The sequence below is a fragment of the Phragmites australis genome, chromosome 1, assembly GCF_958298935.1.
Source record: "Phragmites australis chromosome 1, lpPhrAust1.1, whole genome shotgun sequence".
Lineage (NCBI taxonomy): Eukaryota > Viridiplantae > Streptophyta > Magnoliopsida > Poales > Poaceae > Phragmites > Phragmites australis.
This window is the reverse complement of record NC_084921.1, coordinates 40,473,408-40,542,948: the sequence shown is the minus strand read 5'-3', so window position 1 is coordinate 40,542,948 and position 69,541 is coordinate 40,473,408. Positions and strand designations below refer to the sequence as shown.

The 69,541-nt window shown below is 43.3% G+C and overlaps 7 protein-coding genes across 28 annotated transcripts in view; 3 read left to right on the top strand and 4 right to left on the bottom strand.

Moving 5' to 3' along the window:
• LOC133918998 (receptor-like serine/threonine-protein kinase ALE2) overlaps window positions 1–4,043 on the top strand; it is an 8,619-nt gene extending 4,576 nt beyond the window's left edge. For 21 of the 22 annotated variants that reach the window (XM_062363181.1, XM_062363274.1, XM_062363231.1 and 18 more), the window contains 5 exons: window positions 217–585; window positions 787–1,044; window positions 1,664–2,065; window positions 2,462–2,705; window positions 2,790–3,879. In XM_062363181.1, coding sequence (XP_062219165.1) covers window positions 217–585; window positions 787–1,044; window positions 1,664–2,065; window positions 2,462–2,705; window positions 2,790–3,414 — 1,898 coding nt within the window. In that variant the 3' untranslated portion in view covers window positions 3,415–3,879. Of the gene's footprint in view, window positions 1–216; window positions 586–786; window positions 1,045–1,663; window positions 2,066–2,461; window positions 2,706–2,789; window positions 3,880–3,921 lie in introns of those variants that run through there. The other variant, XR_009909879.1, reaches the window with a different exon arrangement.
• Window positions 4,044–4,468: 425 nt separating this feature from the next.
• On the bottom strand, window positions 4,469–7,794 carry LOC133919100 (uncharacterized). Its single transcript, XM_062363360.1, has 10 exons — window positions 7,468–7,794; window positions 7,199–7,293; window positions 7,029–7,096; window positions 6,896–6,939; window positions 6,741–6,818; window positions 6,474–6,627; window positions 5,333–5,485; window positions 5,138–5,248; window positions 4,887–4,952; window positions 4,469–4,791 (listed from the first exon to the last, which is right to left on the bottom strand). The coding sequence occupies exons 1-10, from the start codon at window positions 7,710–7,712 to the stop codon at window positions 4,612–4,614; spliced, it is 1,194 nt and encodes a 397-aa protein (XP_062219344.1). The 5' UTR covers window positions 7,713–7,794; the 3' UTR covers window positions 4,469–4,611.
• A 19,120-nt stretch (window positions 7,795–26,914) lies between these two features.
• LOC133889399 (transcription factor MYB4-like) lies at window positions 26,915–28,727 on the bottom strand. Its single transcript, XM_062329935.1, has 4 exons — window positions 28,429–28,727; window positions 28,177–28,306; window positions 27,831–27,967; window positions 26,915–27,673 (listed from the first exon to the last, which is right to left on the bottom strand). The coding sequence occupies exons 1-4, from the start codon at window positions 28,559–28,561 to the stop codon at window positions 27,144–27,146; spliced, it is 930 nt and encodes a 309-aa protein (XP_062185919.1). The 5' UTR covers window positions 28,562–28,727; the 3' UTR covers window positions 26,915–27,143.
• A 4,861-nt stretch (window positions 28,728–33,588) lies between these two features.
• On the bottom strand, window positions 33,589–37,845 carry LOC133918978 (mitochondrial carrier protein CoAc1-like). The gene is made up of 7 exons (XM_062363158.1): window positions 37,424–37,845; window positions 36,427–36,512; window positions 36,132–36,339; window positions 35,378–35,507; window positions 34,993–35,177; window positions 34,757–34,885; window positions 33,589–34,064 (listed from the first exon to the last, which is right to left on the bottom strand). Exons 1-7 carry the CDS (start codon window positions 37,589–37,591, stop codon window positions 33,960–33,962), a joined length of 1,011 nt encoding a protein of 336 aa, XP_062219142.1. The 5' UTR covers window positions 37,592–37,845; the 3' UTR covers window positions 33,589–33,959.
• An 8,285-nt stretch (window positions 37,846–46,130) lies between these two features.
• On the top strand, window positions 46,131–49,326 carry LOC133889392 (protein IQ-DOMAIN 6-like). Its single transcript, XM_062329927.1, has 4 exons — window positions 46,131–46,716; window positions 46,814–47,041; window positions 48,208–48,321; window positions 48,398–49,326. The coding sequence occupies exons 1-4, from the start codon at window positions 46,411–46,413 to the stop codon at window positions 49,067–49,069; spliced, it is 1,320 nt and encodes a 439-aa protein (XP_062185911.1). The 5' UTR covers window positions 46,131–46,410; the 3' UTR covers window positions 49,070–49,326.
• A 10,384-nt stretch (window positions 49,327–59,710) lies between these two features.
• Window positions 59,711–62,272, top strand: LOC133918969 (probable cytokinin riboside 5'-monophosphate phosphoribohydrolase LOGL1). The gene is made up of 7 exons (XM_062363146.1): window positions 59,711–59,966; window positions 60,157–60,254; window positions 60,349–60,379; window positions 61,234–61,333; window positions 61,432–61,502; window positions 61,598–61,741; window positions 61,861–62,272. The coding sequence occupies exons 1-7, from the start codon at window positions 59,727–59,729 to the stop codon at window positions 61,948–61,950; spliced, it is 774 nt and encodes a 257-aa protein (XP_062219130.1). The 5' UTR covers window positions 59,711–59,726; the 3' UTR covers window positions 61,951–62,272.
• A 729-nt stretch (window positions 62,273–63,001) lies between these two features.
• On the bottom strand, window positions 63,002–69,051 carry LOC133918959 (casein kinase 1-like protein 2). The gene is made up of 14 exons (XM_062363133.1): window positions 68,679–69,051; window positions 68,548–68,588; window positions 67,771–67,840; window positions 67,535–67,683; window positions 66,873–66,968; window positions 66,698–66,768; window positions 66,247–66,308; window positions 66,032–66,095; window positions 65,871–65,955; window positions 65,669–65,795; window positions 65,469–65,551; window positions 65,311–65,368; window positions 65,081–65,217; window positions 63,002–63,743 (listed from the first exon to the last, which is right to left on the bottom strand). Exons 1-14 carry the CDS (start codon window positions 68,752–68,754, stop codon window positions 63,447–63,449), a joined length of 1,416 nt encoding a protein of 471 aa, XP_062219117.1. The 5' UTR covers window positions 68,755–69,051; the 3' UTR covers window positions 63,002–63,446.
• Between the last annotated feature and the right edge of the window lie 490 nt (window positions 69,052–69,541).

The window sequence follows — 69,541 nt, the reverse complement described above, 5'->3', positions numbered from 1 at the left end:
GCTCTACCACCTGTGCATCCACCTGACAGTCCCGTGTCTAAAAAGCCAAAGGCTTTGGCACCAGTGCCTAGTCAATTGTTGCTACCTCCACCCCCAATTTTATGTATGCTGAGTATACTTTCGTGCATTTGAATTTATCAATCCAAATATTCTCTACATTAATCAGCTGCTCATCGCTCAACTGTGATTTATTCATCATCCTTTTGGTTTTGCTAGACTGCACAGCATTATCCTGTCAAGATCCTCTGACCAATAGTCCTCCGGGAACATGTTTATGTGTGCTGCCAATAAAAGTCGAGCTTTGTTTTGGTATAGCATTGTACACGTTCTTTACACTGGTCGCAGAACTTGCACAAGATATTGCGTCTGGAGTGTTCATGAATCAAAGTCAAGTTCGTGTTATGGGAGCAAATGCTGCACCTGATGACCCTGAGAAGACAGTTGTCCTTATTGATCTTGTGCCACTGGGAGCAAAATTTGACAATACAACAGCACTTTTGGTATTTGAAAGGTTTTGGCACAAGCAGGTCATCATAAACCCTACGCATTTTGGAAAATATGATGTGTTATATGTTATTTACCCAGGTGAGAGTTCACCGTGATTTCTTGTTGTTCTACTTAATATCAGTTTCTTATGCTAACATCTTCATCTATCTCGTTCATTATTTCGGTATTTGACTTGATCCCTAAATCATTTTATGTTAGGTCAGCTGTTCACTTGCTGCCTTTTCTTTTTTCCTTTCAAAACATTGGTCATGATGCCCATGGTTTCATTTACTCATGCAGGTCTTCCTTCGTCATCACCGGCAGCTCCGGGAAGCACGAACAATGGTCTTAGCGATGTCAATGATACAAGGTTACATCCGCTTGCTGTTGATGTGGGAAATCAGAGAGAAAGAAAAAGAAGGGGCATAATTGTAATAATTGTTCTATCAAGTGTTTTTGCTTTTATTTTATGTGGTGGAGCTGCATTGGCGATTTATTTCAAGCTTAGAAACTGCAATCATTTAACTGAAGCATCACTTATGCCAGCAAAACCTGCAGGTAACAAGACATTCTGTTCATGGATTATTATTACCTTTTTATATTTCTGTGTGACACCTTTGAAAAGGCAGCAAAATGCAGCTTGGTGAATCTCTTTTCTGACAAAAATATAAGGTTCATGGATTATTATTACCTTTTTATATTTCTGTGTGACACCTTTGAAAAGGCAGCAAAATGCAGCTTGGTGAATCTCTTTTCTGACAAAAATATAAGGTTCCCTTTTTTCTATGAAAACATGACCATGTGGCAGCAAATTGTAATACATCATTATAAGTATATGTTAAAGAACAACAGGAGTTCATTGATCATCCTTTCCATACCTATTGTCATTCTGAGGCCGTAGTATGTGGGGCAAACTCGTGCACTAATATGCTTATTCTGTTTTTAGCTTTCAAGAGCCGAGCACTAAGAAAGTCAGAAGTGTTGTTTCTATAGCGAAAAATAAATGTTTCCATTGAAGATTAAGTGTTCTGTTTCATGTTCAATGGGTGAAACTGCAAAAGTACCCGGATAATCTTTGAGAATTCTTAAGACTTACAATTACAATTTTACAAAAACATTAACTTACGACGCTGACTCTATTATTATTTTTCCCTTCAATGGTGATTTGGAAATGCAGGTCCTGGTCCTGTAGTGGTCGGGAGCAGGCTAGGAAGCAGACCTATTTCGGCATCACCGTCCTTCAGCTCAAGCATGGTGACATATAAAGGATCTGCCAAAACGTTTAGCTTGGTTGAGATGGAGAGAGCTACACAGGGATTTCATGATTCCAGAATTATTGGCGAGGGTGGTTTTGGATGGGTCTATGAAGGTATTCTTGAGGATGGAGAACGGGCTGCTGTCAAGATTCTGAAGCGGGATGACCAGCAAGGTACCCGGGAATTTTTGGCTGAGGTTGAGATGCTTAGCCGATTGCATCACAGGAACTTGGTTAAGCTGATAGGTATATGCACAGAGGAGCATAGCCGTTGTTTGGTATATGAACTTATTCCAAATGGCAGTGTGGAATCTCACTTGCATGGTAAAGCTTTGCTTTTTTTTTGGCTGTGACTTCACTTTCTAAGACTTCCTTCATTTCGTCACACAAACTTCTGTTTCATCGCTTTATTTAGTCATTTTCTTGGCGAGAGATGCAGTAGATGAGCCAAGCACTTAATTGACTAGAAAATCCAGAATCTATTCTGTAGTGGAATAGGGCTGTTATAATGGTGCTACTCATATGAAAATATATCAGTACTAGTTTTGAATTGCATTATGTTGAATTGTTGATACTTAATACCAACAAAAATGCAAACATGTGTTTTCAAATTCTTAATAAAGCTTGGACCTTTCAAAAAAAAGCAAGCTTGGAGACTATGGATCCATGGACTTCTGAAATGAAATATTTTATTTCCTTATTTATTATGATTCTAAGCAGGGTCAGATAAGGGAACTGCTCGACTTGATTGGGATGCTAGGCTTAAAATTGCACTTGGTGCAGCACGTGCACTTGCTTATTTGCATGAAGATTCAAGTCCACGTGTCATACATCGTGACTTCAAGTCAAGTAACATCTTATTGGAACATGACTTCACCCCAAAGGTGTCAGACTTTGGCTTAGCAAGAACAGCTTTGGATGAGGGAAACGAGCATATTTCAACTCGTGTTATGGGAACTTTTGGGTATGTTGAATCTTAACTCTTTCGTAGCTGATTTAATATCCTCAACTTATATATATTTAATATTTATGATCAAATTCTTCTTAGGTATGTTGCTCCTGAATATGCAATGACTGGGCATCTTCTAGTAAAGAGTGATGTCTACAGCTACGGTGTTGTTCTTCTTGAGCTTTTGACAGGCAGGAAACCAGTAGATATGTCAAGACCTCCAGGGCAAGAGAACTTAGTCGCATGGGCTAGTTCTCTTCTGACAAGCAGAGATGGTTTGGAAACAATCATAGATCCTTCACTTGGGAGTAACATCCCATTTGACAGCATTGCAAAAGTAGCAGCCATTGCATCTATGTGCGTTCAGCCTGAGGTGGATCAGCGCCCATTTATGGGGGAGGTTGTCCAAGCTCTGAAGTTGGTATGCAACAAAGGCAGTGAGTTCAACGAATCCACAGGCTTTGGCCAAGATTTGCACATCCAGGATGCTGAGATTATGAGTAGAGCAAGTCTGGATATGGACGTCGACCCAGCGCTATCTGCCAAGCTGTTCGCTTCGTCAGCACGCTATGATGCTATGGCCGCCTCTGGTTCTTTTCGACGATATTCAAGTTCAGGTCCTCTAAGAGTATGTAGAACTGGACACAATAAGGAGAGGGGCTTGTCAACACGCAGCACAAGTGAACACGTTGGTCTGCAAAGATTCAGGATCGATTCAGAATAGTCAGCCTGCTGGCTTCTTTTGATGATGTGAGCATTGAAGAAATACACATTGGCTTATTTTTGTCAAGCCAGAGTTCATATTTATTGTGAGTATCTGTGAAAATGGCAAAAGGTGTAAAATGCAGTGGACAAGCTTCAGCTGTGACCGGGAGTGACCCACTGGGTGGCTTGGCAAATGGCACTGGAAGGCTGCAGTGCAGAACTGAACAGTTACAGCTGCCTCCCATTGGCAGCATCTGAGAAGCTGAAACATGAAGGCATCGCACGCTTTTTTGTACAGTGCTAGAGATGTATAATGCCTTCAGCGAAAGAGAGGTGTACAAAAGCCAATTCGTCAGCTGTAAATCTCCATGAACCCTCCCAGGTTCTCCCTTTCTCGCATTAAAGGTATATCAAGTAAAATCACGGGTTCTCATACACGTGTTGTCACCATTTTTGGGTTCAATGAAATAGTGTTTGTTGTCCTGATTGGATGCAACTCTTTTGCATACTTATCTGGTGCCAATAGATTATCATTGTCATTCAGACCAAACCAGATGGTTGGGCCTACAGGCAACACCGGAGGCAATGTCACAAAAGACCCAAGGAGCTTACAGCATTGTCCTCTCTTTCTCCTTCCTTTTCTTTTGCCTTTGATTTGTCTTTTGCCTTTTGCCTAAAAAAAAATCTTATAGCATTGACCCGGAGCTTTGTGCCTTGCATAATTTGTGATTCCTCACGTGTCCAAATCACTAGCATAAAAACCGACTAGATACCCATTGCCTAGATATAAATACAGAATTCAAGATGACATTACCACATTAAATGGCTGCAATTGCATTACATGTTACATGCGGTCAAAATACTTTTGATGGACATCGCTCAGACGGGAACAATCCAAAATCGATCACATATCCCATGCTGAATAAAAGACCTTCTGGAACAAACCACACTGAAAAAATAGTGGGGGCTGGCAGTATTAATCTGTGGTAGATGCTATCGCCTACATGGTTGCATCCAAACTGTAGGGGCTCCAGCATCAAATCATTTTGCATGGCCGCAATCGGCAGAGAAGATGAACAAAAAAATAGGCATTGCACTGAACAAATATCGAGTACAAAAGACTAAACAAATCAAACTGATAAAGAACGGAGAGAAAAGATCGCCATCACTGCAAGAACTAAGACACCTACGTAGTGTGTACATGTCTGCGTGTTTGTTAGGTTTCTGAAGGAGCTTCCTTTTCCTCAGCTGCAACCGGAGCATCTTGTTGGTCTTCTATAGCTGGAGAAGCTTCCTTTCCTTTGTCTAGAGACACAGCTGCTGACAGCCAATCTGAAGCTGGGGCTCCAATTTCAGCCTCCACTTGTCCATGCACATTCAGAGGAGTGACAGATATCTGTAGGTTGTAAAGTGGGGCAAACACTTAGCCATTTGAAAGGACACAAACGAGAGAGAGAGAGAGAGAGAGAGAGAGAGAGAGAGAGCACTCACAAATCCATTCACCAAAGCTTTCAAATCGATATCCTCATCTAAACCTTCATGTTGCTTATCGACAAACTGCATTTTGATGTAACAAGAGAAGAAAAATAATTCTCAGAATGCTTTGAGCATATTTGCCTAGAAACATGCTCTCGATTCTCAGTAACAATCAACAGTAGAATAGCCCAAGTCAAAGAAGTGGCTTGAACAAAAACCGGTAATATGATATTTACTACATAAAATCCACTGGAAAGTGTAATTACCTCAGCACGGAATAACTTCTTCACTACTTCTCGAACCTCTTGTTTACCGGCAGCAGCAACAGACTCAACCTCGACTATCTTTCGCTGAGCATTAACTCTACGTGCAGCTCCCTGAAGATGAAGGAAAAAATCAATTCAAGAATGTGCTAACGAGGATGTAACAAATTGCTGTGGCTTAAAGGAGTGTCTTCTTACTGCTGCAGATGCATCTTTCCCAAGCTGTGCCAGCTGAATACCAAGGCTTTGATGCATGCCCATGAAGTGCGTAGCACATGAAGGTCTGCTTGTTGACACAGCTTGCCAACTTTGAGCAGGACTGCATACACTCTGTTTGGTCAACTTGAAACCCTGGCATCAGAATAGATACAACTAAGAAATAATTATAATTACATGTAAAAAGAGAAACAAAATTACATCAGTGCTATAAGTTTTTCACTATCACAGTTGCTGAAAAGAATGCATATGAACTCAAGATAAACTAAAGAAAAGTGGTTCACCATTATCAATATGCCCACAAATCATAATTGTCCTTCTAAGGTTGACATGCCTTACAGATAATTGAATGACCTTATGAGTCACGATCCGTATATTCTTATGAAGAAAGCTTGACGCATATTTTGTTGTGCTTGTAGATAAGCTGCTAAGGTAATGCCTACACGGCTAAGCATTCTGTACAGCTCAGCAGTTGAAGTCAAGCTATGAACTTATAATGCAAAAAAACACCAATTAACCCATTAGGCCACAAATTGAGACGGTGCATTACCACACTGGGCTACAGCACATAACATGGTACTTAAGGAAGTATCAAGATATCAGATAGACAGATCCAAATGATTATTCTGATACAGTAAGTTGATACAAGAAGAGAGGCAACTATTGGTGACAAAACACAGCTAAAAATATATTTATGTTTTTTTTAAAAACAAAAGTTCCCATTGCCAAAACAAGGCAGCTTCAGTGTATTTTATTTATTTCTTAACCCTTAAATCACCTGCCAGGTGCAGGTGCCTCGAGATGGCTGACACTTTTGGAAACTTATTGGCTGACAACATGGCAAACAGCTAACGTTCTACATTAGTGATACAAAATCTTATTTGTTTGTCTTTAAGCTAACCTCTCGAGGAAACTGAAGTAGTATATGATGCTCTTAAATTGAGCTTATAACTGTGACATGCATTGCTCTAGCCACTAGCCAGTAGCAAGAGTATGGTCCAGATATGCTTACAACTAAGTGTTGAAGTGAACAAGTAGAAGGAGTTCATGTATCCTGGAGCTATGGTGTTACTATTCACCATAAACTGGAGTTTAAGATTCATAGTATCATTCACAAAATAACCTTATTTGCAGATGGTGAGCTTGGAACCCCAATATTCAGCAGGCACCCTCTGAGGAAAGTTCCTTTCACAATATCTGCCAAGGCAGCATTTATCAATGGCAAACAGACCTGAGCTGCATCCTTGAAGTCACTGTCTCTGCTTTCATCCTTCTTCCTAGTCACATACACCCATCATGTATTGTTAGCTTGTATAGTTGCATGGACCAATCATATTGATGATGCAGAAAATTTGAAATATAAATTCAACACAAGTGGAGGCATCCTTACCAATTCAATGAGATTGCAATTGAAGGCACCCCATACATTAAGGCCTCCCTTGCAGCAGCAATGGCAGAAGAGTGGAACCTACAGAATTCTGCAATGAATTAATAACACAATAGAAAACAGACAATAAATAGGTTACTTCTGAAACAAGAGCATACATCTCATATCCACAATTTGGCCCTGCGTTGATACCGCTGATCACCTGTGTTAACAAAAATAAATCATCCTCAATGATGAAATGTTTGGGAAATACAATTTATAAACAATAAACACAGCTAATAAGTACAATACCAAAGCAGGTGCCGACCAGGAAGACAGCCTCCCAGATAATGCCAGCGAGACGCAATCCACCGGTGTCCCTAAGTTAGCAATCATCAAAGTCAGCAAAGAAATAAAATATTTCGCGATAGCTCAGGAATAGTGTGACTCAAATTACGCACAGGTGAAAGAATAGCCCTCACCTGATATCTCAAAAGCTTTCGCCCCTGCGAAATCGACGGATGTCGCGGTGATGGTCTCACGGATGGTAACTGAGTGACCGCAGGCTGGCTTGTCCCTTCAAATCAATAAAGGGTCACAGAGTAGTTTAGTTTCAGAATCATAGGGCGACAAAATTAGTTAGTTTCTACAAGCTCGCAACAAATCCAACCGAAATGAAGACTACCCCGCGATCAAGAGAACCAATGCAAGGCAAAATCAATAAGCCGGGCGGTCGGATTGGGGCACATACGATTCGGGGGCGCACACGTGGACGTCGCAGCGGCCGCCGGCGACGAGGGCGTCGACGAGAGCTGCGAGACCCGGCGACCGGATCCCCCCGGCGCAGGTCAGAAGGACGAGGGGCCTCTCCGGCGTCTCATCTCTGGCCGGGGCATCGGAAGCCTCCGCCGCGGCGAGCACGGACTGGAGGTTGGACACGAGCGCGGGCGGGAGAGGGTTGCGTTTCGGAGCGTCTTCGCCTGAGCTCGCCTCCATCGGCTTCGCCGCCGGAGAGATTGTCGCCTTGTCGGGGATGGTGTGGGGCCGCGAGAGGGTGTAGGAAGGAAGGAAGAAATGGACTGGAATAGCGAAATGGGCTGGGTGCGCATAGTTTATGGATTTCATGGCGGGCCCGCTTCATGTTCGTAGGGACGGGGAAAATAACCATAAGGATCTGATCTAATTCATAGCTTGAGATTTGCCAATATATTTTCTTTCTTAATTTGTCATATATATATATTTTTGATTTTATTACAAGTTTTATGATAATTTGTGTCATATATCAAACTATAAATTAGGTCTATATCTCAAATGCATGAGACTAAATCTAGTAGGATTATTTTCCGTAGGGACATGCTCCTTTTCTGACCTACACAAGATTTGGGGAAAAGTTAGGTACAGATTCGGCGAAATGCGACCTTAACCTGGCGTCATTTGGTAACCATCGTCCATTTTGAAACTTGAAACCTAAACCACTATGGTTAGTAGGATGGTGTCCTATGAGTTGGGAACGTTGGCATTAGCTAGAGCTTTTGTTTGACCTAAAGCTGTTTAACCGACCGGGCCAAATGGGCCAGCATGAGACATAGTCATTTTGGTCTAGCCCAGACATAGCACGGTACGATGGCTAAAAAGTTGGGTCAGCACGGCACTCACCGTTTAAGTTTTTCTATTTTTTATATATAATTTGTTTAGACCTAATACATATAGAGATGTGTAGCGCGATAATAGTGTGTTTGTCTCTCAAGTAGCAAATCGTGTGCTCGATTCCCACAGTCTCTAGTTTTTTGGATTTTTCCCAGTTTTCCATGTGTTAACAGGCTAACAGGCCAAAAAGCACTGTTATGCACTGTTGGGCCTACGATAGAGCATGACATGACCTGTTTGCCTAACAGGCCTAACAATATAAATTGAGGCCATCGTAGCTAGGCCAAAAAGCACTGTTAGGCACTCTTGGGCCTACGACACGACACGACATGACATGCTTGGCTAATGGGCCTAACAATACAAATTGATGCCATTGTAGCCATGTTTTCTCAGATCCATGCATAAATCAAGAGATTAAAAGAGGGATTTACCTCTGCCGGCTTTGAGGTGAGGGCTACAACCTGGGGCTTCCTCATTGAGTCATCGGGGTAGGGCATCGTCAAGCTGGCGACCACAGAACGGACAACAACGTCCAAGGCGTCGGGGTGGGGCTGATGAGACGGGAGGAACGACGTCGACATAGTCCTGGCAGGCAGTGTTGGTGCGAAACAGAGGCGGGAGCACGTTGGTGGGCGACATCAGCAAGACAGAGGCAGATTGGGGGGGGGGGTGGTGAGGTGGCTACGTTGTTGGACGAGGAAGGGCGGCAACGTTGGGGCAGCGGAGTGAAGGGGCTGCGCAGGAGCGAACGGGAGGGCACGGGAAACAGCTTGGTGGAGGATGAGAGAGGATTTAGGGTGGGTCCACTTGTCAGCGAGGAGGGTGGGGGAGGGAGTGGTAGGCATGGGCCAGGAGCGAGGCAGAACGTGAGAGAGGACATGACATGAAGGCATGATACATGAGGGCGCGGAAACCACTATTTAGTTTTTAAGTAGTAGAGACTAGCATTGTTGATTTTGTTGACTAAATGGATCTGCTGTACATTGGAATAATGTAACAGCCCAAATCTTAAAATCAAGAAATTAATAACTTTTTCAAAAAAGATAAAAGAGTTTTGCAAAACTAAATAAAAATCTTAAGTGTGTATGTGTACTTCTACACACACACACACACACACACACACACACACACACACACACACACACACACACACACACACACACACACACACACACACACACACACACACACACACATATATATATATATGAGTATGTGTGCTATATATATAAATACATATATGGTGTGGTATGGCATGTTGGGTTATGGTTGAGATGGTTCTATTTACAGATATGCTTATTATGGTTCCAGTTACATAAGTTCTTATGGTGATTATGGGATAGAATGATACATGTAGTTATGTATAGATGCTCGTATGTGTATATCAAGTTGCATTTCGCTTATGAAAGTTACTTAACCATGTTGTTGATTCCTTGCTAATATCTCAATGCATTCTCCTTTGAGTCAGGTTATTTATATGTACTCATTATGGATTAAGTCTTGCGAATACCTTCGTACTCACGCTACTCTTTTAGGAATACTAGTGGGAAGGAGCTTATGTTCGGCTACTTCACGCCCACTGATGTAGGCGGCGGGAATGAGTAGTGCAAACTACTCGTGGGATAAGGTTTTTCAATGGAGCCTAAGAGCATATAACTTTACCTAACTTTTGTTGGTTCATAAATGTTAATCTTTCACTACATAGTTTCTAGTTTTGGTTAGGAAGTGAGCTGTTCTTTATCCTCCTAGCTTCCTTTTTACTGTAAACTGTGTAAATGGTTAAATAATTTAGAACTTATAATATAATTTAATTACTTATTCTCTTAAGCTTTGTTATGATGCCATATGTTAGAAAGTCATGTGTTCTGATCTTAGGCACAAAACACGTGACATGATTACCGGGATGATATTTTGGTTAATTATCGTGGTTGTGATTAAGCAAATGATCATCATGATGATTAATTAGAATACTATTTAGTCGGTTTCTCACAAATGTGGTCCATGCACTCGATGGCAGAATAATGCGAATAATGCGGTGGGAGTGGGGGCGCGCATAGCCAGTCCAAGGCTATCATATTTGATATTTGTACCCATCAATGCACGTGCAAATCGCATTATTAGGATTCAGAGCCAGCCGATCGAAGCGCATGGCGGTGGTTGTGGTGGGGTAGGGTAGGGTAGCACCATGCGAGCCCCTTTCAAAGGTCATGTGAGGGGCTAGCTAGCAGCGTCGCAGAGAGTAGCAACAACTGGTTAGTGGGCCTCTCCTCTCCTCGCGCAGGCTGTGGGAGCCAGGTCGGATGGATTGGGGGTGGCTGCCTCATGTTGGACTCGCAGGACGCACGTGAGGAAAAAAGAGAGAGGCTATTTTAGGCTTTGGCTCGAGGTCAAAATGTTGGAATTGATCTTGGGAATCCCTAATGCACCCTAACAGAAAGAGACCAAGAAAGAAGCGGAGTCCGATCTCCCCACACACTCTAATTGGGAGCACAACCAACTCTTGGTTGTGTTCCCATCTCAGGCAGTGCAACATATATACGTGAGTCGGGGGAGCCAGCGCCTACTTGACAATTCATGTTAGGTTAAAACTCCCCCCACATCTCTAGTCGATCAAATCTTCATGAGCATTGAACCGAGGTGAAGGTTGCCGCTCCTGCAGCACCTACGTCGACTACATCGACCGACAGCTCCTCATGTCGTCCACACCTTCACCGAGCCACATCATGGTCAAGCCGACGACCGTCTACATCACTGTGTACACCTACGCCGACGTGGTCACGCTCTTTAACCTCATTTGATAGTGTCACTGAATGCAGGTACACCTCATGCTTCCGTAAATTATAGGTGCTTGATTTAGAGCTTGTGAATTTGATGAACACCTAAGTCTAACGATTGGTATCAGAGCCTAACTTGTTGCTAATCAAGCCCATTAGACTTTAATTAGATTAGATTGTGTTCGGTTGGTGTCATTTTATGATCAATCAGGCCTAATTAGGTTTCGGTTTACACCAATTAGCTATCAATTATGAATCTTTAAGATGAATTAGGCTCGAATCAATGCACATATTCATGTTTTAGCACTTTATGCCTCAGATTAATGCAATTTCACGCAAACATTTTCCTGAATTCAGGTAATTTAGACTTTTGTACATGTTCATGCGCATTTTGTCTGTTTGTGTGGCTCGGGTTAGGGGTTAAGGGCTCAAGCTTAGCATATAGAAGGAGGGCATTAACAAATTTCGTAAAACCCTTAGTTTCCCCTCATTCCCGTAACCCTAATCCAACTTTTCCCCAAAATTGGAACCCAAAATCCCTAAATCTTGCCCCTTTTGGACCCTAACCCTTAAACCCCTATTTAAACCTAAGATCTAGAGTGAAAGGGAGGGAGTAATTACGAATTTTTTGTTCATGTCACCATCGCTAGAACCCTTGTGGAGCTCCTTATTTCACCGGCTACGTATGGATGCCTCAGCTCTGCTCATGCTTGTGCTCCTCCGGCATGTGCCTTCCCTCTAGCAACACGCGCGCCATCTTCCTTCCGGGCACCACCGTGAGTGCGCTCGACGGAGCCGCACGCGATCATAGTTGTGCTTATGCACCGGTGCACAAGCCCACATCAGTGATGCTTCATCTCTCTAGCGTCGCTCTCCCTCCGCTCAGCTCCTTGTTCTCTGTGATAGCCCAAATGACTTGAGCATGACATTAAGTATCATGAGCATCATGTTTATTTGTTTTGAGAAATTATTAACATGCAAATTCAATTAAACATAATTGTGAAAATTAATGTTAAGTGGTGTTTTGTGAAGCAACTCACAATATTGCTATGAATCATAAGGTTGGAAATAATTTTGGAAATTAGCCCATGTTAAATGAGGAATATAAGTGATTTTTTTCCAAATTTTTGGGAATGATTTTGAAGGCATAAAAATTACCACAAGTTAGAAAAACTTGTATTTTGGAGAATTTTAGATTGAAATTGGCTCAGGCATTATGGGTCAAACTAGTTAAAATGAGTTGCACGTGAATTATAGTTTCACACAAATTTTGTCCCATGAATTTTGGACCACGGGGAGACCTACAAATGAATTAGAAAAGTGGTGGAGATATTTTCTTCAGTAGGCTACTGTTCATCGCCCGTTCTTCCTCTATGCTCTCTGGTCGGCCGCCGTTGTGGACTTTTGCAACCACTGGTCGGCCACCCATGACGTTGACGTAGTCTTTGTTGACCAGAGCTTGGCTACCATCCTTATCTCCCCCATGCCCTCACTTGCTCTTCTCTCTCTCTCTCTCTCTCTCTCTCTCTCTGCTCCCTCTCACTCGGCCGCTTTCGAGCAGAGTAGCACCGCACATCAGCACACCACACCACCGGCAAAGTTCATCGTGCCACCGGTGAGCTCCCTCGAAGCCTGAACCACGAGAAGCACAAAGGAAGGTCACTGAAGTCTCCTTGACCGTCGTTGACCCTGAATCCGTCGTTGACCCGTCGCATCACCCCTCTTCTCCTTCGGCTTCGGCAGTTCTACCCCACACCTCACCGTTGAGCCGTCGAGCCACAACCTCTCCGGCCCAACTTACACCGTGGTGAGCTTCCCCATCCCCCGTAGATCCTAGAGCGTGCATCCGTTTTTCTTCAGCGCATTGCCAACCTGTGTCACCACAGCGACCGAGCCGCTGCCGGACACCTTTCGACCGGGCTCGTCGGCCATGGGTCACGCCGTCGTGTCTGCATGCCTGCGCTGGTCCCATTGGTGCCCTCGGCTGGGTTGATGGCCGCCGCTCGCCGCCCCCGAGGCACTGGCCGAGCCGGTTGGCCCGCCGTGGTGTCGTGCGGCAATGGCCTCGGGCCGGTTTTGACCCAAGTCAAGCGCCGGGCCCACGTTTCATCTCTCGGGCTAGAGGGCCACCGGTGTAAAAAGAATTTAGGCCCATTTAATAATCTGGTTAATTCAAAAATCACAAAATAGATTTTTTGTTCGATTGATAAATCGGTTGAAACATTGTTTAATGCATAGAAAATAGAATATTGCCCCAAAAATCATGAAACAAATTTTTTTAGGTTAACATGATAATTATCTATATGTTAAAAATACTGGGAGCTATGAAATATGTATTTAAATTACATGGGTTAATAAAATATGTTTGAGCTCCATTAATCCATAATCAATTATTGGTAGCTCCAAAATTGATGAAATCAATTTTGTAAATCTTGTTAATTTATGCCCTATTTAGTAAAAATACACACACTCATGCTAAGTATAGTTAATTTGCTAATTAGGACTAAGCTTCATTTTAAGCTTAATTAATTCAGAAAATATTAAATGTTTAACAATAAATAAAGCTAAGGAAATCGTTAATGCTCTAAACTCTTGTCATGAGGCATTGCATCTCCACTATTATCATACACTATGGAGCATCCATCATTGCATGTCGTTTATGCTCATCATTGCATGCGTTCTTCACTAGTGAACGAAGGTCTAGAGCGTGACGCGAGTGTGATCAAGGGCGACACCGAGGCACACCTGTCGGAGGGTGAACTCCTAAAGCAGGGATCCGGAGGGACCCCCTTTGAGATTCGGCCGGGGAATGATTCTGAATCTATTTTGCTGATGAAATAAATGGGCATAAATACGATAGTAGGTGGGATGGAAGGATCGGATGCAGAATGCAGTAAATGCTCAGGAGATTTTTTAGACAGGTTCAGGCCGTACTGAGCATAATACCCTACTCCTGTGTGTGCTATAAATACTCTGAGAATATCTCTCAGATGTATTGTTGGTTACAAGAATGTTTGTCTATCCTAGAGCTTCGGGCTCCTTGTTCTTCGGGGGTCTCAGCTTCTGTGCCTTCTTCCTCAGCTTCCTTCGATTGAACCCCGTTCGAGAGTTGTTGTCCAACCGTCCCCTCTCCGGGGTGCCCGCCCGGCTTTAAATACTCGCCGGGCGATAGCGTGCTCAGAAAGGGGATGATGCGAGTTTCAAGGCGCCATAAATGGAAAGCAACTATCATAGGCTGCAGCGCGAGGTGACGGGGAGGGTTGAAAATGCGCCCCGTCCGGTTTTGTTCGTCATCATGCCGTTCTACAATGGGCGCCACGGGGAGGGCCCACCGGGCAGCCACCGAGCAACCCGGCGTGCCCGTTCGGTCTTGTACGCTTGCCACAGCTGGGCGGCAGGCGGGGTGCCTTGGGCCTCGTGAGGTTATCCCGAGGCGCGCCGGATGTCGCGGGATGGGATCCGTGCATTAAATGTCCCCACGCCTCCCTGCCAGGCCGTGGCAGGGACTAACACCGAGCGTGGCAGGAGCAGTTGGAAGTGACAGGCCACGTGCCCTCTTAAATGCGGCATCGGACCTTTCACTGGTTGACACCTCACCGCTGGACCTCTGTGGGGGCCACCGGCGAAGGACTTCTGAGGTCCCCGGGGAACCGAGTGCTCGGGGGCTGCTGTTCACGGCCTCAAGCACTCTCTCTCGGATATGCCCTTTCTTGGTCCTCGGGGAACCGAGTGCTCGGGGGTCACTGCTCGCGACCCCGAGCACTCTCTCCCGGAACTGACTGTTCGGATCCTCGGGGAATCGAGTGCTCGGGGGCCACTGACTGTGGCCCCGAGCACTTTCTCCCGGAACTGACTTCCCTTGGGTCCTCGGGGGACTCGGGTGCTCGGGGCCACTGCTCGTAGCCCTAAGCACCCCCTTCCCGGTACTCAGCCTTTTCTTGTCGTCGGGGGACTTGAATGCTCGGGGGCCACTGCCCGCAGCCCCGAGCACTCTCTTCCCGGGACTTGGTCTTCTCGGGTCATCGGGGAACTCGGGTACCCGGGGACCACTGTTCATGGCCCTGAGCACCCTCTCCCGAGACTTAGTCTTTTCACACTTTGGGGAGATAATCTCCGCGGGAGGGCGCCACGTGGCAACCTGCTGATCTGGCCTCGGGACTCGGGTACCCCTGGTTCCTGTGTCACCGACAACACCACTTCTGCGAGTTCTCTTCGGAAAGTATCGGGCAAACCCCAGAGCAGCAAGACAAGCATCTAAGCATACTGCACCCTTTGTTCAAATTAAATGGAGTCTAAAATTGGTAAATTATGCTTTATGTATATTTGCATGTGTTGAGTTCAGTGTCAGGTTGATATGGGTAGAACCTATGTTGATGCATTGTCTCTACCTTGACTTATGGATGAATCCTTATCCTTATAGCCTTGATGATATAGTTATTGTCTAGCTTCAAAGTTTATTCGAAATGCTTGGCAATGCTTAGGTCCTCGGTAGAAGTCGAGCGACGATGTTGCCGTTGTTGGTCAGCTTAGGGCTTAATCACTGTTCACAGATACAAAGATGAGGTTGAGATGTAAGATTTAGGCGAGATGTGGGCGGTGTTAGGGGTATCTTCTGCCCAGGAGGAGTCCTCTGGGTAGTTCGGGAGAGGAGCCTGGATGCCCCGCTTGCATTGCTTAAGGCCGGCCGTCGGTACAGTTGGCTCTAGCACTTTATGTACTCACCAATGCTGATCTAATGGTAATGTAAGCCGATTATCATATGCCGTGCTGACACTTGCCTTGCGGCTCTATAACGTGTAAGAGAAAAGAAAAGGAGAAGCAAGGTGGCGGGGAGCCGAGGGTGTCCGAGACACGCTCGCGGTAACCCCGGTGCCATAGGGGCATTGCAAGTGGGTGGTTCTGGGTATGAGAAAGGTTAACTCAAGTACCCCTTGTGTGCACTTTCGTGAGTAGCACAAGCCGAATGGTCCTCGAGTCGTGTGGGTAAAGTTGTACCCCCTGCAGGTTGTAAGAACAATTCGAATTGCCGTGCTCTCGGTCATGAGTATGCTATTATTTCATTTGTATCAGTCGTAGAGTTTATGAATGTGGGATAAGGTTATAGTTTGTTGATGAGATACTATGGTTACTATACATACATGTTCAAGTTGTGGTTTACAAGGTAGAAAGGTAGTTGTTTTTGAGTTAAGTATAGATGCGCACACATATGTGCCCAGATTGCTTACCACATATGTTTTACTTAACCTATGGTCTACTCTTGCTAACAGCTCAATATATAATCCTTGGAGTCGAGCTACGTATATGTGCTCTATATGGATTAAGTTTTGCGAGTGCTTTCGTACTTATGCCTGCGCTTTTAGGTTCTACTGGTGAGGGTGAGGCGGTGTTTGGCTACTTCGTGCCCGCCGATGTGGGTGGTGGGTAAGAGTAGTGCATCATACTCTGGTAAGGCGTAGCTTTTTGGGTGGAGCCTAAGGGCATATGACTCTACTCTCCTTTCGTTGTTGTTAAGGTTTTAATCTTTCGTTGCGTAGTTTCTCTTTGTGTAAACTGTTGTAAATGGTTGCATGCTTAAGAACTTGTAATATAACTTTAATTACTCGTTCTTTCTTAAGCTATATTGTGATGTACATGTTGGAAATGCACGTGTTCCGATCTTGGGCACAAAGAACATGCCGGGACTACCAGGATGGTATTCTGGTTAATTATTGAGGTTCTATTTATGAATATGATTCTCCTGATAATTAATTAGAATATTATTTGGATGATTCTCTCTCTCTCTCTCTCTCTCTCTCTCTCTCTCTCTCTCTCTCTCTCTCTCTCTCTCTCTCTCTCTCTCTCTCTCTCTCTCTCTCTCTCTCTGCGACCGACATCTCCTCATCACCGTCGTAGCCTCTCTCGGTCACCTGCATTTTTCGGAGGGGAGGAGAATAAATGGATAAGGTTAGGGTTCCTAGGGAGGCCGACGGTTTTGATCTCGTGAATTGGCTGGACGACTATCATATTCAATCCGACGACTCATATCTTGCCTCAGCTTTTCGGCTGGGGTAGCAAGTGTAAGAGGACAGCGCTGGGTCGTTTGGGCCGCTCACGGTGATGGACTAGGCACGACTGCTGGGCTACGCTCTCAGTCGGGCTAACGCGTCCTCGAGCGCACGCGGGAGTATTCGGGCCGACCATTTTATGGGCTACACAGCATGTTCTTGTGCTGAAAGGCTGTTTTTAAGTTTTCTTGGGCCTTTTCATTTATGAAATCAAATTTCCAGTGATTTTTATGTTTTTTTATCAATTATGCACTGGATCTATTAGTGTTTACAACCCAATAATGATGTTTTATGCACTAAACTTATGAATTAATTCTCTTGTTGAATTAGAACCAATATAAAGATTTTTCCAGAGAATTTTACGGTCAATTCATTAGGTTAGTAATTACTTTCTGACCACATTCATTTTATTGTTAATTTAAATTCTTTTTCATTTTTCTGCCCAACGGTGATATGTATTAGAGTTTATTTTTTACATGATTTTAATCAGACCAACATAGGGTTATTTTCGTGCAAATCATTTATTCATGATAAATTTCTAATTTGGCCTAAATTTTCTCTCCAGCTCTTAACGCTTTCTCTATCGCCGTCACAATTGACAGCATATAGCAACTTATGGGGAATAATTTTTCCACTTGGAAGGCTAAAGTGATAGTTGTCCTTGGCGTTTTGGATCTTGACTATGCACTCAGGGTTGACACTCCCAGTATTCTCGTAATTGGCGTGGAGAGTTACAATGAATTAAAGAAAACTTTTGATACACTTTCTGAGAAGTGGGAGCAGTCCAACCACATGTCACTTATGATACGAGGAACTCGATATCAGATATTATAAGGGGAGCAATCCCAAATCCAGAAAAAGCTAATACATACTTAGAATCTGTGGAGGAGCAATTCAGAGGTACCTCCAAGGTTTATGCGAGTACACTGATTAAAAATCTCCTTAACACTAAATACAATTATGGGTCGGGCAACATAACAAAACACATCATGATGATGATAGACATGGTTGCCAAGCTCATGGGCGCAGATATGGAAATCTCTTAGGGTTTTCTTGTCTACTTCATTATGACATCTCTTCCTCCTGAGTTTACTCCTTTTTAAGATAAATTACAACACTCAAAAGAAGAAATAGATCATGAGCGATTTGATCGTGATATACGTCCAAGAGGAAGGAGGGTGAGGGATGAAAAGAAAGACTTTGTGACATACGTTAGCAGCACCAACAACAAAAGAAAATTCTAAGGGGATTTCAAGTCTAAGAAGAAGATGTATTTCGTTGCTAAGCACAACAAGGCAATGCAGAGGGGCGCCCAAGGCACCTACTACTCATGCTCCTGCCTCTCAAGAATCTAAGGATGACGGATGCTACTTCTGTTAAAAAAGGAGCACCACCAGAAAGACTATGTTGATTTCCTGAAGTGGCTCACAAGAAAGGGGATTCTTTACTGTCGGATCCCTTCAATTAGTTTTTTATAGTAACTTCACTCTTAGGCTAAATAATATAGTTTATGTTCCTTCCATGAGGAGTAATCTCATTTCAGTTTTGATGTGAGACGATGATGATTTTTATTGTAATTTTGTAGACAATAAGTGCATTCTTAAGTTTAATTCAGATGTTATTGGTCTTTCCATCCAACAAGACAAACTTTATATGTTTTCTCTTAATGACTCATCCATGTCTATGAATGTCTGTGATACAAGCCATAAAAGAAAGAGAAGTATAATTAATGAGACTTTTTTGAAACTATGGTATTGTTGTTTAGGCTAAATTTCGAGAGGGAGAATGGAGCATCTCATTGAGGAAGAGATTCTTTAACCCTTAAACTTCTTCGACTCTAACCACTGCATAGATTACATTAAAGAAAAATACGTTAAGCAAATAAAGAAGGAAACCACTCAGAGCACAGGATTATTAGAACTAATTCACGCAGACATATGTGGTCCTTTTCTTGTGACATCGATGGATGGTTTTGATTCATTGATGATTTCTCGTGTTACGGCTATATCTACCCAATTAAAGATCGATCTGAGTCTCTCGACAAGTTTAAGATATTTAGGTTTGAGGTAAAAAATTAGCATAACCTAAAGATTAAAGTAGTGAGATTGGATCGATGGAGGAGTATTATGATAGACATGCCCCTTATGGGTAAATCCCTGATCCATTTACCAGATTCTTTCAGAAAAATGGCACAGTAGCCCAATATTCTACACCTTATGAACCTCAGCAGAACAGAGTACCTAAGGGAAGCAACCACACGCTCATGGATATGGTGTGAAGTATGCTAAGGTATTCTAGTTTACCAATTCGACTATGGATGGAGGCACTTAAGACAACTGCGCACATTATTAATCAGATTCCCAGTAAATTAGTTCCAAAAACACCTTACAAATTATGGACTGGGAGAAAATCCTCTTTGAAGTATTTACGCGTGTGGAGCTATGTAGCTGAAGCTAAAGTTTTTAATCCACATATTGGACATTAGATCCTAAGACAGTTAGTTGTCACTTTATCAGGCATCCCGAGAGATCAAAGGGGTATATCTTTTACTATCCAGATATGATCACTAGGTTCGTAGAAATAAGACATGTTGTATTTCTTGAGAACAGGGATTTAGAGCCTAGGGAAGTTGATCTTGAGGAAAAAAGAGTTTGTGTTCTTGCACCCCTGATCCAAGAGTCATACATCCATGTGCCCCAGGTGGTTACACCTTCAGTAGAAACTAACGTCAGTGCACCCCTGTTGAGGTCTCTGAAATTCCTAACGATGCACCTAACGATAAGCCTAGGCAGCCCCCTGTAGTACCCAATCCTGGTCCTGTTGTGCCTAATGAATCGGTCAGGAGATCACAACGTGACATGAGACCTACCATTTCAAGTGATTATGTTGTATATATGAATGAATACATTAATGATATAGAGAAGGCAGATGATCCCAACTAGTATAAAGAGGTCATGATGAGTGAGCATTCACATGAGTAACTTAATTCCATGAATGACGAATTAAAGTCTATGTGCGATAATGATATGTGGGACATAGTAGAAATCCCCAATGGGTCCGAACCAGTAAGCTGTAAATAGATTTACAAAACTAAGCATGACTCTAAGGGGAACATCGAAAGGTTCAAAGCGAGACTCGTAGCAAAATGCTTCTCGCAAAGAGAAGGGATCAACTATAATGAAACTTTCTCACATGCGTCAAGTAAAGATTTTTTCAGAATAATTATAGCGCTTGTAGCGTATTATGATTTAGAGCTGCATCAGATGAATGTAAAGGCGACATTCCTTAATGGTGACTTGAAAGAAAATGTTTGCATAACTCAACAGAAGGTTTTGTCATGGAAGGTAAGGAACATTTGGGATGTCCTCTTAAGAAATCTATTTATGGTCTAAAGCAAGTATTTAGACAGTGGTATCTTAAGTTTGATAAAGTCATTAGGATAAAGTCATTAGAAATTCTATCTTTAAGAAAAAATGAAGTTGATAACTGCATTTATGTATGGTTTAAAGGGGAAAATTCACTATCTTAATTCTTTATGTGGATGATATCTTATTGGCCAGTAGCGATAAGGATATGCTGTTTGAGATCAAGAGATTTATTTTCTCTAATTTTGATATGAAGGATTTTGGTAAAGCTTCTTATGTTCTTGGCATTAAGATTCAGAGAGATCGATCCAAAGATTATTAGGTTTGTCTCAAAAGGCATATATTGATATAGTACTAAAAAATACAATATACACAAGTGCTCTGTCACGCTTGCTCCGATTGTTAAGGATGATAAGTTTGGTACATTTTAATGTTCGAGAAACCAATATGAAACTGATCAAATAAAGTTGGTTCCTTATGCTTTATCTGTCGAAAGTATTATGTATGTTCAAGTATGTACGCACCCTGATTTAGCTTTTGTTACCAGGATGCTTAGCAGATATCAGTCAAATTCTTAATCAGATTACTAAAAAGCCGTTAAGAAAATCTTTCGCTATTGCAAGACACTAAGAACTAAATGCTCGTTTTTAGAAAATCTGATAACCTTGAAGTTCTTAAATATTCAGATGCAGACTTTGCGGGGTGTGTGGATACTAAGAAATCCATGTTAGGCTATATCTTCACCCTCGTTAGAGAAGCTATCTCGTGGAAAAGCTCCAAATAAGTACTTACGGTATTGTCAACGATGCAAGCTGAGTTTATAGCATGTTATGAGGTTACTAGGCAGATTGTATGGCTAAATAACTTTATCCTAGAATTAAGAGTGGTAGATAATATTTCAAAGCCACTTACGTTATACTGCGATAATCAACCCACACGTTATACTGCAATAATCAACCCACACGTTATACTGTGACAATCAACCCACAGTTTTCCTATATGAGTAACAACAAGTTGAGTTGTGCTTCCAAATACATCGACATTAAGTATCATGTTGTGAAAGATAGAATTCATGATCAAATATTAGTATCAAGTATATAAGTACTAAGTCAATACTTACATATCCTCTAATTAAAGACTTACCACCTCATATTTTTTATGATCATGTTGTCGGTATAGGGTTATTAGAAAGCCTATGATTTTGGATAAGAGGACCATGATGTAAACCAACTCCCATTAAGAATAATGAATTTTTATTTTGAGATGGAGTAGTATGTTATAATTATTTGAGTTTTAGTGGTATCTTGTTAGCCGCTGTAACTCTTTATCTTAGTGTGTTATTTTATTAAAAGTGGACTTATGATGTTAGACTTATAGTTAAGAGTGAGAATGTTGAAATTGATCTCGGCAGTCCCTAATGCACCATAACAGATAGAGACTGAGAAAGAGGGGGAGTCTGATCTCCCCACGCGCTCTGATCGTGAGCATAACCAACTCTTGGTTGTGATCCCATCTCGGGCAGCGACACATAAATACGTGAGGAGGAGCTCCTATTTGACAATTCACGTTAGGTTAAAACTCCCCAATCTTCACGGGCACTGAATCGAGGTGAAGGTCGTCGCCACTACAACACCTATGGCGACCACATCGACCGACTGCTTCCTCATGTCGTCCATGCCTTCACCGAGCTACATCATCATCAAGCTGGCGACCATCTACATCACTGTGTATTCCTACACCGACGTGATCATACCCTTCAACCTCATATGATAGTGTCATCGAACGCAAGTACACCTCACACTTTCGTAAATTATGGGTGCTTGATTTAGAGCTTGTGAGATTGATGAACACTTAAGTCTAACACGAGGGGGTCTAGCATGGCGCGGGCGCGTGAGACATAACAGAAGCAGGTCGATCACTTCGGCTAGTTTCAATGTTGTTGACCATGCTCGGTCGGCGGCTTTTGGGCGCACGATCACGCTCTACCCTGATCTAACCGACACATCTCTCCTGGTCTCGATCCCTCAACATTCTAATCCACACAATTCCGTTTGATTCCTGTGGATGTCTACTTGCCCCATTTATCCTTGAGGTGGTTATAGATGCCATAACAAAACTTCCTAAGAAGGTTCCTAAGATTGGCTTAGCATGCTGCAGTTTTAGAAGGCGTCATGCGTGCATGCGCCACGAACCAGTTATCTTTGGATGTTTGAAGATCGGGTTAACGAGTGACGAACGAGCTGGTGCTGATAATTATAGTTACGTGCTGAATGATGAAATTTGACCAAAGTTGCGGTTGGAATGTTCCATTCAAGTTTTTATACTAAAGGTATTTTTTTCCAGTTAGGCTAGATGCTGGGTCCAGTACTCTTCGTCTTTTCTTTGTCCTCTGCTTCTGCCACGTTCAATGCGATAGCTTATTGCCTTATTTGACTTTGCGTAGTACTCCCTATCCTTCAATTTTGTGTTCAATGAGACGTGGCTGGCATAATTACATCTGTAGTGCAACTTGTACTCGTATGATAACCGAATATTAGGAATATTAGAAGATCGATGCCAGATTGCCAGTTCAACCCAAAAACGGTCAAGTCATGGACGATCCGTACGTGCGTCAATGTATCACTTTGCAGAACGGAAGCTATTATTAGGACAGCCCCTATGGTTAATCATTAGAGCACACTATATAAAAATATAACTCTAAGTATAAAGCGGATCTTACTTTAGCATTTCTTTCCTCTATAAGGTAGATAGAAATTATGAACAACAAGACTTGTATAAATTTTAAGAGATATGTTATAATAGTTAAACCATTAATGAAACTGACCTTAGGATGTCCGTGATTAACCAATCGATGCTTGTTTTTAAGGCTTACCAGTGCAGCTATATCAAATTAGTTAAACGCAGCTAGCTAGCAACGGCGACACCACACGTACGCATAGATCAACATCGAGCCTTGAAAGCCAAAGCCGAGATCAGACCGACAGGGCCGGCAGGCGTCGTGCGCCCGTCGGGAACTATTAAAAAAACGACATGGCAAGGGTAAGGGCGGTGGCTGCGTTCACGGCGGTGGCGTTCCTGGTGGCGGTGCAGTGCGCGGAGGCCGGGCAGAACTGCATCTGCGAGTGCATGAAGTTGCGCATGCGGAAGGAGATCCCGAGCATGAAGCAGTGCGCGGGCAAGTGCCGGCCGGGAGAACGCGTGCGTCAAGAGCTGCGAGGAGGCCTGCAAGCTCAAGGGCTTCCCCAAGCAGCCGCCCGAGGGAATCCCCACCTGCGAGCTGGAGCCGCTCACCCCCGACGAGGCGCACTAATAGACGAGACGTTTCTCACCGCCATCGATTGCGTTTCCGTGCGATGGGATCGTTGGTTGCTACTGTTCGTGTACCGTCGATCTGTAACCTGCTCTGTCTTTATGAATTTGCCGTTTCGTTGTTGGTTTGCTGCTCGTCGTGCATGGTTCTGTATGTATCAGGGTTTCATAAACCGAACTTGATAAAAAACCGGTCCCTCATGGTTTCGTTGGTTTTCATGAATACCGTTAACAAATTGAAGAAAGCCGGTTAAATTCGGATAAATTTTACCAAAAAAATAAATTTGATCAAATTCTATCGAATTCTCCACCGGTTTTGATTACTGAACCGTAGCGAATTGACCGAAATTCATGAATACCGACCGATATTTGACGAATTGGTAAACTTTGTTCTGTACTGCTCGATGTTTCAGACATTAGATATCACACCTATGCTGACACATCCTTATCATCCTTCTAACATACAGATAGAATATACAAATAAAAAATGTGGAAAATCGCGGGTGGCGGACGGGCGCGGTGCGGCACAGGAGTACCGAACGGCTGCGTGCGTGATGCCGTGATGTGCTGATGTGTTCCGGAGGTGCGTAACGAAAACAGGAGGCCAAACTCAATGACACCTTACGTACGTTTTATGCATACTTCCTACGCATACTGCCTACGTGCAAGCAATGCAAGCTTTATGATTCGAGGTCTTGTGCTTCTGTGCAAGGGACGATCGGCTTGTTGCTCTCTGAACATGTAGACTCGTGGCAGACATGTACCTTTCACAATGCATAGACGAATTTTGTAGAACTGTAGAAAATTCCTGACTTTTACCTAAAACTAACACACTTGTGTTTGCCGGTGAAAAAAGATGCGCTTTCCCATCCAGTCCATTAATTTGGGTAAAACAAGTAAAATTAACATCCTTGGCACTCGAAAAAAATAAAAATAAATAAAGATCAATATATTTGCTAATTTGGCAGACGTGTTTGGAACAAAGGATATAAAAAGGCAAAGACTTATTACCGACCGTACATCTATTTGACAATATGTATACACAAGCACAACCATCTCCCACAGGTAGCTCCACCTTATCCACACACCACCATTAAGCCTGGCAACGTAGCAGGTCAGGACCGGATGCAGCAAGAACGCACCGAAATGAAACCTGAATCGGGAAACCCGCCCCACCCTCGAAACCCCTAACGATTTAAAATGCCCTTGGCCCCAAACCCGATAGGGACCCCGCGGGCGGCAGTCGCTGCGTTAGGTGCGGCTGGCAGGAGCAGAAGGCAGTGAGAGTGGCGCAGACGGCGACAGGCATGGTCAGTGGCGGGAGCAAAAGGTGGCGGGGGCTGCGGCGGGAGAGGTGCGAAAGGTGATAGGAGCGGTCAGTGGGAGCAGAGAGTGGCGGGAGTGGCGTGGACAGTGGCGAGGGTGGCAGCGGGAGCAAACGGGGGTGACGGTAGTGGCGCAGGCGGCAACGGGAGGTGCGGGCAGTGCGGGAGCGGCACTAGTGCAATTCGAGCGCCCGTAGACGAATACTTGCCCCCGCCCCTGACCCGAACCTGGCTCGGGCCCTTGACCCACGACCCCTACAGGGCAAACTTTGCCCTCTGCCCTGGCCCCAGCCCTGCCCCGCCGGATGTAAAACCCATTGAGACCCACCCGGCTCGCCCCGTTGCGAGCCCTGACCACCATCCACCACTACCACAACCTTATCCACACAACACCACCCACCACAGGCAACTCCTCCTTGATGTTCCTCCACCATGCCTAGCATAAGTCCCTCATTGTGCTGCACTTCTCCGCACCATCCTGCTTCCCGCATCTGCTATCGTCGTCGTTGTGCCCCTCGCCACCAAGGGAAGAGCCACCGGAGGAGGATGAGGAGAAGTGTTAGGTGCTGTGTCGCACCGATGTGGTGCTGCTAATCGGGAACGGCATGAGGTGCGCATTGGCAAAGGGCACTGGATGCTCATCTCCACAGGGCTTTGCATATGGTTTTGCTCCTCGCAACTCCTCCACCGTGAGGAGGAAGAGGAGAAGTGTATGTCTATTGTGCCGCAACAATGTGGTGCTACTGATCGGGAACGGCGCGGGTGCGCCTCAGTAGGGAGCACATGATGCTCTTCTCCATGGGGCTCTGCGTATGGCTTTGCTTTGCGCGAGTAGAGAAGAAAATTTTCTTTTGATTTTTTACCAATTTGCCTATAAAATTTCTGAAGTTGATTTTTTTCCTCCCTATTTTGCTTCTCCCAAATTGCTTGCGGATATGCAAATATTTGTCTCTAATTGTTACAAACTTGCTTATAATATTTTTTTTCCTCTTAGATTTGATTTGCTTAGGCAAAATCAGAAACAAACTGATGTTGTTAAGAGGAACAATACAAAATGCTCTGACTTTGTTCAAGGAATAGATGCATCTGATTTGCCTTCACATGTTTTCTATTTTGCTTTCACAATCTAATCTAATTTGCCTACACATTTAACATAATTGCTTTTATATATTTGGATGAATAAGGGAAGAATAGATGATCTTCCCATCCGCATGGGCACCTCTTGCAACCTGTGTCGCTAGCTTCTCTACGTAGTTTCCCTTCTTTGGTCGCTGAATGCCTAATTACCAAAAATGAAAAGAGTGGAGACTTCGGGTAACATTTTTACTATAGCATGCGCGCTTAGAATTTAGCCCATTCTACGTTTTATACATGCACCCACCATTTTCTTATTAAGCTCAGATACATATTGGCTTAACAGGCAATGGGCGCATGTGCGCTCCTTGTTACGAGCACTCGTGTGTATGTAGTAAAAGTGAGCAACCAGGGCTTGAATGAGGATTGGAGCCAATGATGATTCCTAGTTTAGACTATTACAAATCCAACATATGGTTATAACAGAATTGGCCTTTACCATACAAAGTTCTTTAAGTAAGCAAGACTTCAGGAACCTTAACTTTTTGTGACGATTCTAAGAGATTTGTCAAAATCAACAAGTATGACAATGGCAGTGAAAATGTAGTTTGTGTAGGTCATAGTGCATCATGCATATGCGTGGAAATTAAATATGTAAATCTTCATCAATAAGAGTCGTTAGCAACAAATATTCAAGTACATGTATACTATGGCTGTTCAGAAGTTTCAAGTACTCCATCCTGGCACATGACTGACACCCGGTTATATACTTACCGTCCCTACAAATTATATATGTAACATATTTACATGTGACTTATGTGATTGCTACCCTGAGAGAAACATAAGTATATATTATTTTATAAATTTTCTATTTAAGTACCCCAAACATTCAGGGAATCCAGCAATGAGGCTGCATGCTGGTGTTCGCCGAGAAGCTGTCGATAGACGAAGCACTGGCCGCCGAAGTCGACGACGACCCCAGGATGGCTTCCATGAAGTCCACCACCGGACCCATGGCCGGCTCGGCCACGAAATTGCCGGCGCCATTGGGTTCAAGAAACACCGGGAGGCTCCAGACCGCGGCGCCTTCTTCTTGAGCCACGAGATCGGCTGGCTTGCACTGGCTTGAGATGCCGGCGCCGTTCTGCCCCGGTGGGTAAGCATCCGCAGCACGGCACAGCTTGATGAACTCCCCGTCGACGGCGTACTGGAGATCCCCGCCGCCGTGGACGCCGTGGTCGGGGAGGAAGAGGGGCTGAGAGCCGAAATCCGCCCATGCCGCGTGGTCGTGCACCATGGAAGAAGGAGGGGACTGCATACTCACTGCTTGAGCTGATCCATTGTCCGGCCCGTGCAGTGACGCGCATCCTGCGGCTGCGATGCCCTGGCCTGCGCCATCCAGGATGTTGCAGTACAAGTCTGCAGCATTGCAGCAGATATCGAGTTAAATTGTGCTATCCAAAGAGGAAACGATTGAGGCCACCAAATTCGCACCACACACAAAACAAAAGGGAAGCTAGGTGTGAGAACCGGCACGTAAATATGAGAAAATGTGAAATGTAAACACGGGATTTACCTGCAGGGTAAGGGATGTTGCCGGGGTGGAGGCTGCCCACAGCCTGAGAGATGAGCTTCTTCTTGATGGTGGAGTTCCAGAAATTCTTCACCTCATTGTCTGTTCTTCCAGGTAGGTGCTTGGCAATCTGGGCCCACCTGCAGTGCAGTGAAGCGCAGAGCATGCATTTAGCTAGCTCAAGTGCCATTTGTGTCCCTTTCCTTGTCCCGAGCAGGTTAATGCGATTGTGCATTACTCGTATATAGGCCGTTTCATGCGTCGATAACTAACTGTCATGCAGGGAAAGCTACAGGGCTCACATGCATGCATAGCTGATTTGCATGTAGGGTCGGCTGCCGAGGATTACCTGTTCCCTAGCACCCTGTGGAGCTCAATGATGAGGGCCTCCTCCTGCTGCGAGAAGCTTCCCCTCTTCAAGTCCGGCCTCAGGTAGTTGATCCACCGCAGCCTGCAGCTCTTGCCACACCTCTGCAGCCCTGCATGCACCCATGGAGAGAGAACGAAGTACACTGATGTGAAGTGAACTTTTCTTGCAGCTATGACACAATTACACAAATGTCTCTGCATCTGTTTCAGATTATGATGAACACGTATGTACCAGCTTGTCTTGGGACTGAGCTCCAGCAGCCATGGCCGTGCGTGGTGATATACTTGATGAGCCTCTCGTCTTCCTCCGGTGACCACAGGCCCCTCCTGACCTTCTGCTTGTTGCAGCAGGAGTGGTGCCCCATATCTCCCTCCTCCTCCTCTCTCTCTCTCTCTCTCTCTCTCACATGCACAGATGTATCACCTACACACAGGAATCAAGAATGCAGTTCCAGAGCCACTTGAGCTTTAGTAGTGCATGGTTATAAAGACGAAGAGGAGAGGGAGAGCAATATTGTAGTACAATATGCCAAATGCATCTATGCAATGGTTGCATCCAAGGACAGGCAGGTTAAAAGCATGGGCAGGAAAAGTCGGCCCAAACCTGTGCAAGCAGTTGAGCCCGAGCTACGACCCTGCTAACTAGCTAACCTAGGTGTGCGAGCAGGCACGTTACATAGGTTACTACAAATGTGAGTGGCTCAACTGAGGACGTCATGTTACAGCCAGCTCTTGTTTTATCCAGTAACCAGTGGTATCAAAGATTAGTGAATTAATCCCCTGACATTCGAAAGAAAAATCCACATATTAGTGAATGCAATATCCAAATGCATTAATCTAGTTTTTTTACAACACTGCAATGCATGAGTACCTAGGTAACAAGTACTAGTACAAATCTAGTGACACACTTCGTTCTGTCAATTTAGCACAACTCTGAGCAGATCACCGCATCCGATCGAGACCAAGGATAAAAAGCTGATCGATCGATTGTGACTAGTATTTGTTGGCCAAGGATTGACGCGGAAAAGGGGAGCGGTTTTCTGGACAAGAACATCGAGTGTCCCCTGTCCCGGATTGCAGCAATACGTGCATGCATGGGCCATGCAGAAAATATAGGAAACGCGACAACACGCAGCATCCGCCGTACGTACGTGCACCACGGCCGGCTCGCTCCCCTGATCGATCGAACGAAAGCGTGCACCATACGGGTCATGTGCACGTCCCTCGTGCAATTAATGCGCCGGGCCCACGCGACATGCCACGGCAAGTACATGCATGTACCGCTGCGCTTCTACCATACACTACCGCGAGGATGTACGAGAAGGAGAACAATCATCTGTACGGCATACACACGTCCCTGCAGCGCGTGCATGCCGTCCTATATATTGCAAAAGAAAAACAAAATACATAACGATATATGTGGCTGATGGATAGGACTAGATAAAAAGTTATAGTTTACGATATAATATATATACACACGACAAATCTATTCTACGTCTAGATGCAGAACAGACTTGCGTTCCACCACTACCCAGTCTGGTGTCCATGCTCCAGTGGTGGCCAAACCTCGACCGACCGAGCCTCGTCGCCCTGCTCCACTTGCCATACACGTCCTGCCTCCGCAGGTGGTGGCACCAGCGGCTACGCTCCGAGCACCTAGGGGTTGCGGTGCGACAGTGGTCCTAGCTCATCTCGGACGTCCCACTCCTCCTAAACGTCACGCTCTGGGGCGTTGTCATCGCCGTCGAGTCCGTCACGCTCATCTCCCTAATGTGCTGCTTCTTCATCTTCTGCGGTTGCACCTTATGAAGTTGGCTGCTACGTTAATGCTGCTAGTATGTATGATTACTTCATATGATGTGTTTGTTTCGTTGTGTACTTGGTGAATTAGCTATGCTAGCTAGGTTGCTGTCTTGGTAGTGGTAACTATGATGCTTTGTGATAATTCTTAATCACTCGAGTCAATGGCATGAAATGTGTGCCAATATATGAGTGAGTATTCTACAACTAGAGGCATTGTATTATACGCTTAGCGGTTTGTAACTGGGGTCGTAACTGACTATCTTGTAGATCGTACCTATAATATTTTTGGAATTGTAAGTGGGGGTGTGCGCAGAGGTGAACAGGTTTCATCACATAACAAAAAAGTACATAATTACGATCAGAGAAGGTACCGAGTTACGACTATATATATTTATAGTAACTGACCTATCTTATGGATCGCAAATATACTGCTTTTAGGATCGTAATTAGGGATATACGTAGAGGTGAACAAGTTATGATCATATGATAAAATATACATAATTACAACTAAAGAAGTTTACCGAGTTTCTACCGTATATATTTGTAGTAACTGATCTATCTTGTAGATCACAACTATATTATTTTTTGGATCGTAACTGGAGATACGCGTAGAAGTGAACAAGTTACGATCAAATAAAAAAAACATAATTACGACTAGAGAAAGTTACCATGTTACGATCATACATATTTGCTTATTCAATATTTGACATACTAGTCTTATATCATCGTAACTTAGAATATGTGAGATTATGAAATTACTTTTTAAGATAAAAATATACATATATGATTTTAAGATTTCCAAACTAAATATTTTTAAAACTATTAGTCAAAATTAACTGAACCTTTTTTTTAACGACATGTATTTATAATATCAGCTGTGGGCAGGGCACGGCATCCGTGCATATATCTCTACTTGGTGCTCTTCCTCCTCTGCTTTTCCCCTCTCTCGCGTCCGTGCCTACCAAAGGCGAGCCCGATGTGATTCCCCAACTGCTGCCCATCGATTGGTTGTTTCAGTGGCAAGCCTCCTTTGTTTTTCTTTGATTTTTTTCAATCATTCTTCTTACCTGCAATGTGCATGTACGTACACACGTACATTACCGGCTCTTTGCTGATCTGTACTATGTTTCTTATTTGGTGGCTAATTAGTTTCCATTAGCCAGTATTCTTCTAACTTGCGTTGGAAGCGAAATGCTTGTACGTGCGTGTGAGACATGAAGTATGATATGAGCCACGTAGGAGGCTAGGTATAGTATCCGGTACGTACTCACAGTGCTCCTCCATCGAATGACAAATGTCCAGTCTTCAGAAACGGCAGTACGTAGAAACCGCTCCATGTGCAGAGAAAGTACCGGTGAACGTAGGGGAGCTTTTGCTGCACTTGTAAGCGAAGCTACGGAAATGAATGCTGAGATAGCTACTAGTACTATATACGCCCAAGACCAAAAAAATATGTACATATGGATATGAATGGCACAACTGTTCGTTATAGTTTGAGCTTGAGCGCATGCATGTACCTTCCATTGGTCCTTTTTTTGCTCTGTGGGTGTGAGCGCGTGCAGTGAATCCAAGACGCCGAACATGTACTGTACAACTATATGCGTGTGTGTGATTCACTCTACCTCGACTTCCACAACATCTGTGCGTACCGTACGAACGTTGAAAATCTGACCAGAAGAGAGCTAGTTGTATCAGTGCTGGGGCTCACAGCTCAACTGCTACTAGTGCAAGAAGAAGCCGAGATGGATCGGCCGGAGTCAGTGGAGTTGATACCGAAAGATCGCTGCGGCATGATTTCTTTTCCAGCTATGGGTAGCCTTCGTGGTAGCCTTGCCGACGAAATTGCAAAAGGCATCTGACCGGTTCATCACGTACGGCCTTCATCCATCTGTACTGTAATCTGGCATGTCTCCCCGGTGCTTTCGCTTCACATCTTCCATTCACATCCAGGCGTGCTTTTTACTTTTTTTTTTCTTCCGATTGTTTACTGCAGGGAGCACCGCTTTAACACGACTCGGAGTGTCGTCTTATCAGTGCGCGGGACGTGTCCGGCGACCTATATATACCTACACGGCTACACATGATCTGATAACTGAATGATTCGATTGGTGGGGAGACATACATGGACGTGCGCGAGATGGCAGCAGAATCCCTCGCCTCCGTGCCGTGGGAACTTCACCGCCGGCCGGTTAGGACGTCGTACGTGCGTGCCCAAAAGAACCCCCACGAACGACCCGTTTCCCGCGAAGTTTTCCCGATCGTTCGACCATCCAAGAGCGGCACGGTGGGTCGCCATCTCCCCTCCCCGGCCGGCCCCGCGCCCGCTCGCGTCGCTTTCGAGGGGCCGAGGGACGCCGCTGCCGTTAGCCGGCCGGCTACCCGGTGCCGGGAACAGGACAAGCCGAATCCCCTCGCCGATATCGCCGCTCGCGTCGCCACGCGGCTCTGGCGAGCTACCGAAAAGGCACGGCGCGAGCGCGCGTACGTAATAACGGCCGGGTCGGATGGATGGGGCTGAGCTCCTCCTGTTCGACCGCGCGAGTTTGCGCCACCATTGCGTTCGTACGTGCGCGCGCGATATCCCTTCGGCTACGTCCATTGGCGTGGTGAAACGACTTGGAATGGGACAATTAACCAAGCCACGCACTCGGGGGGGGTGCTGGTCTCCTCGGGTGTTTTCCGCGCTCCCGTGGGCTTCGAGTGCCTTCCTTTTGGATTGGTGTTCTGGATTGATAGAATGACAGGACACTAATATGCATCTGAATAATAGTATGATGACTTGTTGTTTAATAATTAATGTAGATACCGTCATTTATTTTTGACATTTCTGAACCAAGACTTTTTCTGAACAAACGCTAAAGAACAGCAAATGCAATCAGTAAGCATAACCAGTCATCAGTGATCCAAGATAGAGAGTAAATGACTAGAAGAAGTGTATGGAGACATCGAGTGCGGAAACTGTTGTATTGTACATCCCAGATCAGAGAGCCCAATTCAGCTGATATCAAGAACAGAACTTCAGGGGTGCTACTACGTTTTAGCATCTCACGCATGTACTGTGTATATTATCGTGAAGCAACAGCTAACAACAATAGCGACCCGAAAATTAGTTCCTCGTCTCGGGTTTCCCCAACGCAAGGAAATACCTGTCACAATTTCACACTGCAGATATACACACATACCAGTGTAGATTAAGGTTGTTCTGATAAAGAATACAGTGTGGCGTACAGGAAACCGGTTTCACTTTCCCTTCAGAACTCCTAGTAGTAGTAGTACTCATAAGCATACTGCTTATTGCTCAATACTCAGCAGTTACTAACATTACCAAATCCTATACAACCAGCTCTCGTTTGCTTTCCATTCAAAACGAACACTCAATAGTCACAATATTATCCGTATTCAAACGTTTGCCGTATTTGAGAAGGTAAAGAACAATAAGAGCCAACACATTATACATACACGTCAAAAGATAGTTCAGTTTCCGCACTAAAGAAAAAACGCTTATTGTAAGCAGGTAAATGTTGAAAACATCTCGGCAGCTCGTGCTGACAAGCATGCACAACTCCAAACATGAGCTTAGAAGTACAAGTTCTTCAGCTTGAAAAAAATAGCTCGTATAGGGAACTTCTTGAGTGTAATAGTTTGGCTCTACTGTCTACAGGGAACTCAAGTAGAAGAACGGAAATAAATGGTTAAGGCTAAGCTTCTGTAATAATGCCACCAGATGTTATAACTCAGTAGCACCACTCCACAAAGTGGATAAAATAAACACGTGAAATAGAAAAAGTAAATGAATCGGAAAATAGAATGAAAGAATATGTCTGCTGGCCCTTACGTAACACAATTACTAGGTGAAATTGAGGATGAGGCTTCTTCATTTGGTTGCAGCCTCATACGGCATTTCCAGGCCTCCCAATATTTCCTTGCTCCGCTAACTGGCAAACAGAACAACCAGAGACTTCAAGCAGGACCATGGCCTGCCCTTTTCTTCTCTCTCGGAGGTATCTTCAGCAAATTCTTCATTGTATCATATGCCGTGAAACCAATAGCCACTGAGGGCACCACCTACAAGATAACCCATGTTTAAACACTACATATAACATGACAGCCATAGTCCCAACTCCCAATATGAATATAAGAAAAAACGCAAGAAAAACAATTAGCCAGAAAGCTTCCAGGTACAGGCAGTAGTAAAGGGAAAGTATCAAGATAAGCACGTGCTCCATATGTTCTTCAATAGCAAGAATTTGTGATTTCAAGTTTAACAACAAGAATTTGCCACATCCAAGAATAAATATATAAGGAAACTCAAACTACTAATAAGAACAGGGGTTACTAACAAAAAATGGTCACATAAGGTTATATAGAGCATTCACGAAAAACAACTTACTAACACCAGGGAACATCAGCACTAAAAGACGCTTTCCCACAGAAATATGCAATCACTTGTCTATTTTTTTCATTCATATATCTTAAAAGTAATGCCTTACAAATTCAGCCAGATAAGAGCAAAAACATGCAGTAGTACTTCGCACTAACAAAGGAACAAAACACAAGTTCTAAATAAGAATGCAAGTGTTTCAGACAATGTTATAGTGGGACACTTGCAAACAATAAAGGCTTGTTCAATGTATTCAGAAACTAAATAGGCTCACAAAAAATGTATAGTCTCGCCATTTGGGACAAAAGGTTAGGCAACTAAGCATGCAAGCTACAATGAATTGAACCTAAATGTCAAGCACTATCTTCAGGACTACCTTGATGTAGTTGAGGCTCAAGCCAGCGAATAATTGTCTCCATCCCTGTGTTTGTTTGATGATCATGAGCCCTTGGAATGTGCCCCTTATTCGTGGGCCATCAAATTGATCATGTTGGTGACTTTGAACCTATAAAAGGGAAACAGATACAAAACAGTCAGAATGCTAAAAAATGAATATAGGAAAAATCAGTAAGTATCTTCTAAGAATGAAAATAGTATACAGAGTCAGCCCACCTGCATCTGCCTCCTGACAACATCTAAAGGATAGGTCAGAGTTTGTCCAAATAAACCAGCAGCAGCACCACATGACAGCTTCAGTATTACTGAATTTTTGTAATCTTCCGGTACATGTGCCTTCAGTCCTTCATATATGTAGAATTTAAGACCAGCATAAGGAAGTATTCCCATGAGCGTTGGACCTGAAGGAAAATAGTAAAGATATGAGCTACAACAGTAAACAGTATAATAGAGCAGTGATAAAAGTAATAAATCTATCCAGACATTAAAAAAATGACCGCATCTAAATCCACATGCTCATCGCAGTTAAGGACCTGACGAGATTTTCAGGTGTCTGAATAGGAAATAATGATAATATGACATATGAAGGGGATAACCATACCTACACCTCGATACAGAGCTCGCACTCCACCTTCTGAGTAAACACCTCTAAAAACATCCCTTATTCCTCCATATGTTGGCTGAGCATTTGTCCTTTTCAAAGTTCTACTGAGTTGGTCTGAACTATTGACCTATGACAAAAGATAAACAAGTTCAGCCCTGCGAATCAGTCTGGTTTGGTGTGTGTGAATTTTCAAATTGAAAAGTTTCAAGATTTAAAGCTTGGAATAGATAACACAAGAAAGTATAAGCATTTCAATGTACAAACCAGTTTGGCCAAAAACTAAGGTTAGTGTTGGTCCTTGCACCTGATGAGATGCTTGGCAGATGGTTTATAATTTAGTTAGCATTTTCTTATGGTTGTGGTGCAATTACTACTCACCCAGTTTACAAATAAGTGTCATTATGAACATTGGCATGTTCTAAAAAAGTTTGAGCAGCAAATTTTTTTAACAAAAGAGACAAGTCTACGAAGGTGCATTTCACAAATAATGTAACAGTGTCATTTTCATTTGACAAATACAGATACTCATACAGAAATAAAACATTCAGGGATCAAAAGTTTGCTGATCGATTGATTTATCTGTCACTGACGTTATGACTTATGAAGCAATTTATCTTAGTACTATATGCTTACTCCCAAATGAAGTGTTGATGTACAAGTGAAGATTCAGACAATAATCCAGAATGAAAAAAAGGTAACGCGATAAAGGAGTTAAGATCAATAAGACATAAATCGGTGGACAACAAAAAACCTGGAACGCAAGCTTAGTCCTGGCCAAATCCAAGGGATAAGTACACAACACTGCAGTTCCCCCTGATGCTGAGCCAGCTAAAAGATCTACTAAAGGTCCTGTCCCCAGTGAGGGGCAGTTATTCAAGATCCAACACCTATATCGCTCATACGCCATATAATGTAATGCAGCATAAGGAACAATTCTCAGCACACTGGCACCATTTCCCCTGAAAGTACCATCAAGACACGGTTAGTAAACAAATATTATATCAGGCCCCAGTCCTCACATTGTAATGGTTTAAATTGCTACGCACTTGTAAAAGCCCATGATTCCGTCATGTTGCCTCAATTTCTTCAAGGATTTGAGAACTCCAAGAGACCCAAACTCATTTGTTCTAGTCTACACAAGCAGAGTCAGAAAATAAACACCTATTAGGCATCAGTCGATCACAATCATGTCAAAACATATAATTTGAATGAGAAACAAGATGTAATAATCCAAAAATAACATCAGGCTAAAAGTATGTCACAATTTGCAAAATTAATCAAGCAGCTGGTAGTTACTACAGCATGTTGCATCTACAACGGCAACAGAAGCAGAATTTCAACCCACACATCAAGGAGACCACGAAATGCAGCTTGGTATTCTTTAAGAAAACGACATGTTGGAGTTAAAGGCACCGGAGGAGTTGCTAGGGATTTGCCTCTTGCCTATATCACAGCCTACAAAAAGATGTATGGGTAGCTCCAACCTCCAACCAAGCTGAGTTGAGCAAATTATGTTTTCTGGTCATGTTTAAAGTCCAGGATTTAGAGGCCATCCAGCACAATCTGATCTTCTGCGACTCTTAGTTATGCTTGTGGCATCAATTTCATTGGCACAAAAGACATGTGCACGGGCTGGCATCCTACAACAACCAGAATTGAATGTGTACATAACGACGCCATCAATCTACTACATTCTACACAAACCATCTTTCATTCATAACATGAGAATGAGATTGATAGTTTTGACTTAGAAAAGACGTTCTCAATATCAAAGACTGGGTTATCACAGGCTTCAAAATCATCTTTTCACTTACAATGTTGAAGGTGACATTCTGAAGCAAATCCTGTATAAAGCCGCTCACGTCCGTCAACTACGCTGACAAACTAGATGATTGCGCAAACCAGAATCTTTTTTTCTTTTAGCAAACACGGGAGCGAAGGGTGATCCCCACCTTCGCGCACCAGAACCTAATCGCAGGATTATAATCCGACTTACTGGTAATAGGCAGGTATATTCACGGTACGAACGAGGACCACACGAACCTGCAACAATATCTTGACGCGCTCGAGCGGCGCGATGGCGGTCTTGGAGAAGGCGCCGGCGACGCCGCCGGCTATCATCTCCTTGGCGAAGACGGGTATCAGGTCGAGCAGGCAGAGATCGACCCGGGCTGCCGCCACGGCCGCCGAGCCCTGAGAGGGGGTGCCCATGCCGCCGTCGCGCTCCTCTCATCCAAATCAAGCACCCCTGCTGTTAGAATCTCCTCAGGGGCGGAGTCCGAAGGGATCCCGCCGGACGGGGCGCGCCGCCGTCCAAGTCACCCCTCCTGCCTCCGCCGCCGCCGGAGCCGAACTTGACCGCGGCAACGACGACGACCTGCGCAAAGGGTGGCTTGCGGGTTTCTCTTTTTCTTGTGCGCGTTTACGGTTTACCAGGTAGAAAAAGGCAGGAAGCCTATGGCGGAGCGGCCACGGACGAGTAATATACGGGAGAATCTTCGTTCTCGTTAAATATCAGACCAAATTGGGTCTCTTTCTAATTTCATGCTATGCCGACTTAACTTCAGGTCGTCTTCGGAATCCAGTGCCTAGAGTGTTTTGAGACGTCGATCGGAAAATAAACTTATGTCAAAACCAACAATGAATTTATGGATGGATTTATATAATTTATGAATGAAAAAAATAAGCTAATAAACTGCCATCTGCGATGGTGTGCAGGGGCGGATTTCGAGTTAGGGCAACTTAGGCTGCAGCTTCGGTCGTGGCTCAATTTTCTAAGTATCCACTCTTATATTCTTCAACCCATCTTGTACTACTATGATTTTATATTAGTCGTTGCTCATCTACTAATTACACAGGCCTAAAGGTTACCCAGTCTTACCAGACCGAGAGCTCTACCACTTATGGTATAAATTGAGTGTAAACTTCATATTCCATCTGGTCAGCAACAACACTAATTAAAGAGAATTAGAGTTTGGGGCCATCTTTAAGCCCTTAAAGTTAGTTACAGCATCTTCAGCCAAGTTGCTAAGCCACTCGACATTGCTAGGTGTAGCAATTTGGGTCCAAAAATGGACTCGGTCGGCTCCCTTCCCTTGTCATTTTTGTCAGATATCAAGAAGACAACTTCAAGTCAAATACTTGGCAAAATTACCACCCATAAGATGACCATGAACATGAGGGTTGAAGTCTATCCTCATTCGACGTCAAGAATCTTGCTCTCACAAGCAAGCAAACATCATGCCCACACATGAAGACGAAGATAAGGAGACAAGAGCAAGAGTCAAGCTCAAACGAAGATGATGGAGATGAAGATGAAGATGAAGACAACAATAAAAATGATGAGCAAAACACATCAAGTGATGAAAAAATAGATTCCGAAGTCGCCAAACTCATCTCTCAAAGGGAGAAGAACATTAAGAAGAACAATGCTAAGATTGATCAACGAATCTATATGAAAGACTTGATCAAAATAATTGATCACATCAAGAAGGAGAAGAAGACTAAGAGCAAGAGGAAGACAAGGAGAAGAGCCAAGCATTTGCAAGCATGGGAAGATGGGTAAGTGAAGATGAAGATTCAAACTCATATGATAAGAGTTTCACTACCCACCCCTCCAAGATAAGCTCTTTCTCAAGATCGTCATCACGCAAGCCATCATCACATAAGTGCCTTATGGCCAAAGGTATGCAACGCAATATAAGTGATGATAAATCCGATAATGATTCTCCCTCCTATGATGAATTCCATTTGATCAATGAGCAATCTAAGGCCCTTAAGAAACAAGCTAAGGAACTTAAGAAATTCAATGCCCTCAATAACATTCATGCTACCTTTTGTTTCTAATTATGAACGATTATTGAGCAAATTCAATTTGCTAAATAAGGAACATGATGAGTTTAAGGCAAAATTTAAGTGCATTGAATCTCAATCTACATCTCTATTTAATTTTAATCCTAAGCTAGACGCTTCTATTTCTTGCAATGATTTATTGATATATCACGCTCACCCTTTTTTAATGAGATATATGTTGAGAATATTTTTGTAGAAATGTCTAATGAACTCATTGCATAAGAAAAATGATGAGCTCAAGTAAAAGACGAAAAGCTCAAGAAGAACTTGACAAGATTAAAGGGCAAGAACCATATTCAACCTCCTCATGATAACCATGCTACCATGATAAAGAAGCTTATGGAGGTGTCCACCGTGACATGTTTCAAATGTCATCAATAAAGCCACAAGAACTTCCAATATAAGCAGGTCAAGAAGGAAACAAAGAAAAAGAAAAAAATAATAAACCTCTCCAACAAGACCTTCAACATCTACACCAAGCCTAACTACAAGATCAAAACTATGAGCAACCATTACAAGCTAAAAAAAGAAAAATAGCAAGCTAGTTGCACATATGGTTGGGAGAAAGAATTGGGGTAAGAACCAGCCTATTTAGATGCCCAAGGAAGTTATCACCAATATGAAGGGGTCCCGAATCGATTTGGATTCCAAAGAAGACTTGAAGCTCGATACGACTATAGGGATTTGGAGACTTAACTCGTAAGATGAAGTGAATGTTTAGTCATAGAAGCCAAGTATATAAGATTAAGCGCTTTGATAAAGATTATGATCATTATATACCTAAATCCTTATCTAAAGGTAAAACAGGTAAATGGTAGTTAGACTTTTTTTTTTTGCATCTAGCATATTTGTCTTGTCTAGAATTACATGTGCATATTTTAATTTATTGCAATGCCTAGTTTTCATATGGTAGGTTACTTGTGTTTATCTCTAACCTATGAGCAACCTACATATTTCATTAGTTGTAGATTCTTTTTATAGCATTAGTTTTATAATTGGTATCTTTTTTGTGTTATGAACCAATCTATATGGTACTCTTTCTATTGTTATTAATAACAAGTGCATATGTCTCGTAAGTATTCAAAATTTGCATGCACACTTTTAGGAGAAGTATATTGTTGTGATTTTGAGACTATGTTAGATGTATCTTTTGCAATCTTATGGAGAAATCAACACGTCCCTGAAAGTATGCAATGCTTAAAAGTTTTAATTGGTATCATTGTCAACTTATTTCTACATTTAAGCTGCCTCCATGTATGATATGATTTAAACTTTCTATCTGTACTTATTGTCTAGATGTGCATATATTGCTATATTCCTACAAGTGGTATTCATATGTGGGTCTCATTATATATATGCACATATAAATGGGGAGTTTAGATTATATCAATTGATATCAATGTCTCATATCCTCACTGATATATCTTTTCAATTGGTATCATTTCATTTGATCATGATTTATGAAGCTCTCTCATATGTGCTTTAACGTTTTTTTTCTCGAATTCAATATATGTTTGTAGCACTTTTTGAGATTATTAACAAAAGGAGAAAAGTTTGATGATCAAAGCAAAAGGCAAAGATACAAGATATCTAGAAATACCGAAGTTGATAAGAAGCATCATGAGACACCTAGGTTGATAAAGATGGACAAGCTCTTGCATGGGTCGATCAAAGAAAATAGTGGCAATGGAGAAAGAGAGAGCCGCAACAAAAGAGAACTAAATGGTAAGAATATGCATCCAAGTAATATGGTAAGTGTCGGAGGGTAAACTCCTATCGCAGGGATCCGGAGGGACCCCTTTTTGAGATTCGGCTTGGGGGATGATTCTGAATATGTTTGCGGGAGAAATAAATGGGTGTAAATGCGATGATAGGTGGGATGGAATGATCTAATACAGAATGAAGTAAATGCACTAGAGGTTTTTAGACAGGTTCGGGCCGCACTGAGCGTAACACCCTACTCCTATATGGATGCTATAAATGCCCTGAGAATGTCCCTCAGGGATGTTGCTGGTTACCAGAATATTTGTCTATCCTAGAGCTTCGAGCTCCTTGTTCTTCGATGGTCTCAGCTTCTGTGCTTGTACTGAATGTTCTTCGAGTCTTGGCGTTTGTGTTCCAGAGTTCCTCCATCTGTCTTTGTCCGCGCCCATCGGCTCTCTTAAATACTCGTCAGCGTCGGCGGTAGCTTGCCCTGAAAGGGAGGGCACGAGTTCCAAGGTGCCATAAATGGAAAGGTAGTCATCATGGGCTGCTGCGCGAAGTGACGGGGGGGGGGGGTTGAAAACGCGCCCCCCGTCCGGTCTCGGTCGTTATGATGGCGTTGGCAACTGGCGCCGTGGAGAGGACCCACCGGGCAGCCACAGAGCAGCCCGACGTGCCCGTCCGGTCTTGTTTGCCTAACACAACAGGGCGGCAGGCGGGGCGCCTTGGGCCTTGCTATGCTATCCCGAGGCGCTCCGGATGACGCGGGATGGGACCCGTGCATTAAATGTCCCCACGCCCTCCTGCCAGGATGTGGCAGAGACTGACACCGAGCGTGGCAAGAGCAGTTAGAAGTGACAGGCCACACGCCCTCTTAAATGCGGCATCGGGCCTTTCACTGGCTGACACCTCACCGCTGGACCCCTGTGGGGGCCACCGGCGAAGGACTTCTTGTGCCATCGGGGAACCGAGTGCTCGGGGGTCACTGTTCACATCCCCGAGCACTCTCTCCCGGAAACGCCCTTTCTTGGTCCCCGGCGAACCGAGTGCTCGGGGGCCACTGTTCACATCCCCGGGTACTCTCTCCCGAAATTGACTGTTCGGGCCCTCGGGGAACCAAGTGCTCGGGGGCCGCTGTTTGCAGCCCCGAGCACTCTCTCCCGGAACTACCTTCCTTGGGTCCTCGGGTACTCGGGTGCTCGGGGGCCACTGTTCGCAGCTCCGAGCACACCCTTCCCGGTACTCAACTTTTCTGGTCGTCAGGGGACCTGGGTGCTCGGGGGCCACTATTCATGACCCCGAGCACTCTCTTCCCGGCACTTGATCTTCGTAGATTATCGGGGAAACTCGGGTACTCGGGGACCACTGTTCATGGCCCCGAGCACCTCCTCCCGGGACTTAGTCTTTTCGTACTTTGCGGAGATGACCCCCGCGGGAGGGCGCCATGTGGCAAACTGCTGGTCTGGCCTCGGGATTCGGGGACCCCTGGTTCCTGATTCACCGACAGTAAGGCTTTGTGCTCTTTACGATTGGTATCATTTATTATTTGCCAATTGCTTTGGTTATGTTGTCATAAATCACAAAAAATGGGAAGATTGTAGCAAAAATGATCATATTAGACTATGATTATGATTTTGGTGATTAATGATAATATAGTCATTGTGACTAACATGCTTATTAAGAATATATGTTAGTAGGTCTCATGGATGCAATACATTAAGAAACCATAGCAGTCGGAAGAAAAATTGATTGAATTGGAGAAGTCTCAGGAGAATTGACCATACAGGAAGGTCTGATGCAGAGGAGTTTGCACTTACCAGATCATTATGCGCAGAGGCTGATAGCCTCATCGGTTAGTCCAATCCTCTAATTTTTGAACTCACCGAAATATTTCTGACAAAGTGGGAGAATGCTGATGACCTCACTGGATAGTCTGGTGATATATACTGTATAACAACAGAGTATTTTTTTCAGAAAAGAATGAAAGTGCAGAAGACTGAAGATCAACCCACTAGAAGGTCCGGTGGTTGGTATGTGTACACCTGAGTATGACACCGGAACATTTCTAGCAGAGGTGACTGCAATTATTGAAGAATGAAGATTAACTCACTGTATAGTTCTATGATCATAGAGATAGTTACACCGGAGCATTTTTAGTGAAAAGAAGAGAATGTTCAACTCACCGGATGATTCGATGTGAATGGAATGAATACTGGATAAGTACACCATGGTATTTTACACATAGAGACTGTAAAGGCTTGGATAGCTAAAAATAACTCATCGGAAAGTCCGATGATAGACTTAAAGGCACATCGGAGTGTCCGGTGTTTATAGAGGTTGTGAGTGAAATTTTAATGGCTAGTTTTTGAGTTTGTACTCACTTTATATTCCGATGTTAGTACTATTGTTCTTACCGGATCATTCGGTGTTAACAATATTTCTGAGCCGTTAGAAAAACGGCTAGTTGACGGGTTTGAGGCTATAAATACCCCTCCACTTAGTCATTTGAAGGTGTGTCATGTTGTTGGAGTCTAGAGGAAGCTCATATACAATTGAGAAGACATCCAAGCCACCAAAGCGCTTAAAGTGATTATCTAAGGCAATTAAGCATAAGATTAGAGAGTGTTTAGTGCTTATAGGCCTAGAGTGAGTTGTAGCTAGGTGTTGCAGCTTGAAGAAGGGATCAAATAGTGATCCTAACTTGTACCGAGTGGTACATCGGTACCTTACAGTCTTGGTGACTCGTCGGTATCTTGGCCTTTGTGGCTTAAGCTTGTTGACCCTCCGACTTGGTGTGGAGCAGTGGCAAGATACGTGTATAGGAACACAGAGATCTTTGCCTTGATGGCTCAAGCTCCGAAGTGATCACGACGGTAAGTGACTGGAAGAGAGGCTAGTAGTAAGATGTTGCATTGGTGGTTTGATGACTCATCATACTTGAGATATTGTCTTGGTGATTTGTTAGCTCAAGAGCCATGATCGGAAGAGACTTGATGACTGGGAGTATATTCTTTGTGGAGTTTCAACGTGAACTATGGGTAATATTAATGTCATCGATATCACAAGATTAAAATCTCTTGTATTGAGTTTGTCTCTCTATTTTATTTACATTTTCGTATTTATATATTTGCAATTATTTTGTTAGAGTATGTTGTAATCCTTTTGAACAGTAGAGTAGACACACTAGATAAACCTAGAACATATTTAGATAGAATTTGATATAGATTTATCTTATGAAATTTTTAGAGTCAATTTATTTTAAATTTCTAATTATTCTAATTTACCCCTCTCAAGATGTCACAGTTTCTCATAGCCAGTCTTTTCCGTCGTGATCATCATTAGATGATAAATTATGTAGATTGACAATATTAGAATGACATCAGTAGATCCCTCGTAAAAAAATCATTCATAATTCGGTAATAAAATAATCTAAAGATATACAGTTGTTTTTATCTGAAACTACATGATTAAAAAAAATGCTACTGAAAGTGCCACGTTGGAAAACATGTTGATGTTGAGTAGATGCTCTCAACCCCCGTACGACGAGGGGTGGCAGTGGCGAGGATCAAAGTGAATTCCGTGAGGTCCGGATGGTTAGAGATTGGATAGCAGTTGCATTCGAAAGAAAGAAGAAAAGCAGGAGACTTAGAAAAAGAGGATGAGTCTGCGTATGACAAGTGGGCTATGGTGTTTATTTTATTGTTTTTTTAGTAACTCTACTCAAACATGCACAAGTAGAAGTGTAGCATATGTTTAATGGAGCTCTAGTTTAAAAAAAATTGTAATTGGAGTCGTGAGTATATTAAGTATGTTTGAGTTTTTAAGAAATTTTGAAGTTAGAGCTGTAGGTGTATGGAGAATGTTTGAGTCAATTATTTAATTTTAATTTTAATAAAAATAAAGATTTAAACTATTTTACTTTTTAGCATATAATCCTATCATCTGACGTGGAGTTGGAAGTTAAAATTTTACTAAACAGGACCGTGGTGATATAACCAAGACTTTGGAACACCCGAGGCAAACTTTCAACATGAAGACATGGAGGAACAACACGATTTTATGCTAACTAAGCATTGGTAATAGGATTCTAAGGTACGTAAAAAAGACCCTCGTTGCTCCCCATCGGCCTAGCTGCTTGAGCATCCTCGCCGTGCTGCCCCCGTCTCCAGTATGAATTATCGATAGGCTAGCAAGATTCTATCGTTACGTGGGCCTTAAGCATCTAGGCTTTAGCCGCTAAACAAGCGAGCCATCCCACTATGGAATACTTCGTCTTCCTCCATAGTCTTTGCAGGAAACCAACTTCACCTTTCTCCTCCAACCTCCATCCGTGCATCCATGTACATCCATGACTGCCGCTACTTAGAGCATACCTAGGGGCAAATCCATAATTTACCAAAGCCTACCCGGGGCAGCTGCCCACTGGTGGCTACGCTACTGTGCACACGTATTGCATTACAAAAATCAATCCAGTTTATACTTAGGACCAACCTAAATTTGGGCTACCGTTATGCAAGATTTCAGTTTCATTCTACAATTATTTTGTTCACCGACGAAAAGATCAAAGTTTCGGCGAAATTTTTCGTCCTTTGTTTCAGAATTAGTTATTTCTTTTTCTTTAAAATTCACGAATTTTTGGTGAAATTTTAATCCTGCCGCTACGCCTTCTTGTAAGTATGCATTCACGCCAGGCCTGTTACGGCCGTGCGGCCATGTCCACTATTTTCGCGTGATCATGGGCGTCACCGCCGGTGCCCGGTCGGACGCGCTGCACCCCGCTGGATCAAATTCAAGGCGCGGACGAACGGGACGGGCCCCTTCCTTTCCAGTTGACGAAAGCCAAGATTTGGGCAACCGCTGGTCCCAGCCTAAAGTTACTCCGACGCGCGCCGGATCGCGTGAATCGCGAGCCACGAGTCCACGATCCCGAGTCGATGGTAGAGATGGAATCCCGGGCCCAGAGCGCTTCTCCGCCCCGGCGTACTCAGGCGGCCCAGGTAGAAGCCTCTCCGGCCCGATCCACGAGAAAAGTCTGGCAATCAATTGCCCGTCTTTCTCGAAGCCCGACGCGACGAACGGGAAAGGTGAGCCGCAAGCGCCGCCTTTTTGGCAGCGCCGCCCGGCCGAAGTGCCCAATGACATGATAGCCCACCGACCGCTCCACGGGACTACATGCCGGCGTTCTAGACGGGACTGGAGGCCTGATAGGGTGGGCCCCGACGCTCGCTCGTCCGGGTTTCCCGGCTTCGTGCTTGTTCGCGGTTCAAAATTTGAACCCAAACGGCTCCGGGCCTCGTAAGCCGAAGAAGAGCACAACGGCCAGCGCACGGCAAGCCTCACGTTTCCCACGTCTCCGCTTCCTCGTCCCATTTGGCCGTTTCCCCTCTCCTCGCCTCGCCTCGTCGTGGCAGGGGAGAGAGAGAGACCCCCCGGTCTTGGGAAAAGTTTGGGTTTTGGCGTTGTGGCTGGCGTCCATGGGGGCGTCGGGCAAGTGGATCCGGACTCTGGTGGGGCTCAAGTCGACGGCGGAGAAGGAGAGGCCCGGCGCGGGGGTGAAGGTGCGGAAGTGGAGTCGGCTGTGGCGGAGCTCGTCCTCGCAGAAGGGCGGCGCGGGGAGCGCGTCGGTGTCGGAGGCGCCGTCCGAGGCGTCGTCCACCGCCGACGCGCTCAGCCTCAGCTCCGTCGTCGCGGCCGTGGTGCGCGCGCCGCCCAGGGACTTCCGCTTGATCAGGCAGGAGTGGGCCGCCGTCCGCATCCAGACCGCCTTCCGCGCCTTCCTGGTAGGCTATCCGCCGCCGTCGCTCGATTCTTGGTAAAAAAAAAACGCCGCCTTTTTCTCACTGTTTCTTGCTGTTTCTTGTTGATGCTTGCGCGCAGGCGAGGAGGGCGTTGAGGGCGCTGCGAGGGATCGTGCGGTTGCAGGCTCTGGTGCGCGGCCGCCGCGTACGCCAGCAGCTGGCCGTCACAGTAAAGTGCATGAACGCGCTCGTGCGGGCGCAGGAGCGCGCGCGGGACCGCCGCTCCAGGATCTCGGCGGACGGCCGCGACGCGCACGACGTCCTCGACGAGCGAAGCTACCGCGCCGATCCTGTCAAGGAAGCAGAGGTATATAGTACACCACTGCAAGTCTTTCATAGTAGTACCATTATAGAACTTGCATTGTGCCCTTGTACTTACTTCGTAACGAGTATTGACTATTGAGTTGCTTTGCATTATACCCGCATTATGTGTTAGTTGTATGCTTTTGCAAATGTAGAAATATACTATTGATGCATTAGTAAAGTTAGAATTCGTCACATGGTGGCACTGGTTGCTTTTGCTGGATAGAGACCTGCAACAGTAAAATCACTCTCTCCATGATGTAGGATTGAGTTTGACATTCAGCTCCCGTCATTTTAAGTAATGATTTGTGATATTGTTTGCTATTGACCATGTATGTTTGAATTAATCTTGGTAGTGTCATTGCTAGGTAAGCCTTCCTAGGATGATGCTACCAATAAGAGCATTTTCAAACAACTTCTTAAATCTCGTTCTCAATATTTTCATATAGAGAGTTTCTCCATAAAATTATCTCTCTATTTCTCTACGCGCTCCAACCGACTTCCTAAATCTTGCTCTTTAAATTCCATTCACCTATATTTTATTAGTATCTTATAAATAAAAAATATTTGCAACAACTATATTTTGTATAAATTTGAATTCAAATTAAATTAAAAGAAGAAATATCACATGAAATGGTAAAAATACATATAAATGAGCATTACAAATAAACTCACTTTTTCACCATATAACCTAGAGTTGAAAATAATTTTAAAATTAGTCAATCATATAAGAAGAATATTAGTGAATTTTTCTAAAATAATTTTAAAAATTAGTCCGTTCGGGAGATAGCCTAGTCCGTTCCGGAGATAGCTAGCGCGTTTGAGTTCGATGGAAGTAGCGAGCCATCAGGAGGAGATGGCGAGGGCGTTAAATAGCGAGCCAAGTATAAAGAGCCGGTTGGAGCCGATTGATTCGATCAAATCGCTATATGTAGCGATAGTGAGCGGGATGAGGAGTCCTCTGAAGATGCTCTAATGCATCCTTGCGACTTGTTTATGCTAAGTTTGATGTCCAACAGATCTATGGTTTGTTGCAGAGTATTAAGTAGGATAATTGGCCTGCACAGTTGTTTAGTTTTAAACATTTAAATCACATCGTGCTGCTGCAAAAGAGAATATAATCTGTGATGATGATGTCTGGACATTTGGATGATATGCTTCACATTGCAGGCAGGATGGTGTGATAGTCAAGGCACTGTGGATGACTTGAGATCAAAGATACACATGAGGCATGAGGGTGCGGTAAAGAGAGACAGGGCAATTGCTTATGCTCTTTCTCACCAGGTACATCTTGCAGCTATAATCTGGGTATAGAACTAGTTTATCGATTTCTTCATATATATGCTATATGTTTCCGCAGAGGAGTTCAAGCCACAGTGGAAGACCTAGCTCTCCTGCTGTCTCTCTTAGGAATCATGGGACTAACAGAAGCGATCATAATTGGAGCTATTTGGAAGGGTGGATGACAACAAAACCTTGGGAGAACCGCCTTATGGAGCAAACGAATACTGAACACTCCACCAATTCAGGGTGTTCAGGGAGCATTGAGGAAATGAACGCAGCCATCTCAAAACTTTCGGTTGCAAGCTCAGTCAAGATCAGAAGAAACAATGTGACAACTAGGGTGGCAGCAAGGCCTCCTTCCACAATCTCAGCTTCTTCTGATTTCGTGTGCGATGCGAGCTCCCCATCTACTTCTTCAGTTACTCCAGTGTCTGGCACCAATCTCCTAACATCAGAGAGAAGATTTGATTGTGGTCAGGGAAGTGGACCGAACTACATGAGCTGGACTAAATCGGCCAAAGCAAGGTTGAATGGTTCTAGCTCCCATAAGCCACCGCTTCAAAGGCAACGGTCTTCTGATCTGCACCACAACAGCAGGATGGCATTATCTTCCGTAGATGTTCAAAGCACCGCTGGCTCGGAGGTTTCAGTTACTTCTAAGAGGTTAAACAGTCTGACTCTGAAAGGTCGAAGCACTAGAAGAAGTTTGGACAAGGAGAATGATGGTCAGCCTGTTGCCTTGTTTTAGGACTTAGTCCTAATTATTTCCATAATATACATTAGGTATATTGATGTTAACTTGTATGTGTGCTCTGATGTTAATGCCTCATTGCTTATTTTGGTGTCATCAACATTTCTGATGTACAAACTAGCCAAAGGTTGAACTGTTTCTATGTCTGCTGCGGTGCTGCACAGGTAACTTTCAGGGTTATAAACCTGGTTGAAGTTATGCAGGATGGTGATAGTTTAGACTGGACTGTGATAACTGTGTTTCTTGCCTTGCAGATGTCAAACCTTTTTTTTTAAGTGCAGATTTCAACTTTGTTGAGATGTTTCTTTGTCTAATTTTCTTGCCCAAATTCTGATAGGAAGGTACAGAAAATCTGAGCAATTTCGTATATGTAGTTGCTCTAGCGAATCGTTTGACATGTCTAGTTGCAATCATTTGATAACAATTTTTTTTTCTGAATTATATATCCACCACCCTTCAGAAAGCATATGATGCATGTCAGAGTTTGTGCTTGCAAAAGAATCCAATCTGCCGGATGTTATAGAACACAGGACGAAATCTGGGGTGGAGATTTTGCAGAGTTGCTGCAATCGGGCTTCAAGAAGGGATTAGTGAGAGAGCGCGCAATTAAAAACATGAACTAGCTGTGTCGGCCCTGAACTTATTTTTCTTCCCTCGGCTTGCGTCTTAAGCAGAAATGAGAAGTGCAAACTAGTATTAATCTGCTTCCTTTGACCCCAGTTTGCTGTCATCCTTCAATTAGACTTTACCTGGTGCACAGCGAAACTTTGCTTTGATCGAGTACAAGTAGTTACCATCAGTTTATCAGCGACTGTAGGCTGCCCTCTTTTGCAGAATATCTATTTGATGCCGGCAGAGCAGAGGTTGACGCCCCTGCCTCTTGATCCACCGCAGAATCCTTAAGAGTCATGCATGTTTAATAAGGTAACATACTTGTACATGGTGTTCGGATACAAAGAACATCTACCATCTGGACTTAGATCCTACTAGTAGTGGATTTCGAAGATGTGTGCTCCCATGTGTTGGCGACATCTCCATTCTCCAGCCATGATGATCCCTAGAGACTATACAAAGCGCCAGTGTAGCCTTGCCAGGAGAGTATAGACACTAAACAACGCACTAATGGCTCCCCTAAGGCTTGCATCGAGGTCCCATGTCATTGCAGATAGTCCAAAGCTACCTGACGCGTGCCGGCTCTTGTCACCGAAAGAGCCCTGCAGGGCATCGTCGTCAGGCGCTCTCGTACTAAACAAAAAAGCTACGTCAACCTGCGTCAGGACGTGTCGTTTCGGGCACCGGCAGGGCAAGTTCATCGCAGTTTTCACAGATGCCGGCGGCGTTTGCGTCAGGCGCTGAGCGTGGTGTCGGCGCTCCAGAACTGAAGTGCCGTGTCCACGTCAGAGGAGCAGCGGCCAGCAGTGTTCGTGGACATGGCATGCTCAGAGTGGTAGGAGCTCTAAGAGCGTTAGTTGGCCCGTGTGCTAACGGCGATGTCACATATACAGTTACGTAAGTGGATCTTTCCGTTAGAGCATGTTTGATTAAGCAGCAGTGTCAGGAGACTCGGAGTCAAGACACAACCCAAACTAAGCTTCATCAAAATTAACCGAAACGAAAGGCCTACAACTAGGGAAATTATTGAGATGCTTAATAGATGGGAAAGCAATCATGGAGAGAAGTTATACACGTCTGATTTTGTGTGCTCCGCGGGGATAAGACGGTCCTTTCATCGTCTTCCCCTGTCTCGGCCTCCCCCGTCAATAGTGATCCTGTCGCCGGCGACGACTAGAGACTCGGCGGCGTGCCTACCTGTTTTCCCTCCAGAAGCCTGGGCTTTTCCACCGTTCGCGCGGTTGTTTTCTCGTGAATAAAAAGCTCGGGACATGGCGTGGACCAATTCCCGCATCATCCGTGGGATTCTCGGGCATATGCGGCGAGAGAGGGTGCGACATGGCGATTCTGGCAGTTTGGGAGCGGGGTCAGCCAGGCAGCATGTGTTGCGGGTAGTTCCAGGAGGGGCAGTTCTAGGATTTCGACATGGCGTCCCTTCATCGCCCCTGGTTCCTAACCCTAAATCCACTTTCACAGTTGCGCCGCTAACCCCTTGCTCTTCTCTTCGCAAACTTCTCCGCCATTTTTGAGCTTCTTCCTTTACCTCCTCTTCTTCTCCAAATCCCAAGTGGAAAGGGACTGTCCAAGGCGATACGAGGTCGTTCGCTTTGGTGGTCTCTTCTCCAAGTCGTAGTTAGATCTCGAGTGCTCCAATCATTATGGTGGGGAGAGATGGTCGGGGTGCCCCTTGTCGTGCTAGTTTTGGCGCTGGTTGTTCTAGCCGAGGAACTGGCCGGACACCAATGCGGAATTTTTATGATTGGGGGACGGGGGAACCACAACGATCCTAACAGGAGAAGAATACGGGTGGATCGAGATTCGACCCGTAGTTTCAAGATCCGCAAGGTCCCCAGGCGCAAACTCTGGATCTGTGGGCTCCAGCGGTGAAGTCCAGTAGAGGCCGGCTTGATCACAGGGAGGAGATGAGGCAGGAGTGTCTTTCTAGTGATGAGGAGGATGAAGAGGCTAAGCGGAGGGTGAGACCACCTTCTTTGCCAGCTCTGGTGAATCCTCCACAGCATCTGTCGAGGATGCTTGCCGATTCTATGACAACCGGAGGTGGACTTGATGCTTCCCAGAACATACCTAGGTACAATCATCCAATCTCCTCTGTTGGGTGTGATCCTGGTAAGAATTTTGAAGTGGGTGCTTGCTATGGGTGTGGGTCTTTTGATCATCATGTGGGAGATTGCCCGTATTCGGTTAGATTGTGTGCAGTGTGGCAAGGAAGGGAATGGCTCTCACCTGTGCCCAGAGAAGAACCTATGGGAATCCGTAGCTCTAATGTGTGGTGCTCAAAGCGAGAGTCAGGCTTTTTTCTTCATTGAGAATATCCCAAATGTGAGTGCTATGAAAGAGAGAGCTAGTCTAGCCATGATTACAATCGTTAGAGGTGTGGGCACGACACATCATATAGAACAAGACTTCCAGGACTTATTTGGGAATGCCTGAAGGTGCCACGCAAAGCAATGGTCTGAAACCCAGTTTATCATGCGGTTTCCTAGTGCTTGTAAGATTGAAGAATGGGCACACTTCACTACCATGGGGATGAGAAGAGCAAATGCTATCATTCAGGTTTCTCAGTGGGATCCTGCTGTAGGTGTGAATGGGGCCTTACAATATGCTTGGTTTAGAGTGAAGCGTATCCCTCGTGAGAGCAGGTCTGAACCTGTGCTGGTATATGTGGGTTCTCTTGTGGGCTTGACTCTTGAAATAGATAAAAGTAGCATGTATAAACAAGAATATGTTAGGATGAGGATTGGTTGTAGAGATGTTTCTAAGGTATAAGCATCAGCAGAATGTTGTCTGGCTATGCAGGATGGCTATTACTTTTATGTCTTTCTTTTTGAGAGAGAGATGTCTTTACCACCTTCACAAAATCCTAATTCTGTTGTTGTCCCTGTGGATGACAACAAATCTCAGCGCAGTGCTAAGGCTGATCTTAGTGAGAGAAGTCCTAAGAAGGCCATATTAGATGGTGGTTCTGGGGACTCTTCTTCCACCGTGTTTAAAAGTTGTGGCAAGACATACCGTAAGAGTGCTTCTACTCTAAAGTTGATACCTAAGACCCTAAATCAGCTCCCCCCAAGATATCTTCTACATCTCATATCTTTAAAAGTGGTTCTTACTCTGCTGGTACTTGTGGTTTAGAGGCTTATATGGGAGCCCAGAAGTTTATCCCACTATCTAAGAGTCTGGATGGTGCTTCCATGGTCAAAGACACTGAAAAAATTGATGCTCTGAGAGATATTGAAACCACTGATGATGAAGATGATCTTTTATCTGATGAGTTGGATTCAGATATGATGAAATTGGGGGATCAAAAGCTGGAGGGAGTTCATATTCCAGGGTTGAGTAGGTGTTCTCTACTTGAACATCAACAACAAGTTGGCTTGTCCAGTAGTACTGTGGCACCAACTGTGGAGGAGAAAAGGGAATAAGATAACAAATTCCATCAAGAAATGGGAGAGTTGCACGTGTTCTTTGCAGATGACATTCACAAACCTCAAGAGGAGGTTCCTGCTGAAGATCTCCAGCCCAAAGTTACTGCTCAAGCCCCTACAAGAGCCGGTGAGAGGAGTACTCACTTGGTGGGATCTACTGTTGAAGAAATTGCTATTCAAAGGGCCAAGAAAGGGGGCTTGGAAGGTAATTCTGACACAGCTAGTAAGTATCATAGCAATAATTCTTGTGATGTTCTTTTCTATGATGTTATTATATCTAGAGCTCATGATATGGGGGTGTTACTCAATTCCAATTATTATGAGGTAGTAGATATGATTAAAAAATTAGAAGATGTTGGATGTGCCTTGTTGGCCAAATCTCAACCTCACCCCATTCCAGAGGAATCTAGGTTCATTATTGAGCAGATCTTTTTTCCTAAATCTGTGAGCATTAAAGACAACTAGAATTTTCAGGTTGATATACATATGAGTTCTTCTAAAAAAATAACTTTTCTAAGAAACATGTGAAAATTGCTTCTTTAGGCATTAAAAAGAAAAGGAGCTATGAGATCATAAGCTCTGAAGGAGAACATTCCCATATCACATAGACCTGTGAGGGAAGCAAGAAAAAACCCAATAAATACAAATGAATGGTTGTTTTTGGAATTGTAGGGGAATATGTAAGAAAGGGATGAGTTACTGTTTGAAAGATTTCATGGGGACTTATCAATTTGATTTTGTTTGTCTCCAAGAAATAATGAAAAAAGATTTTTCTCAGGAAGATTTAAGAAAGTTTGATCCTGGTTCCAAATTTAGATGGTTCTAGATTCTTACTCAAGAGAAGTCTGGTGGTATCTTATTAATCCATTCTTTTTTTATATAAAGCATGTGGGATATGAAAACCAGATTCTACAAATGATCTTGTTTAGTAAGAATATTAAAAAGGAGTGGATGCTTCTGAATGTGTTTGGTCCCGCTCATGAGGAGTTTAAGACTTAATTCTTGAGTGAACTCTCAAACTTCTGTTCCAATGCTCACCTTCCTAAATTATTAGAGGGTGATTTTAATATTCTTAGATATACAAGTGAGAAAAATAGACCTACGTGCCTTACTAGAATCTCGACCTTGTTCAATGATATCATTCACTTTCATGTGTTGAGAGAAATTCACATATGTGAGGGACAATACATTTGGTCTAATAATTGGGCTAATCCCACTTTGGAAAATTTTGGTAGAGTTCTGGTTGATTTTGAGGGGAGGCTCTTTTTCCACTTTTAACTGTGCTAAAAACCACAAGGGAAAGATCAGACCGCAATTCACTTATGATCTCTTCTAATAAGGATAAGAGGCTTTGTAGCATCTAGGTCCCAAAAAAAAAGTAAAAGTTTCGGTGATTAATGACAACCATATCATTGTGACTAACATTTCAGCCTTTAAGCAGCATAAAGGATAAAGAAAAACTTAATTGTCAATGATGCCTTTACACTCTTGCCCGTTAAAAGACTTATATGATGATCAAAGGACCGGAACATGAATGATAAGGATCTTCTAGATCTAAGTGTCACAAGGAGATGAAGGACACTTAGAGTAGTATAGGTTCTTTTTCTACTTAGTCTTTTGACCGTACTATAAAGAGGGGTTAAGAGTTGTAGCTTGACTTAGGAGAGTCTAGATATAGTCGATGCACACTTGTGACTTTCCATTACTAGGCTAACCTCAAAAAATCATTGGTTCCGAATCTCGAAGGTAGAACTCAAAATTGTACCAGAGTGAGTTCGTCGGAGTAAATTCCTAAGAGTTCTGACTTGAAAAATTGTTGAAGAGCACGCCGGATAGTCCGGCGTTCGATAGGTGAAATCACCGGATAAATAGAAAGCGATGAAGTCCAGAACTAATTCTACACACCGGATAGTCCGGTGTAGCAAAATATGATCACCGGATGAATTTATACAGAGAGGTTGTAAACTATCATCTGGCCCATTTCAATGCGCCGGATGATCCACTGTAGGACAGGATTAATCACCAGAGGTTTAACGGCTAATGAAACAGTTAACGGCTATTTTGTCAGAAATATTAGCACCGGATATTCCGTTGTGAAGCGTGTTATTCACACCGGACCTTCCGGCGTTAAGAAAAAGTTCTGGGTTGTTAGGCAACGGCTAATTTTTGATCCTTAGCCTATAAATACCCACTCATTTGGACCTCTCTCCATCTCTTGCGACCCTGTAGTAGCTCATACACTTGGTGTGTCATTTAGAAGCAAGAGATAGAGCACTTGTGTCAATTCCAAGTTCTTAGTTGAGGATTAAGGACTTCCTTGAGTGCTTGAAGAGTAACAAGTATGCATCTAGCTGTTGTCTAGGCTTGGTCTTTGTCAAGTGAAGCTTGAGGCTTGTTACTCTTGGTGGTTGGCAACACCTAGACGGTCTTGGTGATCGGAGGATTTCTCGGTGAGCTCTTGGAGGAATTGTGGGAGCCCCGAAAAAAGAAGATGTACTTTGTTTGATACCCGTCAATCCGGAGATGGAGAAGGGGTAATCAAGAGAGAGCACTTGAGCCTTGGTGACTCAAGGGGGAGCTACATCCTTGGTGGATGCTCCAACGAGGACTAGGGGGAAGTGCCAACTTCTCGAAACCTCGAAAAAACATCGGTTTTGTCTTCTCCAACTAATTACTTTCTCGCATCTTATTTTGAGCTTTGTTACTATTGCAAGTTCTTCTTTAAGATTATCTCTCTTGGTTATTTTTGCTTAGTTAGTTATATTGTCCTAGTTAAATCCCGTAGTCATATTTTCTTTTAGTTTTATTTGCTTAAGCGGTAAAAGTTTTAATTAATATCCCAATTCACCCCCCCTCGGGCTATTCGATCCTTTCAGGCTTAAGAACTCTTAGTTTTATTTTGAGCTTTCTTGGCTGTATCATGAACAATTCAAAACTAAGGTTCAAAAAGTTTGGGATTGAAGTGTTCCTTGCAAAAAATACTCTGAATTCGGTGATCATCAAATTAAGATGTCTGAGAACTCACTTAAAAGGCTAGGGTGGTCATTTAAAAGGCTAAAATAAAAAAGAAAAGAGCTATCCTCAGGGAGGAATTAACTCAATTGGAATTGTTAGAGGAGGCAAGTCCTCTCAATGAGTCTATGGTTGTTAGAAAAATGCAAATTATGGCTGATCTTCAAAAAATTGCTTGATGGGGAAGAGATTTATTGGTTTAAGAGGTTGCATACAACTTGGTTGTTAAAATGTGATAACAATACTAAGTTTTTCTATAGTATTGCTAATGGCAGAAAAAAAAAGAATACCATTTTCTCCTTCACTCATGAGGGTAAAAAAATTGTTGGAGATGAAAAGTTGCTTCAATATGCTACAAACTATTACAAAGACTTATTTGGTAAAACTACTGGCAATAATTTGATCTTTAATCATGATGTTTGGGATGTTCATGAAAAATTAAGTGAGAGTGACAACCTAATCTTAGATAAACCTTTTCGGGAAGAGAAAATTAAACAAACCCTCTTTCAAATGGAAAAGAATAAAGCTGCTGGTCCTGATGGGTTTCCCATTGAATTCTTCCAAAGTTGTTGGGATATCATCAAAAAAGATTTCCTGAATTTGTTCAAAGTTTTTATAAGGGTCAAGTTGACATTAGTAGTTTGAACTATGGGATAATTTCCCTCTTACCTGAAGTCTAGGATGCTGAAAAAAATCCAACAGTACATGCCCATTTTCTTACTTAATTGCTCTTATAAATGGATAACCAAAGTGTTAACTTTGAGGCTTGAGCCTTATATGAATAAGCTCATTGATAAATGCCAAAACGCCTTTATTAAGAGCAAGAATATCATGGAAGGAGTCATGCCTCTTCATGAGCTGCTTCATGAGACAAAGATGCGTCACTAGGTTGGTATTTTATTGAAATTAGAATTTGAAAATGCTTATGATAAGGTGAATTGGAATTTCTTATTCCAGTGTTAATATATGAGGGGCTTCAATGAGAAATGAATTCATTGGATAAAAAATGTGGTTAGAGGGAGGACTTTAAGTGTGAAGCTTAATAATCAAATGGGCAATTACTTTACCAGTTAAAAGGGGTGATATAGGGAGATCCCTTATCACCTTTCTTATTCAATTTAGCAGCTGATTGTCTGGCTAAAATGATTCATATAGCTCAGGCAAAAGGGGATGTTGTAGGCATGGCTTCTCACTTATTTGAAGGTGGGATAGCTATATTATAGTATGTTGATGATATAATTTTCTGCATTCAGTGTGATATTGTGAAGGCTAAGAATCTTAAGTTGCTTCTTTACCTCTATGAATTGATGTCTGGGTTAAAGATCAACTTTCAGAAACGTGAAGTCATCTGTTTGTGTGTGTGTGTGGGGGGGGGGGTTGACTTGTTAGCAGCTGAGTATGCTGATCTTTTTCACTATCAAGTTGGTCATTTCCCCATTCAGTATCTAAGGGTCCTTATGAGTCCTAGCAAACTTCATGTTGCTGACTAGATTCTAGTAAAGGAAAAACTCTTGAAAAAACTTGATGTCTGGAAAGGAGGACTTATGTCAATTGGAGACAGAGTTACTTTGATCAATGTCAGTTTGTCTAATGTGCCTATTTACCATATGTCTATCTATTTATTACCTAAGACAATACATGATCATATGGACCTTGCTAGAAGAAGATTCTTTTGACAAGGTGGGGGGACTAAGAAAAAATATCATCTGGTCTCTTAGGATAAGATTTTTAGACCCATGATGAGGAGGGGGGGGGGGTCTTGGGATTAAAGTTCTGACCAAAATGAATTTTGCTCTGTTATGTAAGTGGTTGTGGAAACTTGAAACCAGTGAGGGCATGTGGCAATCTATTGTCAAGAGAAAATATCTTGTTAATACATCAGTTTCCTTATTGAAACATAAACCCGATGATTCCCCATGTTAGGCTGATTTGTTAAAAGTAAAACACCTTTATCTCCACGGGAGAAAGTTCTTAGTTGGGAATGGAAGGAAAACCAGATTTTGGGAGGATTCTTGGATTCAAAAAAGCCTTTAGCTACCCTTTTCCCTACTTTATACAGTATATGTCCTTATAAGAATATCTCTATTTTTTTAGGCTTGTGAAAACTAGTGTAATTTCTCCTTTAGAAGGTGGTTGTCTAGTGGTCTCCAGGACCAATGAGAGAATGTCTAGCTTTGGTTGTCTCAAATCCTTTTGAATGATATAGAGGATGAGGTTATCTGGAGTTTGACCTCTAAAGGCAGTTATACTATCAAGTCTATGTGTAATTGGTTGTTGAGATATTCCCCTAACCTTTCCTTCAAACATATATGGAAATAAAAAAAATTCCTAAAAAAAAATCAAGATTTTTATGTGGCTCCTTAAGAAGAATTCTCTTCTTACTAAAGATAATATGCTCAAGAGGAATTAGAGTGATGGGACTTGTTATTTTTGTACTCGACCTGAGAGTTGCAGGCATCTCTTCTTTCTTTGTCCTATTGCTAAAGCCATATGGAATTTTATAGCTATTTGGATTGGTTATAACACCATCTCAAGTTCTATCGTATAGTATTATGATTATATTGAAAAGTATGTCAAAGCTAATAAAATCTTTTATTTTATTTTATAGGGCTGGCTACCATTTGATGAACTATTTGGAAAGCACGTAATAAGGCTTGCTTTGATAAAAAGTTGATTAAGACTTCTAGTGAAGTCATCTTTCACTTACGCTCTTTGTTAATTGTGTGGGCAGATTATCTCAAAGATTTGAAAAGAAGGAGTTAATTCGTATGCTCAAAGTTTATTGCATGCAATGTCCCGTGTTATGATGCACCATCAATCCCGTGTTATCAAGCTGCTCGCAACTTCTTTTTTTCCCTAATCATTTGACCATACGTTCTTCCAAGATAAGCAGACAAGGAAGTCGAGAATTTACGGTAGCAAGTTACTGCTGTATGACTGGCCTCACCTAATCTTGAAATGAATACTTTTCACACATTTTGTTTGAGTGCATCTTCTATGGGACAGAAAGAGACCACTCGGATTCCGTATTATATTTGGCTCCTATCGCAGAAAAGTCTTGAGCTGTGGTGCTGATTCTATCGAGGAAAAGCATTCGGGTTCCCTTTGAATACTTTCACGCGTTGCATGTTGCAGCACACAACACCAATGTTATCGGAATACCTGTATTTAATTATTTTTGCAGAATCAAACACCTAGAATTCGAATCAGATTTTGACACCCAATTCTAAATTGTATTTTATATATTTAATTTTTTTCTAAATCAGATATTTAATCCAAATCGAATTTAGACATCTGTACCCGTATCTAAGTAACACCACACAACACGGCACCATTTCACTATATTCTACGCCATATCTGTTCTTAAATAAAAACCTACATCATGACATGACATGGCATGAGAGCATGCAAGACCTTGTCAAGGCCAGGGACTCCATTATGAGAGGGTGTATATGACAAGGGCCAAACTGCAAAGAAAAACCCCCTGACATGTGGGCTCTCGTGGTGCAATTTGGGCGGGCCAGTTGACCCAGCGAATTAATTTATGAGATTAGAGCAGGGCAATCGCGTCAGAATCCTACCCTTTAATGCCGCCTTCATTTGAAGCTCCTCCGAGAGGCAACACGCAGCAGAGCAAAGCGAAGCCAAACACCTCCTCCCCCGTCTCCGTCCCGAGCCCAAGGAGGGGAGGGCAGGCCGCCGCTGCCATGGGCGACACCGCGGCCGCGGCGCCGAGCAGGTTCGGCAGGGTCTGCGTCTTCTGCGGCAGCAGCTCCGGCAACCGCGCGGTCTTCGGGGACGCCGCGCTCGACCTTGGCAAAGAGCTGGTAACGCGCCGCGATGCCGAGGCCGCGCCCCCGGACGCGCCGAAAATCCCACCTTTTGGCGCGTCTCCGGGGAGCGCGGATCGGTTTGCCACCCTCCGTTCTTTAGGTGCTTCGCCTCCTTGCCCTCGCGCGCGCTCATGGCGGGATTCCGCGGGTTCTTTTTTCCTTTTGGAGAAAAAAAAAATTGCAGGTGGCGAGGGGGATCGATTTGGTCTACGGCGGCGGCAGCGTTGGGTTGATGGGCCTGATCGCGCAGAGGGTTCTTGATGGCGGCTGCCGTGTCCTCGGGTGTGTAGCAACTCAATTCTGCCTGTGTTCAATACTTCACGTTTCAATCTGTAATCTATCTGACGTGCGGCTGCGCTGTTTGATTCGTTTGCAGGGTGATTCCAAAAGCACTCATGCCCCTTCAGGTGTGTACAAATTGTCCTTTTGGGTTTGTTCTTCCTTGTGTATGTGTAGAGCTACTGATCGCTACGTCATTGTTAATTCTAGTATAATTCTGCTGTAGCAACTAATTGATCCATTGGAAAGAAAACGGTCTATTACTTAGTGCAGAACGATTCTTCGTTAGAAAAACAAAATGTGGTTATATGCTTGCTGACAGATGGGCCATTTAAATTCTATCAGTGAATTCAGCCCCGGTGTTGGTGATTTATGAAATTTCCGCGAGTATGTTGGCTACTGTATAGTGTGCTATCAGTAGTGCTCTCCAAGTCACAATTTGATTCCTAAGGGTCTGTTGGCTCAGATTCATTCAATTCACCTTTGCTTCTGGGGTTAGCAATAGGTGAATAGGTGATCACTAAGGAAGTAGAACTAGAATTTAGGGGGGTTGAATTGCTGCCTATCAGTCTAGACTTTAGGGTGGTACAACTTGGAATTCTAAAATTGGCCACGGGTGCATGTAATTATAGTATGTGTAACTTGCCAATAGGGCATCCCAAGTTGAGAGGAGACAGGTAAGGAGCAAATAGGGAATTCAGATGATAAAATTTTCTGTTAGGCAGTAGCGGATAGGTTTGAGGAATGATTGTCCATATGTAACTCAGAAACTGAACACTCGGAGTTTGGAACGTGGTAAAGGCTATTAGGCAAACAAAATGCTACTCTTTCTAGGTACATACGTCGAAGTGAACTTGGACTACATTTCTATACATTTCTTTCTGTGGAAGTGTTAGCCATTTTTGAAGAATGGAGATAGGGAGACTCTGAAACTATGCCCTACTGTGTCACCATTTGGAACACCAAAATTTTCTCTTACCAGATATCAGGTGCAAGCGTTGGAGAAGTAAAGGCTGTCTCCGACATGCATGAAAGGAAAGCTGAGATGGCGCGACAGTCTGATGCCTTCATTGCTCTTCCTGGTATGCATAATTAACATGTTTTTCCCTAGTACTTGATGGAAGGGACAATGATTTGATTTGATATGCTTACATTACAATGACGACTTTCTCGACATCAGGGGGGTATGGAACAATGGAAGAGTTGTTAGAGATGATAACATGGTCACAACTTGGAATTCATGACAAACCAGTGAGTATTAGTATATGGCTATGACAATTGGCAAACAAGTCCACCACAACTAAATTAAGGGAACTGAACAAGTGATTGATCTTGACATACTGCAGGTTGGATTGCTAAACGTTGAAGGCTACTATGACCCGTTGCTCGTGCTATTTGATAAGGGCGCGGCAGAAGGTTTTATTAAGCAAGATTGCAGAGATATAATTGTTTCAGCGCCGACCGCACATGAATTGCTGAGAAAAATGGAGGTAAAGTGACCTCATTGGTTCATTATCTATTTTGAACACTCTTTTTTTTTGTACTTTGACTCATTGACAAATACAAGAGCTTACATCGGTATTTCAATAATTCTCTTGGTTATGTTCAGCACTACACTCGGTCACACCAGGAGGTAGCCCCGCGGACAAGCTGGGAGATGTCTGAGTTGGGTTATGGAAAGGCACCAGAGGAGTCATAGGATGTATGTTTGCTGAAGATGACATTGTTCCTGAAGTCTTTTTCATGTTCCTCGTCTAGCATTAGTGTTACTGGACTGGGGGCATCGGCTTGCAAGTACCATCTTTTGGTTTACCTTTATAATTCTTCATCTGGTGGAGTATAAGAATTTGTATCTACTTCGATAGTAACAGTGTGGGCAAATGCACACATGGTTATACTTTATATTACTTTGTTCGCCTTGTTTACTGTGAACCTTATATTTTCATACGTGACTCCGTAATAATAGTCTTTTATGTGTAATATGATTTTTTTAAACATTTTTTAATAGAAGTAATTGGACATTTCCGTTCTAGTATAAATATATAAATTTATAATTTATGAACACATGAAACTTTGCCATTAGTTTTGCATCGCTCAAAGTTTATTCTGATGAAGTCACAAAATGGACAGATTTTCATTCGTTAGACTGCAACATGTTGGCTATCCTTTGCTTTATGGCTACAGGTTGCATAATGTCTGACTGAATACTTGTAACCACCAACACGCCAACACCAGATCAGTGAAACTGTCAAGGCTTTCCTTATGTTTTATGTGGTTCCGTTGTCCATGAATCTAGCTCAAGTTCTTGCACAAGTGACATTACCAAATTGACATACATCATAACCATCAGTAAACATTCTCTTGTCAAGCGCATTACAAGGACGACTGCCTGGGCATGCTATACATGCCACCTAGGAACAATAACAATATTCCTTTGGCTTCCAGGAACTCTTAGGACTTCGGCAAAATCCTGAAGATTTGGACCCAAATCCACACTATCTAAACAGGTCATAAAATGAGGAAAAAAGAAGCTAGAACACGATTGCTCTGCAAACACGATGATGATACAGAACAATCACGGAAGGACAAATTGGCATGGTCCATGGGTACGTGATTTCTCCAACAGCTGTGGATTGTCATCATCAATGAACCTGGATGTTCCTGCTTTGATCCGGACAGGTGCTAAATTTTGTAAAGCACCACCATTCCAAGACTGAATGACAACACCCTTCAGTACATACAGGTGCAAATGACATCAACAGTATTTACATATCAATTTACTAGTCAGGAATATGTTCAGACATTTGTTCAATGAACTGATGAAAAAATTCTACATGCTCGAATTCCAGTTTTCCAAATACAAGTTTTACCAGTTGAGCTTGATTATCCCGAGATTTTGCTTCTCGAAATGGAGCACCGGAAAGAATAGAACAATAAGACAGACTGATGAACTCAAGGGGCGCCTGACAAACCAACTATAAAGACATTTACATAGCATTATGAGAGCTAGGCTTCATGCGCCTCAGACAACCATTTATTTACCGTGCCCAGAGGCACCTGGTAAATGCGCTTCAAGTGATCACATCCTCTTCCCAGCATTTTATTTCCTGTGATCCAAAACTCAACAGGAAACACAATGCTAGCCAGCCTCCTGACTATGATTTTTACAGAGTAGATGTAGAATTTCTTGCAGCTCTAGTACCGAACCCTCTCATCGCCATCAAACTTAAGACCTTCAATGCCTTTGAGAGCAGAATCATAGTTCTTAATATTAGATGAATGCCGACCTGAAGATGAACGCATTGGTTCTGCAGAATGGACAGGCGAGCTTCTGTGAGGACCTGAGGCTCTACGGAATGCCCCAGGACTTGCATCAGTTGTACGTCCTCGTGAAGGCTCAGAACTCTCAGGAGCCACCACATCACGGCTGCATGAAACAGCAGGTCTCCTTGAAGATCCACTTGACCATCCCAAAAAATTTGAACCGGATATCTAGATAACAGCAGCAATCAAAGTAAGTCACAAGATTGAAAACAGAGCATGTCTCTTGTGTTTAATTTTTCAGACTGCAGATAATAAATTATGTTGTTCACAGTTCAGCTAACACTTGGGAGTGATGCGGTACACTAAACACTATGGTTAATGTCATCAATCAAAAAATACAATGTAAAGAAGTAGCTGCAAAACAATAAGGTGCTAACTTTACCAAGTCACAGCACAATAATGGAAGCACCTATACCACCATTCGCTGATCAAGAAAGCAGTTGAGTACTCAGCACAATGTGATGTGCAGGGCTGGATGAACTAGGTAAAAGTGTTCTATGATTCCCTGTGGGTGCAGAAAATTGGCGACCAGAGCTCTAATATAGACAGGAATACAGGTAAAACATAGCTCTATATGATACTGAGCTATTGACTTACAGCTAAGGTATTGGCTAGTCCTCACATTCCTCTTCAAGATAGCAAACACCTGTCAGAGGATTGACCAGGAACTTGTAGTGGTAACTATCCTAGACTATCTAGTGGTAACTCTAGTGGTAACTATCCTAGGATTGTCAGGTAATTCTTGCAAAAAGAGAACTGCCAGAACTGACCAGAAACTTCTAGTGGTAACTATCCTAGACAATGAACCAGGTAGTTCTCGTAAAACAAGGTCATGTATACGAAAAACTGACCAGGAACTTGTAGTTGTAACTATCCTAGACTATGGTCCAGGTAATTCTCGTAAAACAAGGTCATGTATACGAGAACTGACCAGGAACTTGTAGTGGTAACTATCCTAGACTATGGTCCAGGTAGTTCTCGTAAAACAAGGTCATGTATACGATGTTGGTACCTAATTTCTCATCCCCATCCACCACCACATTATGCCTTCATAGTGTCTTCCACACTAATATCGATTTCAAGGCGCATTTGACATGAGCATCTTTCCCAAATATTCCCTCCGATAAAAAAAAGTGTCATTCTGATGTCAACACAGTCTCCACAATGCAACTTCAGCCACCAATTTTTATAATATGTTCACAGAACCTAGTATAGTATAGTATCATGAAATTACTTTCCCAGATAAATCTACCATATCATCTTCATAGGTATAAATCTACCATATCATCTTCATAGGTTCAATATCAATATTCGCGGAGAAATTGGAAGTCAAAATCTAAAAAGTTTGATTGTATGTATTTCAAAATGCCACTGTGTACACTGTATAATGATCGAACTTTCTTACAGCATTACACTAGGTCTAGAAGACGAAAATAGTATCTGCCTCACTTTCTAAACACCTTTCGAGTCCTATTACCAACAGTGGAAATACGAAGAGAACTTACCACAGGATCTTTAGAAACAGGAACATCATTCCCTACAGGTGCTTTCTGCTTAGACAATGTCCCCGCACTTGTAATAGGGGGTGGGGTACGACGTCGATCCATCGGTGACCAACCACTAGTCCTTGCTTCCTCAGGACCTGAAATATAAACAATGAACATCGCTCAGAGAAAACGAACCAATCAAATGCTGAAATACAAACACAGCAAATTAAGCAGAGTGCACCAAGTACCAGATTGCCTGTCATTCTGTAATGCAGGTGCCAACCCAGAAGGTCCCGCACCATGGCCCTGTAACATAGGCAAGGCATCAAAATTTTCCCTACAGATGGTTACATAAAATGTGTGTGTTTGTTGAGTGGATCATTGAGGCAGAGTCGGAGGTACTCACTGCAGCACGGGGTGGAGCAGTGGCAATTTGAGATTGTTGGTACTTCAGTATTGTCCAGTCAAACACATAGTCAAACTGAAAACCTACAAAGCGGAGTTCCAATAATGAACATGAGCAGACATTTCTTTTAATCAAGTATGCCAGGAATCAATATGCTGCAATATTTCCTAAACCACTGAAAGCATGGCAAAGAAACTGACCTTCCCGGATAAAAAGGTCACGGAACAGTCGCTTAAGGTAGGAATAGTCAGGTTTGTCATCAAACCGCAATGAACGGCAATAATGGAAATATGATGCAAACTCAGTAGGATACCCACGACATAGAGCCTGAAATAGATTGACAACATAAGGAAAATCGCCAAGGAGAAGTTCCAATTCTTACTAACAATATACTGAGCATGCCTCAATTGATGTTGCAACTTTCTTCTCGCTGATTTTCTCATACTTTTGCTTCTTTGTTCCTGCTTTAAGACCTTGCCAAGGAAGGCTGAAAAGAAAAAAAATTGTTAAAACTGAAATGAGGGGTACATAAAAGGGGCAACCAGATGACCAATTAAACTCACCTGCCCCTCAGGAAGTACATAAGTACATATCCAAGAGATTCTAAGTCATCTCTTCGGCTTTGTTCTGGCCATGAAAACAAGAGCAAAATTTTAGCCAGACCATGAGGGCATTAGTGCAACGATTTACGATGTCACACTTTACAACAGATTGAAGAAGAGTGTAAGTTCTAACAAGAAAAAAAAAAACTTGGACTGGCACTGTATATGATTCTCACCAATGCCAAGATGGGTGTTCACACTAGCATATCTTGCTGTTCCTGTCAAGTTCTTGTTCTCTCTGTAACATTTATTAGCTAGTTAAAATTGCAGGGGAAGTAGGTCAAAAAAATGAAAGAAAACTTAATAAAGATTTCTGAAACATAGAACTATCAAGCTGATGTAACTGGCATCTTTAGTCCTTCACTCTATTTCTCTTCCCTCCAGTCATTTGAGGACTGAGGCATGACTATTGTAATGACTTAATTCATTAAACATTATAGTACTACCTAGATAGAATTTATGATAAAAAAACAGTTAAATAGACTTAAAATTGCCCAGCTTGGTCAAACAAATGGAAGAAGAGAAAAACAGAAAGCATCTTGAGCTGATTAGAAGAAAACTAACCGTGCTTCTGCCAGGAAAGAAAGAAAGCATAGATAAATCAGAAATGCTAAGATTATTCTATACCTATATGGGATGTGCTGATGAGTTGAGGTATCCCTGTATTTTTTGGCAAGGCCAAAGTCTATAATGTAGACCTGAATGAAATATACAGAGCAAAACAAAAAGTGTTGAATAAACCGAACAAAAACTTGAATAACAGAAATTGAAAGAACATACTAAAGGCGGCATTGTCACCCACCTGATTAGCCCGCCTACCAAGACCCATGAGGAAATTATCTGGCTTGATGTCTCGATGTAGAAAAGACTTGGAATGGACAAATTCCAATCGATTTATCTAAAAATGGGGACGGCAGATTGCATAAAACTTATCAGATATGGATGCCGAATGGAATAAACCATTGTTTAGAAAAGCAGCGCCTAGGCGCTAGGCAGAGCATCATCGCTTCGCTTACACCTAGGCTTTTGGTCTACATGTTTCCCCATTTTTCCTTATTTTTCTGTGTTAATATGCAATATTATCCCAGTTTTCTTTATTTTTCTTTGTTCATTTGCCAAAAGTACAAGCGCGGAGCCCAACCACCCGCCTAGAGCCTAGCACTTCTAGTAACATTGGAATAAACTATGTGAGAAAAAAGAAATCCACGGGAAAAGCAGACGCCAGGGAGGAAGGAGGCTTATGTGGGAAACACAAATAAACATGTAAATTGATTAATGAGGATTTGTGTGCCTGTGTGCAAATGCAAGGGCCAATGTGGCTATTGGATAGCGCAGGGTGGCATCGTAGGCCATGGAAAAGGTGAATCACAGAGACATGTCAAGAGTTGATTCATCACGGTATGGAAAAACAAATGTATTAAAACATTGGTAAGAAATAGCATTCAATGATTGTGGCGTGTGTACCATCTGATCAGCAAGCATAAGTACAGTCTTTAGAGATAATTTTCTGCTACAGAAATTAAATAGGTCCTCCAGGCTTGGCCCAAGCAAATCCATAACCAAGACATTGTAGTCTCCTTCTACACCAAACCATCTGACGTTTGGGATTCCAGCTGTCAGAACAAAGATTGTCAATCCGAACCTGTCCTAACACACATTCATACAGCACAAAGAAACATGAACAGTCAAAGGTTCCATACTTCCTCCTTGCAGAATCCTATAAATCTTTGATTCATATAGTAACTGAGGATGCTTTGTCTTCACATTTTCCTGCAAATATAAACGAAGGCAATCAAAATGTCAAGTTCATAAGATGATACTAGCAATAACGATGAATAGTTTAGCATGTATCCAGTAAATAATTCATAAAAGCAATAAGCTACTACAAACAAATCTATGTTGCATATCTCGGGAATGCAATCTATTTCTAGACTGACACTCCATGATCCAAAGAAAGTAGCAAATTGAAGGGAAATAACAACTTTCAATTATCGTTCCTTTCTTGTTTCATTCTTGCATCTGTTAATTTAGACTTATAACGCCATACTCCATCTGGTGCATCTCATCTCAATTTGCACTAAACAAGATTAGCAGAGTGCTCAAAGATGCATAAACTATTCAAGTCCTGCCAAGTCAATCACAAATCCACTCAAGTAGCAAGAACCAACAAACTACTCCGAAAGATCCATCCATTGAGAACTTGAGCTGCTAATGCGAGCAAACTCGGAATTCGAAGCCAACTCAAAGTGCTCAAGTTGGTCCTAGACGGCTAGAATAATAACGTATTACTACAAACTACCGCACCCGAACACACACCTCGGCTGATAGCAACTAGAAATAAACATGCTGCAGGACCCAACAGTCGTCAAAAGATAAGATGCACTGCAAACAGCTGTACTAATCAACAGGCAGGAACACAGCGAAACTGGAATATAACAAAGATCCAAGCAGTCAATCCACAACAAGAGAGCACGGACCAGCTTAATCGCGACCTCCTCGTTCGTCTGGATATTAGTACCTGCATCCACAAGCGACAGACACGGAACCACATCATCAGCGAAAAGATCACGGGCCAAAATCACTTCGAGCACAAGGAGCGTCTACGCACCGAGGTAGATCTCCCCGAAGGAGCCGCTCCCGATCTTGCGCCCGAGCCGGAACTTGTTCCCGACCCGCGGCTCCATCGAGCTCTCTCCTTCCCAAAATCACCCGAAAAAAAAAACTGCTAAAAAGACGCGCTCTTTCGCCCCGGAAATCTAGCGGCGGGAGCTCAGATCGGCGCGGGGGTGGGGGCTTCGGGGATCTGGTGGTGGGGGCTCTCGTGCTACCTAGGGTTTCGGGGGAGGGGAGGGGAGGAGAAGGAGGCGGCGGCTGCGGTTGCGGCCATGGCCGTGCGGGTGCTTGCGTGCGTGCACACGCTTCGGTGGACTGAGTCCAATCCTCCTGCGTTTTTCGGGGGAAGTTAGGAAGGGGATATTTAACCTTTTTTTCCCTCTTCTTCAAATTCCATCCACTTCGTTGTTTGTCATTATTGAGAGTTTCTTATTTGTATGCTATTTTATGCTCTTTTTTGCCACATAACTGTTCTGACTTGGCACTAGGCGGAAAATGACTCTCCTACCCTTGGTTGTCAGCTCATTTGAATCGTCTTCTTTCTCTCACTACTATTCTTCCCTTCCGTGCAGACCTCGACGCCATCTTCGCTCTCCTCCCACGCCTCCTCTCCGTGGGCAACGTCCTCGCTGACACTCGCTTCGTCTCCATTATGCTCCTCTTACAAGGTTCCCTTTTCTCCTCCGTTGAGCCCACCTCGCCTCGGACTAAGCGAAACGAGCGCCACTCACATAGTTTAGGGTAAGGGGAAGTTGTCACGGTTCTTGGCGACGATGCACGCATAGGAGAGGATGAGTACTCAAAGGTGCGCGTGCGAACGGTGAGACGGCCCTGCAATGTGGCATCACGGATGGTGGA

Coding starts and splice junctions, on each gene's coding strand:
- LOC133919100 (XM_062363360.1), bottom strand. CDS start 7,712: ATGGAGGCGAGCTCAGGCGAAGACGCTCCGAAACGCAACCCTCTCCCG. Junction 7,294..7,467: donor CACGTGTGCGCCCCCGAATC/GTATGTGCCCCA, acceptor ATTGATTTGAAG/GGACAAGCCAGCCTGCGGTC. Junction 6,940..7,028: donor CCTGGTCGGCACCTGCTTTG/GTATTGTACTTA, acceptor TTGTTAACACAG/GTGATCAGCGGTATCAACGC.
- LOC133889392 (XM_062329927.1), top strand. CDS start 46,411: ATGGGGGCGTCGGGCAAGTGGATCCGGACTCTGGTGGGGCTCAAGTCG. Junction 47,042..48,207: donor ATCCTGTCAAGGAAGCAGAG/GTATATAGTACA, acceptor TTCACATTGCAG/GCAGGATGGTGTGATAGTCA. Junction 48,322..48,397: donor CTTATGCTCTTTCTCACCAG/GTACATCTTGCA, acceptor ATGTTTCCGCAG/AGGAGTTCAAGCCACAGTGG.
- LOC133918978 (XM_062363158.1), bottom strand. CDS start 37,591: ATGGGCACCCCCTCTCAGGGCTCGGCGGCCGTGGCGGCAGCCCGGGTC. Junction 36,513..37,423: donor GCGTCAAGATATTGTTGCAG/GTTCGTGTGGTC, acceptor CTGCTTGTGTAG/ACTAGAACAAATGAGTTTGG. Junction 34,065..34,756: donor TGAGCCTCAACTACATCAAG/GTAGTCCTGAAG, acceptor GTTATCTTGTAG/GTGGTGCCCTCAGTGGCTAT.
- LOC133918969 (XM_062363146.1), top strand. CDS start 59,727: ATGCCGCCTTCATTTGAAGCTCCTCCGAGAGGCAACACGCAGCAGAGC. Junction 59,967..60,156: donor TCGACCTTGGCAAAGAGCTG/GTAACGCGCCGC, acceptor AAAAAATTGCAG/GTGGCGAGGGGGATCGATTT. Junction 60,255..60,348: donor GGCGGCTGCCGTGTCCTCGG/GTGTGTAGCAAC, acceptor ATTCGTTTGCAG/GGTGATTCCAAAAGCACTCA.
- LOC133918959 (XM_062363133.1), bottom strand. CDS start 68,754: ATGGAGCCGCGGGTCGGGAACAAGTTCCGGCTCGGGCGCAAGATCGGG. Junction 67,841..68,547: donor AGGAGGTCGCGATTAAGCTG/GTCCGTGCTCTC, acceptor TTATATTTGCAG/GAAAATGTGAAGACAAAGCA. Junction 65,552..65,668: donor TGACCTTTTTATCCGGGAAG/GTCAGTTTCTTT, acceptor TCCGCTTTGTAG/GTTTTCAGTTTGACTATGTG.
- LOC133889399 (XM_062329935.1), bottom strand. CDS start 28,561: ATGGGGCACCACTCCTGCTGCAACAAGCAGAAGGTCAGGAGGGGCCTG. Junction 28,307..28,428: donor CTCAGTCCCAAGACAAGCTG/GTACATACGTGT, acceptor GGGTGCATGCAG/GGCTGCAGAGGTGTGGCAAG. Junction 27,674..27,830: donor CAACATCCCTTACCCTGCAG/GTAAATCCCGTG, acceptor GCAATGCTGCAG/ACTTGTACTGCAACATCCTG.